Source organism: Cyanistes caeruleus, chromosome 30, assembly GCF_971803275.1.
Source record: "Cyanistes caeruleus chromosome 30, bCyaCae1.hap1.1, whole genome shotgun sequence".
Taxonomy (NCBI): Eukaryota; Metazoa; Chordata; class Aves; order Passeriformes; family Paridae; genus Cyanistes; species Cyanistes caeruleus.
The window spans coordinates 649,093-719,704 of NC_141730.1; the positions used below are offsets into that span (position 1 = coordinate 649,093).

Sequence of the window (70,612 nt, forward strand, 5' to 3'; positions counted from 1 at the left end):
CACAATATAGCAATAACATGGATTCACTATAAAGATTATAAAAATGTAACAAATACATCACAATTCTATGTCATCTAGCTTTGAGAACAATTCACAATAACTGCAAATGTTACTAAAAATACTTGCTCATAACAGGAATTTGCCTTGTATATGCTTAAGTTTGTTAGGATTTTAAAGTGCAGTTTTTCTAGAGAAAAACCACAACACAGGATTTGGCAAGTTGCCATTCAGCTTTTGTAGCACTTTCCAGAAACATTAAGTGCAATTTTTAATTAAAATCTGAAGTCCAAATTGGTATATATGCTGTTATGCGTATTTTTTATAACAAAAGGACTCACATTGAAATTACCTTATTAAAATTGTGGAAAAAACAAGCAAATAGATAATACATGCTTTAACTTAACTTTGTCTTGTACAGTTAAGTTCTCTTAACTAATTATTTTTCAAACCATAAATCTCTTTTGTAGATAATGTTAATTGGAAGGTTGTTTTCTTAGTAGCTGTAAATCATACTATATTTTAACCTTAGGTTTTAAAACTAATTATTGCAAGGTAACTTCTGTTAATATTCACCTTAAACACCTTTTTTTGAAAAGGGGCTTTTTAAACTTTCAAAGAATCACAATAATTTCTCTAGTAAAACTCTAAAAACTGCAACTGCATAAACTCATAATTACTTAAAACACAAAATTAACTCTAAAAGGTATATAAAAACCCATAAATCATGACTTTTTGACAAACTGGGTACTATCCTGGTGCTTTTCTTGGGGGGGGGGTGGGGGGGATGACTGCCCGCTCTGCTGGTGCTGCAGCTCTGCTGTTATCTTTCTTCGTCATCCCGCACATACTCTCGCAGAGAGGAAAAAACGGAAAGAAAAAAAACCTCACAAAGTTAACTTTAACAAATGCAGTTCTTTCTCTCAATATTCTGTCTCCGGCCCAAAGCCAGGAGGGATCTTGACCAGAGCTGCTGTCTGGGTTTAGTTCAGGATTTGAGCAGACCAATTCCCTCTGAGCACAAGTCTATTGACCAAGTGAAAAAGCCAAAAGGGCAGACTCTTCTGAGTTATATTTCACAGTTTATTCTTGCAAAGGGAAATTCCAGGAAGAGACAAAGGTTGGGGAATCTGGGGCTGCTTCTTTTAACTGGACTTCTTCAGAGAGTGGGTATTTCAGAAAGAACTATTTATTTTTCACAGCTAGAAAACTTACAAACTTTCTACAAATCAAGGTTAAACACGCTAAGAAATAACAGACACAGACTCCTTCGAATGCCCACAAAGGTGTAGGAGTAAACTCACAGGGAGGGGGACTTGGGTATGCGGGGTGGGGGGGTGGGGGGGGCGGGGTGGAGGGTAGTCACTCAACCTCCTTTAGATGGGACACAGGAGACGGAAATGCCCCGGGGACCACCGGCGGTAACAGTTCACTATAAACTAAAAGGCTGAGTCCCTCGCATGTTCCCACGCTGGGGACGGAGAAACACGGAGCGGCCCCAACTGCTGGAAATTACAGCAGCGCTTTCTTTCCACCTGGCCCTCGGGCTCCCTGCTGCATCCCTGCAGCGGGGAAGAGGGGGAGGGGGGTCAGCATGGCCCCCGGCGTCGGCAAGGACTCAGAGGGGTCTGGAAGAGGAAAACTCCAACAACGGTAAACCCAGCCCCCCGCAGGGAGGTTGCGGGGGCAAAGAAAAAAAGCCTTAACCTCTGGCACTAACACCGTTGGTGGCGCGGGGGGGGAGTGGGCACTCCCAGAGCTGACAGCCAGAGGGGAATGACACAACAAGCTGGCAGAGCTGGGAAGGAGGTTCAGGGGCTCAGAGTTAAGGAAAGGGGGATGCAGGGACTGGGAGAGCTGGGATGAGGTGTCCAGGGAATCCTGTGCCCAGGAAAGGGGATGTCAGGGCTTCTTAGTGTGAGGAAGGGAGGGACTGGGGGCTGGCAAATGCAGGAATGGGGGCGCAGGGGTCCCAGGATCAGGGAAAAGGGTGGGGCTGGGAGAGGTGGGGTGGCCGGAAAAAGCTGAGTCGGTGCTGGATAAGGGGGTGCAGGGGAGTTTCAGTGCTGGGAAAAGGGGTAAAAGTGCATCTCGGTTCTCAGGAATGGGGGTTCCACGGGGTCTCTGAGTCAAGGAAATGGGGGGGCAGGGACTTGGAGAGGTTAAAGGGCATCCTGGTGCCCAGGAAAGGGGAATCCAGGCTTTTCCAGAAAAGGGGGTAACAGACTGGGGGCATACAGGATGACTGGGAAAGCAGAATTCAGGGTGTCTCTGGTTTTGAAGAAAGGTGGGGCTGGGGGCTGGCAGAAGCAGGAATGGGGGTCCAAGGCATCCAGAGTGTCCCCAGGTCAAGCACACAGGAAGTCTGGAGTCTGGAAGCCATGGGATGGCTGGGAAAGGGGGAGCAGGGGGGCCCTGATGCCCAGAAATAGAGGATCCAGTGGGGTCGCTGTGCAGGATAAGAGGAATAGGAGGGTCCTGGTGTCAAGAATGGCAGTTCAGGGTCCCAGTGCCTGGGGTCTTATTCCCCCTCACCCCCCAGAAGCGCCACCAGCCCCAGCACTGGAGCCATTGAGCTGCTCTGGGCAGATCCTGATGGTGCAGGTGTTGGGAGATGCGACAGTGCCGGAGGGAGGGCTGGTGGGGAACAAGGGGATCATTTCCAGTTGTCCCCAGTGAAGGCTGTAAATATCAGTTAATCTCGATCACCCCCAGTGTGTTCCCAGTCACCCCAGTATGCTTACAAACACGCTCAGTATATCCCAGTTGCCATCAGCATGTCTGTAGTCATTGCCAGGCACTCCCAGTTACCTCAGCATTGTTCAGTTGCCCCCAGTTTTATCTCAGTCACTACCAGTACATCCCAGTTGTCACCACCATGCATCCTATCATTCCCAGTTGCTTCCAGTTCCTCCCAGTGTGTGTGCAGTTGGCTGCCAGCATGGGCCTGGCCATGGTAGCTCCCAGTACTGCCAGCATGGTAGCTCCCAGTAACCTCCAGTCAGAGTACATTTACACCCAATATGATCCCAGTATGATTGTAGCCACTCTCAGTATGATCCCAGTCCCTCCCAGTATGATGCCAGTGCCTCCCAGTGTGCTCCCAGTTGCTCCCTGTCAATGCCAGCATGACTCCAGTAGCCTCCAGGATGATCCCTGTGACTCCCTGTCTCACTCAGTATATCCCTGTCACCCCTGTCATGCTCCCAGTCACTTCCACCTCCTCCCAGTTGCTTTCAGCATGATTCCAGTTGCTCACAGCCACTCCCAGTCAATCCCAGTATGATTCCTTGAAGAGTTTGGCGGGAGAAAATGCAGCACTCAATATGAATGATCAGCAAATCTCATTTATTGGTAACTCTAAGACCACTTATATAGCATCAATAATTAGGCTCACACATAGTGCAAAAGCAAGCTCATTATTGGATATTTCATTTAAGGTCAACTCCACCTAATTCTACATTCCTGTGATCGCTCATCTATACTGAATTCACATTCTTCTGATCACAGTGTCCTGTTCTCAGTTAACAGTTATCACCAAGGCCTTCCTGACTTTTGCAACATCTCACACCAACTGTACTCCATTGTCTAGCTCTTTCCCAGCTAACTGCTGCATGGGAATATGACCTTTGCTCTCTAGCCATTCCTCTACAATTCCCCTGTTTTCTTTTTGTACTAACAAAACTGTAGAAGTAGCCCTTTTTATCATGTTTTGTAAGCATTGCAGTATGCAAGGAATAAACAGTAACACAATCACAATGATCAATATAACAACAATTGCCATTTGTGCCAAATTTTTTAACCATCCTGTGAGACCTAGGGATTGAAACCATTCCTCTAATGGATTTGTTTCCATGGTTAATTTTTTCATATTTCTCTGTAGTTGTTGAAGACGAGTGTGAATAGACACTGAATGGTCAGAAAGATTCATGCAACACATCCTATCAAAGTCTTCACAGCCATGGCCCTGTGCTAATAGCAAAAAATCAATAGCAGCTCTATTCTGCAATACAGCATGCCTAACACTGTTCATATCCAAAAGCAAATCAGACAAAACCTTTGATGTAATATTAAACTGTTTTCCTGTCCAACATGCCAGTCGTCGTAACTGTGTGAAGGCTTGAGCACTAGAAACTCCAGGTGTAAAAATAGATGACACAATCACTGTAGGTTGTTCCCAAAGTTCAACCTGATCTTTGCATTCTGGTCCCAATTGAAACACACTTCTCCTTTTTCGTAACCTGGTTCTATTGGCTCTTAATAGTTGCTGTATAGTGGGTGCAAACAATGTCAATTTCCCAAAATAACAAGGCCCTCCATAAGTGTTTGCTGGCAGTCCTTGCCATGCACGATCTCCACAAATTAGAAAAACACCAGGTGGTAATTGTAAAGGTGTATTGCTAGAATTTACTTTACGAGACCAATTGCCACAGTATGTATCATTATTTTGCAAATATAGCAAATTTTGTGGAGAAACATTTGTACCATTTGGCCCATGAGACTTTTTTACATGATTGTTCCTAGCCCTATTGACAAAATTTAAACAGTAATTGCTAAGGGTTGAACCTAACAGTCTTAACTCTTGTGGTTCTGACCCAGTAACATTTAAACCTGTAGCAATGTACCAATTTTGAGCACCAATGGGATTTGCCTGAATTAAACCTTTGTCACAGATATTGATCCTGAATTTACCTGATGGAATTTCACATAATGTTTTGTTTGCTTCCTTGGGTGTTTTCCAATTCTTTGTCCAGTTTTTAAACATTGTGGCACTGAGTGAATCATCTAAAGGTGCGCCCACTAAACAAGTTCGAAAAGGATCCGAAGGGGTAGCCATTGAAAGGCAAAAATTATCCTGTCCAGTTTGATTAGCCCACGTTACCCACATATTTTGTCTTTCATCCATGTCAATCAAAAACCCTTCATTTTCCTTTATCATGGTAAACTACAATAATAACAACCTGATCAGAGATAGTCCCTTAAGGACTTTAAAAGGATTGCAGCAGTTCACCCAGCATCTTGGCTGGATCTTGCTTCCCTTTTCTTTTACTCCTCTGCCTCGCCCGTTGATTCGGTTGCTTCGAACCACGGGGTGTTCCATCTTCCCAGCAGCAGGGATAACTTTCAGGGAAAGACCCTTTCTCTCGAGACTGCCATTTTAAGAATTGCTCCCAATTTTTATTTTTTACCCCTGGGATATCACACCTGACTTGTGTAAGTTTCTTACGACAACGTATTGTGTTTATTTCAATAATAAACGGTAAAGGGGTATTAGGATGATAACAATAGTTTTCTGGATTTACCCCAAAAGCAAAAATCTCCCACCATCTATCAGATCCTTTTTCAAATTGTCCTGTTTGCACACCTTCTTGTAACGCAATCTCAGTCAAATTTCTTTCAAAGTTATAACACTCTGTACAAATCCCTCTTGGAGATCTACCCCACTTAGAATGTATCCACCACCTTTCCTTACACACCTTACAAATGTAACATACAAAAGGATAACATTCACAATCTGGTACTGTACACAAGATTTGAATGTGAGAGTTCATCAGATCCCGTCTCTATGTTGATGGTAGAGAGCGAGAAGTATCTGCTGAATTTTCTGGATCAGCTGAAGGTAAACCACTGGGATCAGCAGGTTTAGTCCATCGGCTCGGCACCCAGACAGGCCCTGTGGGGGTAGACACACAAAGATAACCACGTCCCCAATACAGTACCTTGCTAGGACCTCCCCACAGTCCTGTTTTTGGATCCTTATAGCGAACCCATATTGGACTTTGGGTTTTCTCTGCTTCAGGTGCACTATGACGTACTGCTGCAGGCAAATCGCTGTTTCCAAAAATACACAGAAAATTTAAAACAAATAAGCAACGCAATAATTGTTCTTGTGGATCTTTGATCTCCCTAAATTTGTTCCGATATTGCTTCAAAGTACCATTAGCTCGTTCTACTATTGCCTGACCTGTGGGGGAATGAGGAATCCCTGTTATGTGTTTGATTCCCCATGACTGCCTCACCTGCTTAATTCTACTACTACAATAAGCAGGCCCATTGTCTGTTTTAATAGAACGTGGAACTCCCATGACTGCAAAACAACTTACTAAATGGCTCTTTCTCACCAGATTGAGCTGTGGCACAAATGTAATGACTGTAAGTATCAATGGTGACATGTACATACTTAACTCTCCCAAACTCTGCAACATGAGTAATATCCATTTGCCACAACTCATTAGCCTGTAATCCTCTAGGGTTTACCCCAAGACCCAATCCAGTGCCTTGATTGTGAAAACTACAAATGGGACATGCTTTGACAATAGCCCGAGCCTCCTCTAAAGGTATCTGAAACTCCCGATGGAGACCTTTTGCATTTTGATGAAAGATGGCATGAGCTTCTCTAGCTAATGTCTGTGGTGGGACAGGACTATTTTGTGTCAAAGAAACCAATTGGTCTGCCCCAGCATTTCCTTCTTATAAACCCACATCCCATTTGTGGCTACTAATATAGATAATAGCAAAGGCAGCAGTTCTCAACTTTACTGCTCTTTGAAGATGTAAAAATAGTTCATATAAACAAGGGTTTTTTACTTCCTTAATGTCTGCATTTTCAATACGTTCACTTAGTCCTGCAACATATAAAGAATCAGTTACCACATTAACAGGACCTTTAAACTGCACCAAACCCCAAACAACAGCGACTAACTCCAGAGTTTGTAGTGTATCCTCCTTTTGAGCTGGAATAATATGATGATTCCATTGTCCTTCTGAATCTTGCCATGTAGCAGCAGCTGTGCGAGATTTCTTTCCAGCATCAGTGAACACAGTTGATGCCCCTGGTAACGACACAAATGATCGTTTGGGCTTCTCAATCCAATTCTGCTGGCCTATCCATCGTAATGGTATTTGAGGCACTTCCTCAGTACTGATCACACTGCTATTGTCAAGCAATGCTTCTTGCAATGTGGAGCTGTGAATTAAATACCAATCTAAAGTGTCCTTTTTTATTGGTATCTGAATTACAGCTGGATCTGCTCCCATAATTTGCCACAATCACTTCCTCCCTTGCTTTATCAAATTTGCCAAAATTTCAATTTTTTGAATTAAGGTATGTCTCTGTTGTAGTGGTGGCAACAACCACTCTAATACCCATATCTCCCCTGTTTTCTTTTGTTGCTGCGTTAAAGCACCAATGAGACGTTGAGGTCCAAACCATACAGTAAGGTTAATGTCCAAGTCTGGATCTCGCCTATAAACAACACCTGTCTGGATACAGTCTATTATTTTATTGAGAGCTTCTTGTTGTTCACTGGTGACCTGTATAGGTGCTGTAGGATCAGTACCTTTTAACAAAGGTCGTAACGGTTGTAAAAGTTCCTTAGGAATACCTACAACAGGTTTAAGCCATTGCAAATCTCCTAGCAATCGCTGAGCATCATGAACAGTATGAAGTGACATGTTTAATGACAGTTTCTGAGGGGCAACATACTGCTCAGTTAAAGTCCACCCGAGATATTTCCATGGGGATGACAGCTGTATTTTCTCAGGTGCAACAGTCAGTCCATTCTGAAGTAGTTGTATTTGAATGTCCTTAACTTGTTTTTCTGCAAAAGGTTGTGATCGAGCAAAAAGAATATCATCCATATAGTGATAAGTAATAGTTGTAGGCCACCGAACATGTAGTGGCTGCAAAGCATTGTCAACATAAAGCTGGCACAAGGTAGGAGAATTACGCATACCCTGTGGTAAAACTGTCCATTCAAATCTCTTGTCTGGTTCTGCTCGATTTAATGAAGGCAAGGTAATAGCAAATCTGCAAGTATCCTGTTCATGCAGTGAGATAGTGAAAAAACAGTCCTTTAAATCAATTATTAACAAGGGCCAATCTTTTGGTAACATTGCAGGATTGGGCAAACCAGGTTGTAGTGCTCCCATTGGCTCCATTTGTTCATTTACTGTACGTAAGTCATGCAGCAATCGATATTTCCCAGATTTCTTTTTAATAACAAAAATCTTTTTAATAACATAAATCTTTTTAATAAACAAAAAACAAGGACTTGTGGACAACTTTAAATGTCCTTGCTGATATTGTTCCAGCACTAATTGATGAGCTTGTTGCAGACTTTCCCTTTTTAAAAGCCACTGTTCAACCCATACTGGTTCCTGAATTATCCATTTAAGTGGGAGTGGGAAAGTCCAAACAATGGCCTCTCTTCTAAAGGGTGCTCATTGGTCAAAATAACACCAAGTTGTGACAAAATATCTCGTCCAATTAGACATTGAACCTTGTCTGGTAATGGAACAATTGACAAAACAGAACTGATAACCTTCCCATCTAATTGAACCTGGATTTGTGGAGACCTTTTCACCAAAGTTAAACCTCCCACCCCTGTAACAGTCACCATACTAGGCAACAAAGGCCATTCCTGAGGCCAATACCGTGGATCAACAATACTTGAGTCCGCCCCAGTATCCAATAGTCCTTCTAATTGGTGGGATTCTCCATTGTAATTGAGAACAACTGTTCGCTTGGGTCGAGTGTTTAAGTCCAGGGTAAGCAATGTAAGTCCTCCTATGGAACCAAATCCACTCGTACCCCGTGATTGATTTTTCAATGGTGTCAACTGATGGGTATATTGTGGCAGCGGCACCAATTGTGCAATTCGCTGTCCTTTATCAATTCTAGTTGGTGGTGTCAGTGTATATGCCATGATATATATTTCACCAGAATAGTCCACATCAATTACTCCAGGTAAAATAAACAGTCCCATTAGACTAGCAGATGAACGCCCCAACACTATTGCACCCATAGCTTTTCCATTTATTATCACTGGTCCAATAATTCCCATGGGAATCTTCTAGGGCTGTGATGTCAATAAATCCACAGTCACTGAGGCTGCCAGGTCCAGACCGAGGCTCCCTGCTGTGGCAGGCTGGAGGGAAGTTGCACTGATGTTCCAGCAGCTGCTATTTTTGTCCTGACGCGGTGGCTTCTCACGCTGGCTTTCCCGTTTCCCGATCTCCGGCGGCAGGCATTATCAGTGTGGATATTGGACCGACACTGATTGCACCAAACAGATGGTACAGTACATTCCTTCCGAATATGTCCAAGGTTGTCACAGCGAAAACATTTGAATCGGGAGGCTGGAATCCTGCCATTGTTAGTTGTAGCCACTTGTAGGGGTGCAAGAGCTGCTAAAACCTGACTCTGAGTAGATGCAGCCTGCTTTTCTAGAGCTTCTAAAACCTGACTCTGAGTAGATGCAGCCTGCTTCTCTAACCCTTGCCCTAGTTCTTTAATTGCTTGGACTAACATTGCTTGTGACCCCACTGGTATATTAGACATTCTCTCTAATGCCTCCTCAATAGTCCAATTAGCACTTAGGGAATTTAAAACTGACTTAGTTGCTGGATTACAATTTTGTAAGGCACATTGTTTTAATAATGCTCCCCTCATATATTCAGGAACACCTGCCCATTCTATAGCTGCAGCTGATTTATCAATAAATGCTCCAAATGGCTCATCTCGCCCCTTGCTTAATACCCATATAAGATGGAATACCTCCTGGCTCCTTAATCCGATCAAATGCAGCTCGCACTAACCACATTCCTTCTCTCAACTTGTCTGGTCCCAAAATAGCTTGTGCCTCCACTTGACTATATGCTCCTAAGCCTGTAAGTTCTTCCAAAGTTAATCTATGCAGTGGATCACCTGCCTGTCTTTGCACATTTACACTTTCTTGACAATAAGCTTGCCAGTGTGCATTAAACAACAACTGCTGATGCTTAGTAAGAATCAATTTCATAATACTCCTACAATCTGCAGGCAACAAAATCTGTGTACCCCACAAATAATCAGTCATTTGTCTAACCAGTTCACTGGTCACTCCAAACTGACTGACTGTAGATTGCAACTGTGATAACCATTTCCAATCTAAAGCTGTAATTTGAGCTTGTATTCCTCCCCCTTGCATCGGTGCAAAGGCTACAGGACATACTACTTCCAGTACAGCGTCTGTCATTTCCTGATCTCCCTCTTGCAAAATATTCCGTGCTAATGCAAACCCATGTCTCCCTTCTTTCCCGTGCAACAGTCCCACCTAACTCATGTCCTACCCCAGGGACAGATTTATTTCCCATAGGGGAGGATGGTAACGGTGCCGAAGGCTCCGTTCCAGAATCAAGGTTAGTAGGTGAAGGAATTTGAGACAACACAAAAGAATTAGCAGCTGCAGCAGAGGTCAGTGACTGCGTGGGGGGGGGGTCAAGATTACTGTGTTCGTGGCGGGTGGCAATGGACATTCATTAATTCCCTCTAATAATTTATTTTTTGACATAGCTGCAGATGCCTTTGTGGCAGCTGTCTGTTCAGCCTGATACTGCAAAAGAACATTATGAACTGTCCGCCACAGCTTTCCCAATTTTTTAGCAGTTTTATCATTATCTAAAGTAGCTTCCCACAATTTTTCTCCAAACTTTCACCACTCACTTAATTCATGGACTGTATGGGGATTCTGAAAACAACCCTGGGCATACCCATAAGCAAGAAGTTCAGGAAGCTCCTTGTGCAAATCAAAGTTTTTAACCTGTCGCTTTTCTAAAAAGCAGGTAAATAAATCATATGCTGCTTGCCTTTCCATCTTACCGTCAGCGCTGTTGCAGCCCTACAAGGTTTCGGCAGCACGTTACGGCAGGACTCTCCTCTAAGGTCTCCTGGGCGCGGCAACCCTACTGTGTGATCAGAACCCTCCTCCGAGGTTGCCTGGAATGCAGCACAGCTGTTGCTTTTCGCCGTCCCTGCTGCAAAGGACCCGTCTCCTGTCGCCACTCACTTGGCTGACTCCAACTCCTTTTTAAAGTCCCAAAGATTCCAAAGGTTCCAAGGGTCTCTCAGGTCCCTGTTCGGGCGCCATTTGAAGAGTTTGGCGGGAGAAAATGCAGCACTCAATATGAATGATCAGCAAATCTCATTTATTGGTAACTCTAGGACCACTTATATAGCATCACTAATTAGGCTCATACATAGTGCAAAAGCAAGCTCATTATTGGATATTTCATTTAAGGTCAACTCCACCTAGTTTCACATTCCTGTGATCGCTCATCTATGCTGAATTCACATTCTTCTGATCACAGCATCCCGTTCTCAGTTAACAGTTATCACCAAGGCCTTCCTGACTTTTGCAACATCTCACACCAACTGTACTCCATTGTCTAGCTCTTTCCCAGCTAACTGCTGCATGGGAATATGACCTTTGCTCTCTAGCCATTCCTCTACAATTCCTGTCACTCTCAGTGTGATCCCAATCTCCCCCAGCATGGGCCCAGCTGTTTGCAGTCACCCCAGTATGTTTACAGACACTCCCAGTATATCCCAGTTGCCCTCAGCATGTCCATAGGCATTCCCAGACACTCCCAGTGGCCCCAGTAAGGTCTTAGTGATCCCAGTATGATCCCAGTCATGCTCAGAATATCCCAGTTGCCTCCAGCATGCATCCAGTCATTCCCAGTTACTCCAATTTGCTTGCAGCATCATCCCAGTTTCTCTCAGGTACACCCAGTAGCTCAAAGCATGATCACCGTTGCTCCCTTTCAAGATCAATATGATCCCAGTAACTTCCAATATAATCTAGTCACATGCCAGCACTCTCAGGATGGTCCCAGTATCATCCCAGTTGCTTCCAATCACTCCCAGCATGGTCCAATTGCCTCCAGCAAGGTTCCAGTTGCTTCCTAAATCAACTCAGTCCCAGTATGATGCAATCTGCTCCCAGCATGCTCCAGTTGCTGTCAGTTACCCGCAATATGAAGGATGATGTGCATGGTATGTTCCCAGTCATTCTCAGGTACTCCCAGTATGAGTCCAGTCACTCTTGTGGGGGCTGAAGAATCAGCCAGCAAGAGGACTGTGGCGCTCCCCTGGAGAGCTTCTCCATAGGCAAGGCACCTTCTCTCATAGTGTCCCTCCCAGAGACCCTTGCAAGTTTTATGTTGATTTGTTGTATCCCATTGGTTTTCTTCCCTGTCACTCCAACCTGTTGCTTGTATCCAAGTTCCCCCCACCCCTCTCCTTCCCTATATAAACCCTGTTTTTTCTGTGACTTCTCTCTCCTTGCCTCCTTTGGGCTGAATTTTCTGTGGATATACTTTTCTCTAGTCTCTAAGCCTCCTTTGGGCTGAATTTCCTTGGGATCCTCCCTCGTGGGGAGTCACACTTATCTCAGTCCTTATTATTCAAAGAAAACTCCCGGGCTCATTAGATTCTGGTTTCTCGTGTTTATTGAAGGATTCTCACAAAACTTGGCAGGTCTATCCAGACTAGCTGCACAAGCTTAAATCACCACAGCTTGGCTCATCTCGTACTAATGATACAAAATGGCCCCAAACCACGCGGTCTTTTCACCTTTATACTAATTTTTATCCTATTAACTACAGACGTGTATTGTTATTATATCTCAACAAATAAGTTTTCTATATCTACTCACGTAATTAAAAGTGCGACTAACTCTAAACCAATCATATTTTGTGCTTCTATAAACTGCAGAAGCATGGAGAAGAAGGAAGAAGAAGGATTAAAAACTACACCCTTTTCCCTCCATCTTTACTTCACGTGTGAAACTCTCTTAAAATCTATATTTTCACCTCTGTGTTAAAAAAAAAATTTTCTACTTTCTATTTTATTTCTTGCAAACTCTGGCTTGGACTTGCAGCGGGTTGGAGCAGAGACTACACGCTCCAGAGCAGCCATGAGGAACTTCCCATCGCAGACGGCTCCAGCTCCTGTTCGGCAGAGATCTCCGAACCATCTACAAAAGCCTGGGCAAGATGTTAACTCTTTCATTACCCAGATGAGACTTGCGGATTAATCTTTTTATCCAGAGAGAGAGAGAGAGAGAGATCAACATGAAAAGAGACTTTATAAACTACCAGTGACAGAAAAGAAAAGAAGCTTCAGGAAAGGTAGAGAATTAAGAAGATGCTTTAATTAAGCTGAAATATCTCCCTGTTAAAACTATGGAGATGGACAATGAAGTCCTGAAAAGAACTCCTTTAATTCATGATATAAGATCTAGAGAGGAATAGTGTTCAAAGTGTAAATTTGAGTAAAGAGTAATTATAGTATAGTGAAGTACTGGGAGATTAAAAGCCTTGAGAGGCCATGAGAAAACTGTTGGGAGATTTGAAGCCCTGAGAGGCCTTGAGAAAACTGTTTTCTGGTGAAGCTCACAGAAACAGATGAAGAAGACTTTTTTTGCCTTTGAATAACTTATCCTTAAAAATGCTATCTCTAGACGCATGGCCCATACACACTTCAGAGTGATGTGAGAATGGGAGGAGTGAACTCTAATAATAGCAGCTCTGGACAGCTAACATTAAGGCAATAGAAAACTATAACAAAAATAGTTTTCTTGTGAGAATCTCCATAAATTAACAGGAAGAAACTTCTGTTTCTCTATAAAGACTGGTGAACATACTAGCAAGAATTGGGACTGTTTTAACCATCAGAGTTCCAGAGTTTTTGTCTCTGTTGTCATGTGAACAAGAGAATAGTGGGTAGATAGGGGATGGAAAGGTTTTTCTGGAAGTTTATTCTGGTGTTCTTATTATTGTGGTTTGTCAATAAACTTTCTTTTTTTTTTCCCCTTTTAAGTTGTATGCCTGTTTTGCTCTTATTCTAATCCATATCTCACAGCAAGAAGTAAGTAATTTTCTTAGTTAGTAGTTTAAAACCACGACACCAGGCCGCGGTGGAGTGGGGAGGGAGGGGGAAAAGAAGCAGCGCTAGTCAGCCAAGCTTGGTTTTCAGTTTTTGTTGCTAGACTGAAACTTAACACCATGAACTCTTGCAGTTTTCTTAAAGCTTTTAATTCTTTTACTACCTGGATAAACATACAGATTACTCCTTTTCTCAGAAAGACAGAGAAAGAGAGACAATCAACATAGAGAAGACATCATAGAACCACCAAAGACAGTGAAGAAAAGAGTTAAGTTTAAATAAGAAAGAGAGAATAAAGAGATGCTTTACAGCTGAAATATCTTTCTGTTAAAGCTATGGAGATGGACAATAATAGTATAAAAAGACTCCTTTAATTCATGATAAGAGTGTTGAGAGGAAACAAAGTATTCAAAGTGTAAGTTTTGAGCAAAAGAGAGAGAGAGTACTTGTGATACTGAGTTGCTGGAATTGAGTTGAGTGAAGATTTTGAAGCTTTGGGAGGCAAAGAGAAAACTGTTTTCCAGGAAGGCTCACAGAGACAGATGAAGAAGACTTCTGCCTTTGAATGACTTATCCTTAAAAATAAAATCTCTAAACTCAGTGACCCATACACACCTCGGAGAGATGTGAAATGGGAGGAGAAGATCTAATGACAGATTTCCGGGCAGCTGGCATTAGAGAAATAGAAAACTATGATGAAAAATAGTTTTCTTGTGAGAAACTCCGTAAGCTAACAGAAAAAGACTTCTGTTTCTCTACAAAGACTGATGAAAGACTGTAGCAAGAATTAAGACTGTTTTTAACCACCAAAGTCCTAAAGTTATTTGTCTCTATGTTGTCATGTGTACAGAGAAATAGTTAAGATGTGGAAGATAAGGGGTTTTCTGAAAGTTTATTCTGGTATTCTTATTCTTGTAGTTTGTTAATAAACTGTCTTTATTCCTTTTAAGTTTTAAGCCTGTTTTGCTCTTGTTCTAATCCATATCTCACAACAAGAAATAAGTAGTTTTTTTAGTTACTGGTTTAAAACCGCAACAGTTAGTCCCTCCCAGTGATGCCACTCCTGGGATCCCCAGCTCTCTCTGTGTTCACCCCTCCTGGATCTCCCCAGAGGAGCCCCAAGGTATGGGAGTCCCCAGCCAGGGTTCCCAGCCAGCCCCAATTTGGGTCTGCAGCCCCCAATTTTCACAGTTTCCCTTTCCTTTTCCCCAGGTAGGGTTCCCCCCACCCCCACTGGGTGGGAGAAGCCAAGAGCCCCGCGCTGCCCATCCCAACCTGTCCCGGAGGGATGAAGAAGCTCGATAAAAGATGGAAGTAAGAGAAGGAGGTGGGATTAGGGAATGTGGGAAACAGTAAAAATAAGAAGACTCTCAGAAGCTGTGAAAATAGGCCTTAGAAAAGAAAAAGCAGAGAACTTAGACCTAGCTGCAGCTGCAAAGCCTGAAACTAAAGAAGATATAAAAATACAACATGCAAGGAAACAATAGTTGAGATTTTAGGCTTGGCTAAGATAGATCTTAAGACTGCTGAAAAAATATGTTTACTAAGGTAGTAGAAGGTTTTAAGTTTAATAATGGAGTATTGTATACTGTTAATAGAAAGCAAACAAGCAAGGATTGTTTGAAGCAGGTGTATGTGTGCTTTTAGTGATTGGTTAGAACAACTGTCTGTAAGTTTTAGCAATTTGCTATTGGCTGAAAAACTTATAAAATATTCTTTAACAAAGAGATCTGAAGCTGCTGTGGGAGATGTAAGCTTGTGCCGCCTCCGGTAGATGTAGCTGAGACTGGTGCCTGAATAAAGCTCATGACACGTCACCTGGCGGTCCTGTCCCCTTTGTAAAAAATTAACACCAACAAGGGAGGAGAAGGGATGGAAGAGGAAGAGTGGGAAGAAGAGGAGGGACAAAGAAAGATCAAGAAAAGGAGAAGGAAGAAGGAAGTTGGGAGCTCCCTGAATTCACAGCTCCCCCACCTGTGGGATCTTGCCCCTCCCATCTCACAGGTGACGGGGGATGAAGAGCTTGGCCCAGATATCCTGGGGGGCCCATGGGCTGAGTTTTTTTTTTGGGGGGGGGTTTGTGATTTGAGATGAAGAGCTCCAAAGCTGAGCAGAAAATGGCTCTTGGAGGGACACTGGGGGATCCCAGTGGCAGCTGCCAGCAGAGGCAGCCTGAAGGAGCAGAGGCCTGTGTTCCCCAGGACTCCAAAGAGGGGAGTACAGAGTGGGACAGTGTCATGATTCGCAGGATCCTCAACAGCCTGGAGAGAGGCAGGAGGGGACTCCTTTGATCCCCTGTACCCTGAAGCAGAGAATAAGAGGAGAAGGGACCCCAGGACCCCAAAAATTCCCAGCATCCCTAAGTGGAGAGACCAAAGAGGAGGGGGCTTTTTTGATTCCTGGGACTCCCAGCAGCCTGAGGAGTGACTAGACTAGGACTGAGTACGTGGGGGACCCCCAGTACAAGCAGCAGCAAGCTGGGACAGGGGGGAACCCCTGAACACCAAAGGGGAGAGACCAGAGACAGGGAACCCCTGGGAGGCATTTTCAGGGCTGAATCTTGGTGTTTAGGAGGTTTTTTTGGACCCCAGATGCCCAGTGAATTCTAGAGATGGACTTGGGCAGAAGGACCTTCAAACTCAACGTGCTCATCCCTTCTTTTCCCCCCTAAACCAGGATTTCCCATTCCCAAGCCTTGGCCAGGTGGAGGAGGAGGCTGTGAGGAAGAGGAAGATGCCCCGGGAGCCGCAGGCAGGTGAGGAGGAAGCCACTACCCCTTTCCCCCTCTCTCCTGCTCCATCTCCAAGCCCAGCATGGCCCCCGGCTGCAGGACAATCCCGTTGCTGACGCCATCCTGCTGGGGATGCATTGCGGGGGGATCTCCTTCCCCTTCCCTCTGGCATGGAGGCAAATCCCATCCTCTCCTTGTCCTTCCTCCCCCAGACAAGGAGCTGAGGATGGAGACCAGGGAGGTCAAATGCACGTGGCAGAACCTTGTGGAAGAGGCCATTTTGAGCAGCTCCACGGCACAGGAATCCAACAGAGATCCAGGAATTGCAGACATGAGGAGGGTCTGCAAATGCAGTTCACAGGGATCTAAGGAGGAAAGACCCACCCTGGACCACAGATGCAACCAGAGCTCAGAGATGGGGTCCATGAGCAACTTCACCATGGGGAGAAGCCCCAGAATTGCTCAAAATGTGGGACAAGCTCCCACATGATGCACCACATGACAATCCACACAGGGGGTTGGACCAATGAGTGTGGAGAGAGCTTCAGGTCGAGCTCTGACTTGATTGTCCACCTGAGGAGCCAGATTGGGGAGAGACCTTGTGAGTGTCCTGAGTGCGAGAAGAACTTCTCACAGAGCTCAGCCTTGACCAAACACCAATGGAGGCACCCAAAAGGGGAGCCCTGCCAGTGCCCTGAGTGCAGGAAGAGTTTTGTGCGCTGCTCCATCTCCATCCCCCATCGGGGAATCTGTGCTGTGACACCTGGTGGGCAGAGCCCCAGTGATCCGTGTTGGGAAGACACCTAGCTGGGGGGCTCCACATCTTCCTGGCTCCCCCTGGGCACATCAAGAGACCAATGTCAGAAATCCATCATGGAGAGCAGATTTGTCAACTTCTGACCCCAGAAAAATCTCAGTCTTTGCTTCTTCTGGTGGCATCAAGCAACACTGGTTTGCTTTGGAGGTCTTCTCCAACATAAATCCATCCTTTTAATTCTCTCAGGCCCATGGGCATCTTCCATAGCCAAATGGGAACAGAGTGTGGCAAAACCCTCAATTTTGGAAACAGTGGGGTTGAAATCCCTCCAAAATAGTTCTTCCCACCCACCCAAGCACTTGGTTGTTCATCTGGCAGGGACACATAATTCCATTTGTTTTGGTCTTTGTTTTCTTCTTGTTTCTGTTCATTGTTGCTATGGGCGAGGATGCCACAATCTTCCCAGGGAAGCATCTGTAATGGAACACCCCTTGGGCACACAGGCATGTGTGCCTTGCCCCAGGGATTTCAGCTCTAGACTTGAAAACGGCTATTTGGTGGCCAGAGTTCCTCAGGGACTCTGAAGAAAGGGGCAGGAGTCCTTGTATGGAGTTCCACAAGAAGCCTTTATTCTCTTCCTCACAAAGGGGTCCAAGGACAAAGACTGACCCTGGGCTCTGGGAGAGCCAGGATTATATAAGGATATATATATAGGGATGCTAGGGGGCAGGGTAGAACAACAGGGCCAATGGTCTGAGGGCACAGGGGTAGAGCAAGGGGGAAGGGCAAATAAGATACAAATTATATGCATACAGGGGAAAGGCACGTTGGGGGTAACTTAACAACTCACCATGACAAAAAAGCTCTCAACCAAGAGCCTCTCCCTGGGAGGTGTGTGGCTAACTCAAGCCTATGGGCTCTCTCTCCAGGGCAGAGTGGCTACACTATTAGTTGCCTTGCTGGCCTCCACAGTTTATCCCTTCAAAATCTCTGCAATTGGGGTAAAAATAGAGATTTTCAACTAAGGTTTAAATGAGAACATGTGGGGGACAATGACATAGGTATGGACATGGAAATAAATAGGGATGTGGCCATGGATGGGGACCTGGGGGGAAACAGATATGGGTAGAATACGGATATGGGGGGATGTGGAAATGGATGGGGGCTTTGGGGGGACAGTGACATGAGTAGGGAGGGGCACAGACATGGATGGGGTCACAAACTGGGGCAGCATCAATGCCATCACCTGCTCCACCCCAAGTGCCACCAGCACCTTCATCTGAGCCATAGCAAGCACTGCCTGATGCAGTTCCTGCTACCATTTCCCCACTGTCACCACCGCGGTGTCCCAGCTGAATGTCACCACTCACCAGGGCGAGACGGGGAACTTGTTCAGCTGATGACAAGTGTCCCAGAAGTGAGTGACAGCCACCAGGGTGTGCCAGGGCCACTGAGCTCAGGGGACCCCAACCACCCATGGGGACAGGGCAAGAGTCAGTGTCACACACAAGGTCACATGGCCTGGTGGCAGTGTCCCCTGACATGTCCTGGTGGCAGCGTCCCCATAGGTATGGCGACATTGTCCCCTGATGTGTGTCCTGGTGGCATCATGTTCCCTCCCCTCCCTGTGTCTCCCTGTCGTCCCCCTGTGCCTCTGTGTCCCTCCTCCTACGTCCTTGTACCCTGCCCCCAGTGGGGCCAAAGTCCCAGGCCATGTCCTGCAGGAGGTCCCCCTGCTCCACAGTGTGTCTCTGTGTCCCACAGCGTGTCTCTGTGTCCTTCAAGGTGTCCCCGTGTCCCTCAGGATGTTCCTGTGGCTACTCCTGGCACTGAGTGTCTGCGCTGGCCCCGGCACAGGTAGGGACATGCCACGACACCCTGGGACACCCCATGACGATGCACAACACCCTTTGTCCTCTGATTTTGGGTCCTTTTCCCCCTATATTAGGTCCCTTCTCCCCATTTCAGGTCCTTTTCCATCTTTTGGGTTTCTTCTCCTTATTTTGTGTCTTTCCCTCCCTATTCTGGGTCCTTTCCCCTCTGGTTTTGGATACTTTCCCCCTATTCTGAGTCCTTTCTACCCTATTTTGGATTATTTTCCCCCTCTTTTGGGTCTTCCTCCCACTAATTTTGATTCCTTTCCCCTTATTTTGTGTCGTTTTCCCCCTCGTTTGAACCCTTTCCCCCTATTTTGGGTCCCTTCCCCCTCTTTTGGATCCTTTCCCCACTTTTCCATCCTTTCCCCCAATTTTGGATGCCCTCCTCTTGCTTTTGGCACATTTTTGGGTGCCTTCCCTTCTTCCAACTCCCTCTTCACCCCTTAACCCTCCTCACTTCCCACCCCCCGTGCCCCAGCTGTGTCCCCAGCTGTTCCCCCGCGCCACATGGACTCGGTACTCGCCATCCTGGACGTCCTCGAGTCCCCAGCCCAGGGGGGTTCCCCTGGCACTGCCACGGCCTTGGGGAGGCAGCTGGGAGTCTGCAGCACCCCGGGGTGCCGGGCAGTGCTGGGCGAGCCCGCCGGGACTCCCGAACGCCCTCCGGCTCTCACCCCGGGCCAGTGGCAGCTCCTGACCGAGCTCCTCCACCACGACCCCGCGACTCCGGAGCTGGGGGCGGTGCTGGCTCCTGACGGTTCTACGGTGGCCCTCGGTCCCCTCCTGGCCGGCATCGAGGCGGGACTGAGATCTGGCGGCTTTGGACGACCCCTCCCCACCCTCAACCCACCCACCGACCCCCTCTTGGCTGTCACCATCGCTGAGGCTTTGGGGACATCCTTCCTGCTGGCACAGGAGGGTGATAACAACAGCACCACGTTGGGACCCGATGGCTGCTGGGACGACGTGGAGAACCCCCAAAATTACACCTTGAGGGGTCCCCTGTCCCCTGTCCCCGACCCCGTGGCCATCGGGGCCATGGATGGGGTACTCCTGGGGGCGCGGCTGGCCCAGGGACCCCTCCCACTGGCTGAGCTGCTCCAGGGCTACTATGGGACCGGGAATGGCTCGGAAGAGAGGAGACCCCCCAGCAGTTACCGGCGCCGGGATTTTGGAGCTCTAGCGGGACAGGGACGGCTGGAGAAGGAGGTGGCAGCAATTTTGGGGGTGCTGAAGACCCTGTCGCCCAGCCTGGAGCTCCTGAGGGACGTGGGGACAAAGGAGGTGGCAGCTGTGGCTCGTAGGGCAGCACAGGAGTTCATCGAGCGCTACGTGGGTATGGGCAGGGTGGCACCTCCTAAATGGGGGTGTCACCCCTCAAATTAGGGTTGTCACCTCCCAAATGGTGGTTGTTAAACCTAAACAGGGCTAAATAGTCACCTCCCATACAGGGATTGTCACCCCTTAAGCAGAGGTGTAACCACCTAAACAGGGTGGTCACCCCCTAAACAGGGATTGTCACCATGCAAATGGGCATTGTCACGCCCCAAACAGAGTTGTCACCCCCTAAACAGGGTTTGTCACCTACCAGACAGGGATTGTCACTCCCCACAAGGCCTCTACCATGTCCCCATCAAGCTTCATTTCCCCAGATGGCCTCTGCCATGTCCACAGTGGCTCATGGGACACCTCCAGCCCTTTGTTCCCATATGGCCCTTGCCATGTCCCCAGTGTCTCTGGAGACATATCCAGCCATATCCCCACATGGACACCACCACATCCCCAACGTGCCCCTCGTCCCCATGTGAACTCTACCATGTCCCCATCAAGCCCCATGTCCCCACGTGGCCTCTACCATATCCCCAAGGGCCTATCAAGTCCCTCATCCCCTCTACCATGTCCCCAAGGAGTCCCATGTCCCCACGTGATCACCACCATTTCCCCCAAGGGCCCATCAAGCCCCTTGTCCCCATGTGGGCATGTGTCTGCCATGCCCCCATCAAGCTCCATGTCCCTTTCACACAAGGCTTTTCCTATGTCTCCAGGATCTCAGCACCTCCACCCTATTGTCCCTGCAGAGTGCCCAGCCATCATGCCCCGCTGCCTGTGGGACGCCCGTCCCTACCGGGGCACCCCAGCCCTGCTGCAGCCCCCCTTGGGCTTGGTGTTCCTGCACCACACCCTGGAGCCAGCACAGCCCTGCCGGACCTTCAGCGCTTGCGCCCGTGCCATGAGGGACATGCAGCGCTTCCACCAGGACATTCGTGGCTGGGACGACATTGGCTACAGGTCACTGTTACCCCTCTGGGGCAATGGCACCCACCACAGACTCTGGCACCCCTTGTGGGGTGGTCACTGTACCCCTTTGAGGTCTGTCACCCCCACTGGTTCCTGTCACTGCCTATAGGCCATGTAATCCCCTGTGGTTCCCATCATCTCCTTCAGCCCCTGTCAGCCACCACAGTCCCTGTCACCTCCATGGGCCCTGACATTGTACCCCTGTGGGCACTGCCACCCCCCCCCCCCCCCCCCAGTTCCTGTCACCCCCCATGAGGTCTGTCATTGTCTCCTTATGGTCCCTATCAACCCCCATGGTCCCCATCACTGTGCCCTTGTGGTCTCCACCACTGTTCCCCCACGGCCCCCACCATTGTCCCCCTGTAGTCCCCACTATTGTCCCCTCACAGATCCCACCACTGTCCTCTCACAGTCCCCATCACTGTCCCCACCATGGTCCTCACCAGTCCCCTTGCTGTCCCCATCACTGTCCCCCTGCAGTTCCCATCCCTGTCCCCCCCCACAGTCCCCATCCCTGTCCCTACAGTCTTCATAACCGCTCACAGTCCCCATCCCTTTCCAGTCCCCATTCTTGTCCCCCCACATTCCCAATCCCTGTTCCCCTTCTCTCCCCCTAAGCCCGCACATCACCCACCACTGTCCCCACATTGTCCCCACCACTGTCCCCCTTCAATCCCCATCCCTGTCTCTTTGCAGTTCCCATCACTGTGCCCTCACTGTCCCCATTGTGTCCTCACAGCCTCGTGGTGGGCTCAGACGGGTACTTGTATGAGGGCCGCGGGTGGCACTGGGTGGGTGCCCACACCAAGGGCTACAATACCCAAGGCTTTGGAGTTGGCATCATTGGGGACTTCACGGCCACCCTGCCGGACACTGACACACTCACCCTGGTGCGAGATGAGCTCCTACCTTGTGCTGTCCGCTCTGGCCACATCCGGCCGAACTTTACCCTGCATGGCCACCGCCAGCTCGGCCACACCCACTGCCCTGGCAATGCCCTCTTCCAGGAGATCCAGAGCTGGCCTGGCTTCCAGGGGACACCGGTGGCACTGGGGCTCAGGGTGGGTGGTCTGATGGGGTTGCTGGGAGGGCATTTGGGGTCATCTTGGGACTGACTATGGGTCTTGTCCACTCCGCAGTGAGGAGTGGCCCTGGCTGGAGAGCCTGGGCTGGACAGGGGCAGGGGAAGTTGGACACTGGTCCAGATAGACACCAGACCATGGATCCTACTCTGGATGGACACTGGTCCAGATGGACGTTAGAGCCATGGATCCCAGCTGTACTCTGGTCTGGATGGCCCCTGGCCCTGCAGCCCACCAGCTTGGCCAGCCCCAGACCAGATGACCACCAGCCTAGACATACCATGGCCCACCCTACTGGCCCACCAGCCCATCCCAGTAGCCCCCACCCCAAAACCCCCCAGAATAAACCTAATTGCAGAACATTGGCTACAGAGTGAGGGAAATTGAGGAAGGGGCTGGGGGGGTGATTTTGCAGTGATGGGAGGGGACTTCAGGACCCATCCTGGAGACCCCAAAGCCTGCGTGCCTCCCCGCCCCCCCCCCCCCACAAAGTAGAACCCACTCCCCACATTGTTCCCGCAGCATCCTCGGTCCCCCAGCTGTCATTTTGGAGGGACTCCAGGAGCCACTGTGACCCCACCAGTCTCTTCAAGGGGTGACCCATGGTGTCCCTCTGGTGTCACTGGTGCATCCCCAGTGGAATTACCTCCTGGGGCATAGGTGGGGGAGGAGGTAAGGGTGGTGGGGGGAACCCAAAAATGTTGCCACCACCCCCCCTCCTGTCAGATGTGGACCATCCCCTGCTTTGGGGAGCTGGTGACAAACTGGTGGGTGGTGGTGTCAAAAAGCGCAGGTGTCACCTCGGAAACATCACAGAGAAGGGGTCCTGTGGTGCCACCAAGCCCCCCCTCTGAGCAGGTGTCAAAGGGAGGGAGAATTGGGGTCCCAGGGTGCAGGCAGGGTGTAGGGGAAGTTTGGACGGAAACGCCTCCAGTCCCACCTGTGCCTGGGGGACTTGTCCCCCTGTCCCCTTGTTCCCAGCAGGGGTCGGGGCTGTGGGGGCACCCACTGGATGAGGACCCCTGGGTGGGCAGAACCCAAAAAACCGGGACCCCTGGGTGGCCAGGGACACCTCAGGAATTTGGGACCTCACAAATTGGGACCCTTCAAAGTGGGGATGCCAGGTTGTGGGTGCCTCTCCACCTCCAAATCCAGTCCCTGGACCCCCACTAATTATTCTCCTCATCCCATCATTCCCAAATTCAGCCCCCAAAATGCCTCTCCTGTCCCACCAACCCCAAATCCAACCCCAAAATGCTTCTCCCCCTCCCATCACCCCCAAATCCAGCCCTGGAGCCCCCAAAATTATTCTCCCCATCCGATCAGTCACAAATTCAACCCCCAAAATGATTCTCCCAATCCTACCAACCCCAAATCTAGCCCATGTACTACCCAAAGTGACTCTCCTCATCCCACCACCCCCCAAATCCAACTCCCAAGATTACTCCCCCCAAATTAACCGCCCCCAAATCCACCCCATGGATCCCCCCAAATGATTCTCCCCTTCCCACCACCCTCTAAATCCACCCTCTGAAGCCCCTAAAACTGACTCTTCCCCACCACACATGGAGCCCAGCCACCCCCAAGCCCCCCACCCCACTGAAGACCTACAAGTGGCACACTGGAGTGGACCCCAAAAGGAGCGGGGTGTCCCCAGGGAGCCAGTGCTGGACATGGCTGCAGGGCTGGTAACGCTCTGACAGCCACCCCGACACCGATGGCGACAAGGGTGGTGACAGGGGTGTCCCCAAGGCCAGCGAACACTGGTCGCTGTTCCAGACGGTGTTTTCTGCCCCCTCCAAGGTGCCCAAGGAGCTGCAGGGACCCGAGGGAACATGAGGCCAAACCTACAGCAGTATCTGCACCACTGGGCAGGAGGAGGGGACATGGCGACAGCAGAGCCAGGGCAGAGCTGGGGACGCAGGAAGGGGCAGGTGAGTGGGGCATGGAGTGGGGGGTGAGGGGTTATGGGGTGGGGTGTGGATTTTGGGGTGATTATGGGTGGGGGAGTGATGACATTTGGGGTGATGATGGTGGGGGGTTCTGGGGATGGTTAAGGGGGTGATGGGTTATGGGGTGATAGGTGCAGGTGATGAAGATGGGTGTGGGGTGGTGAATTCTGGGGTGATTATGATGGGTTGGGGGATTATGGGGACAGTTTGTAGGGTGATGGGTGGGGGCTGATGAATTTTGGGGTGACAATGATGATGGGGGGTGATATGTTATGGGTGGGCAGTGATGAACTTTGGGGTTATGATGATGGGTGGAGGGTGATGGGGATGGTTTGGCGGCTGATGAGTTATATGGTGAATTTTAAATTATGAAAATGTTAAAAGCTGTATCATTTCCAACAGGGAGACCCCCCCACACCCCCAACCCCATTCCTCCTCCGGTTGGGCACAGAGCTGATAAGACACAGGGAGGGTGGGGGAATGGTCCTGATGCCTCCCTCCACCCCATGCAAGTTATGGGGCAGTTTGAAGCCGTTTTAGGGGTAAACATGGGCTGGTTTGGGGAGGGCAGAGGGAAAATTTGGGGGGCTTTTTGGGGTGTTGCTGTGTCCCCCCTTGTCCCAAATTTCCCCTTCCTCTGTCAATCCCAAGGAGATGCTTTAATATTCTGTGGTCTGAGAAGATGGTGCTTGGATCTGGAGCTTGCTCCTCACACTCCAGGTCTGGTCCCGGTATGGAAGTGACTGTAGGAATGGAGCACCCCACCATGGGACATTCCTGGGTCAACTCCAGACATAAAGAGTGGTAAACTGAAGGCACTGCTATGCAGGCAGTGCCACCTTTCAGAACATAGAAACCCAAAATGTTTTCATGGGGATTTCAAGCTGCAAAGCAGGCAGCTGGTGTCTGCTTCTCTCCCAGGAGCCAGGAACTCCCCTTCATGGTTTAGCACATGGCACTTCTTCCAGTGGTTTTCAGTGACTAATGGAATATCCTGAACTGGAAGGATGCACAAGGATCATCAAGTCCATCTGCTGGCTCTGCACAGGACACCCCAACAATCCCAGGATTGTTTGTTTCAGGAACAGTCTGTTCCTGAAAGCACTGTCCAAATGCTTCTGGAGCTCTGGCAGCCTTGGGGCGATGACCGTTCCCATGGGAGCCACTCAGTGCCCAATCACCCTCTGGGCAAAGAATCTTCCTGATCTCCAGCCTGACTCTGCCCTGGCACAGCTTCAAGCCATCCACTCAGGTCTTGTCACAGGTCAGCAGAGCTCAGAGATTGGTGCCTGCCCTACCACTGCCCCTCAGAAGGAAGCTGAAGGCTGCTATGAGGTGCAAGTTCCTTCAGCCTTCTTAAACTTCCTATGGTTGATGATTGCCCATCTCTTGGATTTGTTAAGGTCTCTGCCCTTGAGGGAGTCAGCACCTCCTTCCAATTTAGTGTTGCCTGCAAACTCTACTTACTGTTCCTTCAAGTCCTGTATGTGCAGCCCCTCCTCATGCAGGATCTCTGGGGCTTTTCCTCCCCGCTAGATTCCTGAGCTGTGGAGTTGCTCAAAATGGCCTCTTCCACGAGGTTCTGCTGCAAGGATTTGTCCTCCCTGTTCTCTGTCCTCAGCTCCTTGTCTGGGGAAGGAAGGACAAGGAGAGGATGGGATTTGCTTCCGTCCCAGAAGGGAAGGGGAAGGAGATCCCTGCAATGCATCCCTGTCACCCTGAAAACTCAGCTTCTGAGCTTGCTAACATAGTTTTCTAAAGACTTTCCCAGAACAGCAACTGTAAACATAGAGATGTGTACATTCCTTCTGTTACACGTCTTGTGATGGACATCTCTCACAGCCAGTGCAGTTGGGAAAGTGTTATCCTGACCATCCAATCCCTAGCCATGTATCAGAAACCTATAAATCCTGGGAGAAGAAATAAACTCTCTCATCCTTTCACCACACCTCAAGCTGTGTCCATGTGACCTATTCATCTCCAGCAGCAATACATCCCCGGCAGGACAGTGTCGGCAGCAGGGTTGTCCTGCAGCCGGAGACCATGCTGGGCTGGGAGATGGAGCAGGAGAGAGGGGGAAAGGGGCAGTGGCTTCCTCCTCACCTGTCTCAGAGTCCTGGGCATCTTCCTCTTCCTCGTAGCCTCCTTCTCCATCTGGCTAAACTTTGGGAACTGGAATTCCTGTTTTGGGGGAAAAAAAAGGTGTGAGCACGTTGGCTTGGGTGTTCCTCCTGCCCAAGTCCACCTCTGGAAGTCAGCAGGTGTCTGGTGTCCATAAAAATCTCCAGACCAACAAGATTTAGCCACCCTCAAAAAAACCCAAACCACCTGTCACATATAGATAAAACCTTACAAAAGAAAGGCCTTGTAAAATCATGGTTCAGGCCTTCTTACTTCAGCTGAGTGTAGCTAGCAGCTAGCCTGGTAAGTTCCCTTGCAAAAACATCTTGAGAATGAAAAGTTGGTTAACATAACAAACTATTACTGGGGAGAGAAACAAGTGCACCTGTAACAACAAGGGATCTGTTCCATGAGAATCAGTAGAAAAAGTATGTAAACATTGTTAGAGAGAAAAGTTTTGATTGACATGTACACTCACCATTACCAACCAGTGCACTGAGTTCCTAACCAACTGGAACTGAACATGGTGTCTTCTGATAACCATATAAATATAAGATGTGTGCAATAAGGATTGGAAGAAGAAACAGGTGTCATTGTCTGTCTCTACTACAAGAACCAACAAGTTTCTGCAAAAACCATCCACCCAGTGAAACAAGGGGGTTTAGGAGTTAAAAGCAAACCTGGTTAAAAGTTGGCTGACAAGACAAGACATTAAGGAATGCTGAAAATTTTCTGTGTGTGCAGAGACAGGATGAGAGCACAGCTGTACTAAGACAGGAGCCAGGGCTCGAAAACAAGATGAGAGAACAAGGCTACTTGCATTAAGAGACCCCTGACCCAGCAAGGACTAATCTCGAGGTCTGGAATGTGACCAAGGGACTAAGGCGTATGCTCCGGAGACAAAGGTGAAAAGTTTAGATGCGAAGAGGAGTTTGAAAATCTTCATCAGGGACCACCGAAGACCCCCGAATTGAGGAGCGGCAGGCGTAGAGAAGCCTGGAGCTCATTAGCATACGAAGCGAGTCTAGGCGGGGCTAAGGAATGAATATGTGTTGGGCGCATTGTGTAATCCTGGACTGTACAGAATAAAAGAAAGCCGATCCTTACTCCCGGGCCATATGCCTTTGGAAATAATTACGCCTATGTCCACCGGCTAAAATACGTATCTACTCTCAAACTTAGACGAGCTGTGGAGTCTTTTCCGCTCTTTACCAGAAGATTCCCCCTCTCTGGCCTCTGCACTTTGGGGCTCAGGGGGTCCCCCCTATCTGGGCTTCTGCAGCTCCAGTGTGTATTGGTATCCCCTCTCTCTGGGCTGCTGGGGCTCCTGGGAATCCCAGAGGCTCCCCTTCTCTGGGCTCCCCAGCTGGGTGTCAGAGGGGCTCCAGGGGTACTGCCTGTCCGGGGTCCCCGTTTCAGGGCTCCGGGGTCCCCGTTTCAGGGCTCCGGGGCACCCATGTCTCTCTCTTGTCCACGGTCCCAACATCTCCAGGCTGCTGGCGTTCCCCCTATCCGGGCTCCACGTTCCAGGGTGCCGGGGGTCCCCCTTATCGGGACGCCTGCCCCCCCCAGGCTGTAGAGGGTCCCCCAGCTCCGGTACCGCCCTTCTCCGCCCATCCAATCCCCACCCCGCCGGTACCGGGTGATTGCCACGTGGCTCTGTCCTGACAATGCAGCGCCTGAGTCGGGCAGCCCAACCCCCGCCGCGGGAGGGGCCCACGCATCCTCCGGCCCGGCGCTCCGGCTCTGCTGGCAGCCAGCACCGGAACTCCCCAAAATTCTGCCGTCTCGGAGCCTCCGGGCGGGATCTCGGCCTTTGGCCCCGAGCACAGAGCTCCACCCTGAGGCTCGTGAGGAGAGACGGCAACGCTCGGCAACCACGGGAATTGCCCCTCATTGGGACAAAATCCGGCTCCAAAGGAGCTATTTGGAACGCCCGCCTCCGGCTCCTCCCTGCCCCAAATATCCCGGCAGCTGCCCCGCTGTCACGCGCGGGATTTTGGAGCAGGGAGGCTCTGCGGGCCCCCTCAGGCAGTGTCACCCTCCCTCCGAGTCCGTGCCCGCCCCAATGCTGATGTTTAGCCCGGCTCTCTCGCTCTTCCCGGCTCCCACCCGGCGCCGCAGGGCCCCGAGCCCCTGCTCAGCAAAGGGTCAGCGTCCATTGCCAGTCCCTTGCCGGGGGCCCCGGCCATTACCCCACCCCTCATCTCATGGAGTACTTTCATATTAGGTAACTACTCTTATTTTTCATATCAGGGCACTACTCTTGTTTTTAGCTTGGGTTTTGGATTTACTTGTGTTTTAAAAATTTATTTTCATAATTTTAGGGACTTTGAAAGTTTATTGAATTCCTGATACAGATCAGGTGGGGTAATGTTACCAGTTCATCCCTTTTACCAGATCCTGCTAGTGTCATTATCACATAGATGTATATGGTTACAATTACTGCTGTTAGTGGGGCTAGTTGTAGTAAAACTATGTGTATTTGTATGTGTACTTAAAAGATCATGGTCTAATTGGTTTCATATGTTAGTGTAATCTAGATTGCACTGTGCTGGAATGCAGCTCCCACCACTGCTCCCTCCAGCCAGCCACTGCGGGTTGTGCGACGAGGCAGAATATTAATTTCATTGAATCCTTGTTATCTCTGCTCAGATGTGCAAAACCAGCTGCTGCTGAGACAATCCCATCTCAGACTGAAGCGGTCCCACCCAAAATCCTACATTCAGTTCTGACACACCATTAAGAAATCTAAGAGCAAAGCAGAAAGCTGACTACAGAATCTTGCAAAATCAAATATTCACAAATATTAAGAGAGACTGAGAAAGTCAACAATGTTAGATGTTGGAGTCTGAGATACAGAGTATGTGCCCTTGTTTCTAATACTTAGTTCTAGGATCCAGAAAAAACATTGAATTTCATATAATAGGAAATTCATGAGCATGTTTTCATGGTGATACATGAAAATGAATGTTAGATAGAAAAAGCTAAAAGTGTAAGTGTGTAGATTAGAAAGTTTTTTTAAATCACTGGGTGGAAAAGTTATTTTAGAGAACAGGAGACAAGATGGAGGATTTATATTGTTGTCTCTTGTTCTTCTTTCTTCTTCATGTTCTTCTCTTAGGGGTTTTTGGGTGGTAGTAAGTGATTGGATAAAAGATGTCAGAGTGCAGCACACAGGTGTTGGGTGATTGGGTCACTAAGAAAAATAATTTAGTTGGCATCTGTTAATTGGGTAAATGGACATATAAAAGACCTTGAAAAGAATCTTTGTTAGCCATTTTACCCCTTTCTATCATAGTGCACATAGCTCCTTGTACCTTGTAATGTTGATAAGAAAAGAATAAACTACTGAGACCGAACAAGAGAAAATAGCCTCCCTCTCATCAATCTTCAGTTCATGGGGAAAAAGAACCTAACCCAAAAGTCCTTAACGAGACAACTAGAAAACAAGCTTCCAACACGGAGACTAGTAGAGCAAAGGCAGTGCATTTGATTGGAATAAGCCCTCTCTGTCTGACATGTAAGCAATGCCATCAAATTTCCCAAACCAGGGAAATATGGAGCCCTGGCAGCAGTGGCTTCACATACAGCAATGATACAGAACAGGGCAGGGCAAGAGGCTGATAAAATTAAAATTTCTACTTGCAATTAAGAATTTTGAGTTCTACTATAGCCACTATAATATAGAGTAAAAAAGACTAAAACTACTAGTAATAACTGTAATATTAATAACAGAAATAGAAGTAATACCTATAATAATAACAATAATCAATAATTGTAATAAAAAACCTACCATACTTATTCTAGGTTTCCCTTGCCAGGTTTTGGTAAAGGGGGACTCTAGGATCACCTTCTGTGACAGGCTGCTTGAAGCAGCTGCTCCTCCATGTCCTGCAGAGTCAATGCCAGCCGGCTTCAAGACAGACCGGCCACTGGCCAAGGCTGGGCCAGTTAGAAGTGGTGGTAATGCCTTTGGGATAACAGATTTCAGCGTATCAGTTATTGTGGAGTTGTAACTATGATCAGGGAAGAGCAGGGTGAGAACATGTGAGAGGAATAATTCTGCACACACCCAGGGCAGGGCAGGAGGAGGGGCAGGAGCTGCTCCAGGTGCTGCAGCTGATTGCCCTGAGATTCCGTAGTGCAGTCTGTGGTGAGGCAGCTGGGCCCCTGCAGCCCATGAAGGGCACAGCGTGCAGAGATGCACCTGCAGCGCCTGGAGGATGTTGTGCCAAAGCACAGGGATGCCTGAGCTGAGGCTGTGACCCCATGAGAAACCTGTGCTGGAGCAGGAACCTGACAGGGACCTACAAACCTGTGGAGAGAGGAGCCCACCCTGGAGAAGGGTTCTGGTAGGACATGTGAGCCCATGGAGGAGTGACCCAGGTTGCAGCAGGTTGAGAAGAACTGCTGTCCATGAGATGAACTCACCTTGGAGAAGTTCATGGAGAACCCTCTCCAAGAGGGACCCCTGGTGTTAGCGTTCAGGAACACACATAACCACGAATGGTTATATGAAGGTGCTTTATTTAAAGAGCTCTGGGTGTCAGGGGTACACATACCCAAATCTGACACGACTTGGGTTTCGAGTTGAACATATTTTATACTCTATCATTATGCAACTTACATATTAATTATTAAACTTACATTGTTCTATTGTAAGCATTGTTTTTACCCAAGCATGAATTTCTCGTAATCCCCCCTTAGCCCCCTAACATGGTTCCCCATGTTCTCTAAACAATAATTATATCTAATCACATCTAACAATTGTATCATTTATCATATACTGACTACACAAGTGCAGCTTGACCTGGTCTTTAGCAAGCACAAGGCCTAACGTTTCCAGGGCCTGCTTTTCCCAGGGCTTTCCAAACCTAACTTTTTCTAAGTCCCCGAATTTTCTAAGATTTTAAGGCCTTTTACTATCATTTCCCCCCTTTGAAAGCATTTTCACTTCACTATAAGTGCAAATGTTTTCACTTGATACAGTCCTTTGTTTCTGAGTTTATACTTGGTGTTCTTCAAATCCTCGATTGATGTAAACGTTGTCCTGGATGCTGTCACGAAATGGAGAACTAGAGGATGGTGGGTGTAGCTCTCGCATCAGTGCCTTTATTATCTTCTGGTTCCAGGACGTTTTCTTCTGTATTTCTCTTTTTAAGATGCTGTAAACTAACCAAATTGCTAAAAATACAATTAGTAAAATTATCACATTCTCAATGATAGATTTAATCCATGAATTCACATTCCACCCTAACCCTTTGAAGATTTTACCTAACCAACTTGTAGTCAAATCCTTTTGCTCTTCCTGTGCTTCATGCTCTATTTGTTGCAACTGATTGATGTCATGTTCTACATCTGCAGTTACATTTGGGATGTGGATTGCAATCCCATTGCATTGGGATGCAATGATCAATCTGTCCCCCTTAAAAAAAGAACTTCACACCCTCCATGTTCTTTCAAAAGTAGTAAGTTGTAATTGGACGTTTAATTCTTTAAATCTTTCCCAGGTGACTCTTGCTAGTCTATCTACCTGACCTGTTTCTCTGTTCTGACAGTTTGCTATTTGCTCTAGGGCCCACCCAAATTTCACTCTACTAGAGGGTTCTTGCTAAGTGTCATCTTGATTCTATTCCTATCCTAATCTTTCCTACCTATGCCTGTGTCTTGCCACTGAGTTGATTTTGCCATTGTTAGCATCCGTACCAAGATTAATTTTTGCTTTAGCAATTTTACCAATGCCTCTGCACCCCAATGACATTTGTTATGTTTAATTTGTAGAACTTCTCTCATTATCAAGGGGGTTAACACTATTTGTCTTTGTGCAGTTACATACCATTCTTCTGAATCCTTTTGTGCATTTAGCAAATGTCTCAATTTCTCATCTTCTATTGAATATTTTGGTTTTGGAGGCAAATTAAATTGAGAAACATTAGTCTTTAAAGGTATCAATGCCATTGTTGTTTGCACTTCTCGAGCAGTCTGTCGGGCTGTCCAGTCTGCTTTTCGATTTCTCTCTACTCAATTCTAATGTTCTGGTTAAGGCAACCAGTTCTGCCCTCTGGGCAGATGTACTTGGTAATAATGCTTTTGCCTCCACTATTGTACTGACTGTTGTTACCACATATCCAGAGTATCTGGTCCCGTTCTCCACCAAGCTGCTTCCATCTGTGAATAGCTCCAATTCTGGTTGCTCTAGTGGGATGTCTTTTAGGTCTTCCCTTGCCGAATAGGTGTACTCTATTACTTCTACACAGTCGTGCTCTAATGGGCCTTCTTCAGTTGTGGTACCTAGGAAAAAAGCTGGATTCAAGAGGTTAATTGTCTTTAGTGTGAGTTCATCCTGCTCAGTTAGGATTACCTGGAATTTCATCATCCTGCTTGGAGATAGCCAATGGCCCCCCTTTTGTTCTAAAACAGTGGTCACCATGTGTGGTACATAGACATCTATATGTCTACCCATCGTGAGTTTCCTGGCTTCTTGGATCAGCATCACAGTGGCTGCAACTGCCCACAGGCATGAAGGCCATCCGGCACTCACGTTGTCAAGTTGTTTGGAGAAGTAGCCTACTGGCCTTTTCCAGCTTCCCAGACGCTGGGTTAGTATTCCCAGAGCTAGGTGTGATCTTTCATGCACAAACAGCTGAAAGTCTTTGGATAAATCAGGCAATCCTAATGCTGGAGCAGTTGTCAATGCTTTCTTCAGCTTGAGGAAGGCCTCCTTCTGTGGTTTGCCCCAGGTAAACAGCTGTGTCTTCTGGGCTTCATACAGGGGTTTTGCAATTAGTCCATAGTCCATGATCCACAGGCGGCACCACCCTGTCATCCCGAGGAAAACTCGCAGCTCATGTAGGTTCTGGGGCTCTGGAATAGCACAAATAGCTTGAATACGATTAGTACCCAGCTTACGTTGCTTTTGTGAGATTTCACACCCCAGGTAAATCACAGTCTGTTGGGCAATTTGTACCTTTTCTTTAGACACCTCATATCCTCCCATTCCCAGCAAATTTAAAATTTCAATTGTTACCTTTATGCAGGTTGTTTTCTCTTCTGTAGTTGTCAGTGTATCATCAACATACTGTAACAGCAGGTATTGTTTTCTGGTACTTGCCCATTCTTGGTCCAAATCTCCAGCTCCTTTGCCAGCTGGCTTCCAAATAGGGTTGGACTGTTCTTGTATCTTTGTGGGAGTCATGTTCAGGTGAGCTGAGTTTTCCTTCCATTTTCTGGATTTTCCCATTCAGAGGCAAACAGTTTCTTACTTTCTTTGTCAAGGGGTATGCAGAAAAAGGCATCTTTTAAATCAGTTACAGTAAACCATTTCTATTTCTCTTTTACGGATGTTAACAGTGTGCAAGGATTAGCTACCACTGGGTAAATATCTTCAGTTATTCTATTATTGCTCTCAAATCCTGTACTAGTCTGTATTGGTCAATACAAAATTTGGGCTCTAGTGTTAACTACAGAAATAATAGGTGCATGTTTAGGACCCACCATTGCTAAAATCAGTACGTCTCCAGTTTTGTTATTTCTAGTGAGCATTTTAAATAAAACTAACTTCCACCTCTCTGCTCACCCATGAGAGGCAGAGTTACCAGTTTCCGTGATTCTAAAGCTGTTTGGGTTCCACTCCCAGAAGCTGAGAAGGAGACTGCTTTGGCTCACAGCCCAGAGCCTGTGGAGGTGCGCTGGGTCATACAATGGGGCATTCGATACAATGAACCTGGGACAGTGCCAATTAACGACTACTTTACTCAACTTTTAAGTGATAAGCCACTCATTATATTTTGGAGACCCCTTTCTTTATTTCTAGTGACCACTAATACTGGCAATTAGAGATTTGTTTTCTCTTTTTTTTTTTTTTTTGGGTTTTCATTAAGAGAACCAATGTATCTATCACCCTTTGCTTTCTCTGATTTTTTCCTTCTGGGATTTTTACAGGTCCATAATTTCAGTTTTCACAGGTAACAGCATTGGTGATTCATAACTAACAATTAATTTTCTTTTGTGTATCATTTGTAAGCAGACAGCTTTCTAAATATTTTTCAGTAGTTGGTTGGGGGTACAAACTATAGCAGTCAAGTCCCCCCTTTCCAAGGGGTTAAGCCCCTCGGCCCAATAAGCTGTATGCTGAGTTAGGGACCATGGGCTATGTCTGTATCTTGCTATTAAGAAGACCTCATGTACCCAGTGCTCATTCGATTCCTGTTCTCTCAACCGAATTTGATCACCTTCAGTGAGACACTCGGAATACATATTCTGTCTCCGACTCGTGAAGGAGACACCCATACTCCCTTTTTCTTTTCTTTTTTCTTTTTTCTTCTTTTTTCCCTTTTTTTTTTTTTTTTTTTTCCTATTTTTATTTCTATTTTAGTAGTTATATGCAGACCAAGATCCTTATCATTGATATAATTATATACTATTATAATGTAGTAGTAATAGTATATTCTATTATAATATATTATATAATATATTATATAATTATATTATAAAATTTATATTATCTCATTAAAAATTATATTCTTAATTAGAGGTTTCAAACTAGGACAGCAGTGTTCCCCACAATTTTATCCAAGTTAGCTCTTTTTGAGGGTAAATTTGATTAATGAGAGGGGTTTCACTCTCTTGTTTCATTTTTTCCCAGTTTAAATTTTGTTTCATGTTGTAAAGAACATACTCTATCAATCACATTTTCCAAATTAAACCAATTACTGAGCACCAACTTTTCCCTCCTGGAGAAGGTCTGGCACTGTGTTTTGCTAACAGAGCATAACATGCATAAAATGCAGTTTTAACTTTTGCACTGCTGTTTTCAGTCATTTTTACAAAAAGAAAAACCACTACAGGGAGGTATAAACTTAAACTATACACACACACACACACAACTTTGCTTCCCTGTATGGGTAAAAAGACCAAATCTGCTTGGAAGGCACTCCTTCAGTTTAAAATTCTGGTTGTCTCTTTGCTACACCAAACAGTCAAAATTCATACACACAACAACAAAAACAATCCAGCCCTTTGGCACTAAGAGAGCTTTTGTGAAATTCTGCAGACAGAGCCCTCAAGTGAGTGTGGGGTGCTTTTTACCTCGGCGTGTGCAGTTTGTGGGAAATCCGACTCGCCCCCCTTGCTTTCTAGACACCGCTCACTCTTTTGGGAGTGTCAGGCTAGGTGCGGCTGGAGCAAAACGTCTTTCCCCTAATACAGACTGCACAACAAACCTGCAGCCCCTTCTGTCTGTCAGAAATCCTGTCCATGATGCCAATTTAGATGTCATGATTCGCTAATGCAAGTGAGGCTCATGAGAGGTTTGTTTGATCTCAGAGTGCAAAAGGACACAAAGGGATTTCAGTTTAAATCACAACAACAATAATGTACCTTTATTTTAGTGCCAACAACAAGGGTTATGCGATAGAGGAGAGAGAGAGAGAGAGAAATAAGGAAAGCAAAGTAAAGAAAGAGAGAAGAGGTTATAGCTACTAACAGATGAGACGGGATTGCTGGGGTCTTTTTCTGTGGGAGATCTGGCTGAAATTATCTTAGTCTTATGTAATTCTTCTCCAAAGTTACCTTGTTTCCAATGTGCTAATAAGCACCCCAAAGGAGAAGTACCCGGTATGGGAGCATAGCAGCCCAAAACCCTTCTCCATATTATAACTATAATATACCACAAATGCCGAACCTGCGACGCTTTCGCAGTCGTCTTACGGACGGCGCCTAGGCTTTACCAAGAGGAATTCCTTTAGCCCAACCACGCGCAGCTTTCGCCACGTCTAACTGGCAGGCACCAAAACCAAAGTAAAGCACCTTACCTTTCTCTCCCGGGGACATTGTGAGCAGCGGAGACGGTCGCGGCTGATGGGCTCCCCGAGAATCCCTCGGTGCCGGCTGGAGCGTGATCGGGTCGCGAGTTCGCTCAGCAGCACTCACAAGGTCCCACCTGGGTCGCCAAAATGTTAGCGTTCAGGAACACACATAACCACGAATGGTTATATGAAGGTGCTTTATTTAAAGAGCTCTGGGTGTCAGGGGTACACATACCCAAATCTGACACGACTTGGGTTTCGAGTTGAACATATTTTATACTCTATCATTATGCAACTTACATATTAATTATTAAACTTACATTGTTCTATTGTAAGCATTGTTTTTACCCAAGCATGAATTTCTCGTAATCCCCCCTTAGCCCCCTAACATGGTTCCCCATGTTCTCTAAACAATAATTATATCTAATCACATCTAACAATTGTATCATTTATCATATACTGACTACACAAGTGCAGCTTGACCTGGTCTTTAGCAAGCACAAGGCCTAACGTTTCCAGGGCCTGCTTTTCCCAGGGCTTTCCAAACCTAACTTTTTCTAAGTCCCCGAATTTTCTAAGATTTTAAGGCCTTTTACTATCACTGGCACAACAGGGGAACAACTCCTCTCCCCGAGCTGCAGGAGAAACAACATGTGATGAACTGACCAGAACCCCTATTCCCTGTGTTCCTGCACCCACTGGGGCAGGAGGCAGAGCCAGGAAGGAGGGAGGGATGAGCAGAAGGTGTTTTTAAAGCTTTACTTTACTTCTCATTATCCTGATTTGATTTTGATAGCAATAAATTCAATTAATATCACTAATTTCAAACCTGTTTTTCCTATGATGGCATTTGCTGAGTGATCTGTCCCAGTCCTTATATCAACCCATGAAGCCCTCATTCTATTTCCTCTCTCCTGTCCATCTCTGGAGGGGAGTGAGAGAGCAGATTTGGTGGGTGCCCGGCATCCAGCCAGGGTTAACTGACAACGCATCCTTTCTTCCATTCTTTCCAAAGTTCACAGTGAAGAGACTGAGTGGGACTTTGATGGATGGAGTGAAGGAGGTCGGGAGTAGTGGGGACAGGAGCCACAGGGATCTGGGACAGGCATCAGAGAGGTCCAGGCAGCTGGCATGGGGTATGGCCTGTCCCCATGGCCTAGCAGCAGCTGCATGCCCTGCCCAAGGTGTTCCCACCAGGGGCTGTGCCCCAGAGACAGGGGGAGACCCCAGTCCCGGGGGCAGTGTTTCTGCCCTGACCCACATCCAGCCCAGCCTCTTCCATGTGCACAGTGACTACTGGTATGGGCTGCACTGGACAGCGTGACCTGCTGGGGACATTGAGAGCTGCCCCCGGTGTGACGCTGCCCTTGGGATTTCATAGGCACCAAAAAAATCACAGCCAGCCCTGCTCCTTGTGATGTCACCGGCCCTCTGAGTGTCTCAAGGGTGGGAAGAGCTTCACCCAGAGGTCAGCCTTGAGCAAACATCAATTGAGGCACCACTAAGGGAAGCCCTGGGAATGCCCTCAGTGGATAGGTGGCTCCTGGCTCCCCGTGGCCTGGATTTTCTTTTCATTTCTCTTTGTCTTTTCGAAACACCCAAAACCAGGGTAAAAATAAAGATGTTGAACAAAAACATGGATGGGGACATGGGACGATCGTCCAAGGGATCTGGGAGATGCTGGGTTCAGCATCAGAGGGTTCCTGGGAGGGACTTGGGGGTTGCTCAGGGCTTTGGGGACCCCAAGCTGAATGACTCCGGCTACGCTTGGGAGACCCCGGTGGAGGTTCTGGGGCAGCTGATCAAGGACCTCCTGCCCTGGAACTGTTCCCATGTCCCCCCATTCCGACTCCTTGTGTCCCCTGTAGCGGACGCCCCTCTCCCCTCTGTCACGCCCCCGGCCCCGCCCGTTTCCGTGTCCCACCTACCCCCGTCTCGTCCTGCTCCCATCCCAGTCCGGACTCCATTCCTGGTTCCATTCCCGTATTCCCGGTTCCTGTCTCGGTCCCCATTCCCGATCCCTGCCCCCTCTCACCAGACGCCGCCGCCATCGCTCCAACTCCCCCGGCCCTCACGTGACCAGAGAAACACCGCGCTGTTCCTGCCCACCAATCACAGCGCGCGATCGCTTCTGACCACGCCCTTTTGTTTAGCCCCGCCCACCGCCGGGGTAGCCGCGTCCCGGCGCTGTTTCCTCCCAGTTCCCTCCAGTGCTCCCAGTAAGAGGCGTACTGGGAGGGAAAGCGCTCCCAGTTCCTCCCCGGTGCTCCCAGTATCGTTCCCAGTGCCGCGCGAGGCGGGGCCGCATTGGGAGACACCCCAGGGCAGAGCGCGGCTGCTTTTGGGTGTCGGCACCTGCCTGGCCCGGGCTGGGAGCGGAGGAGGAGCGGAGGAAGAGGAGGAACAGGAAGAGGAGGAAGAGAAGGAACAGAAGGAAGAGAAGCAGCGGGAGGAGGAGGAGCGGCAGAACCGCGCGGTTTCCCCGCCCGCCTGCTCAGGCCGCAGCTCCCCCGGCTCCAGCAGCATCACCTAATCCCCACCCCCGGAACCCACAGGTGAGCGGGGAGGGGGAGCTCGCCCCAAATCCATCGTGGGAGTCTCCGGGAGGGTTTTTTTTTGCGGGACAGGGCATGTTTGAATCTTGCAGGACCCCAAAGCTGAGCCGCAAATGCCCTGGAGGGATCCTGGGGGGTCCCACGTGGCGATCGCCTAGTACCGGTGGGCAGAGGGGCGATACCGAGTTTGGGGATCCCCGGGAGAGCCGGGGAGGAACGCGAGAGCCCCGGAGAGGGGAGGGCACAGAGGGGCGATCCTGGATCCGGGGGATCCCCGGCAGCATGGAGAGGGGTGGGAAGGCTGGAGATGAGTGGGGTCTGGTCCCCGCGAGGCTGAAAGTGACTTTTCGAGCTGCACTTTCATAGTGGCACCATCGAACACAACGTTTTCAGCCCTTGTTTTCCCCCCCAAACCAGGATTTCTCATTTGACGCTGCCCCTGCCGCGGCTCTCCTCGCCCTGGCTAGCTCTTGCTCTCTAGCCGCTGGCAGCGCCGAGAGTGGGGAACGGTCTGGGAGCTCGTTGTCCCAGACCGAACCTTCAGAGCCTGCGAGCCACCAAGCTCTGCGGTCTCAGGTGCGTCGTGGGTGCCCGATGAAGGCAAGGAGGAGGCTCAGAGTCCCAGGTTCTCTCCAGAAACCAGGTTTTATTCCAGGGTCGGGAGCAGTGGATGGGGGAAGGACTGGAAAGGTCAAGGGTAGGACGGTCTGAGCGAGGAGCACCTCCGTGCGCTCCAATTTAAGGTGGGGAGGGTACAAACACAAGAACCAATCAGGGCATCTCAGGGGAGGAGTTGGGGGGAGGGTTTACGATGTTGGGGACCAATAGGAATAACCTGTGGGAGGGGCGGCAATCACAATGCCAATGGGGCCTCGAGTGAGGGATGAATGACAGGGAAGGAGCTAGAACAAAAGGTGGGGTTTACATAGATTGATGGGGTTCAGGGGCAGGAACAGGGTGATGGACAAGGAAGGTTCAGGAAAAAGGGGAGGGGTTTACAAAACTGACAAGCGGGTAAAACCATTCCAACTCATGGGGGGAATAACATTGAGAACAAACCATTTAAATTAATAACCAGAACAAAATGAACAGGCGGCAACACTCATTCCCAAACCTTGACCGGATATAGGAGGAGGACAATGTGAGGATGATGGCCCAGGAGCCCCTGGCAGGTGAGGAGGAAGTCTGTGCCCCTTTCCCCCTCTCTCCTGCTCCATGTCCCAGCCCAGCACAGCCCCCGGCTGCAGGACAGTCCCGCTGCCAACGCCGTCCTGCCGGGGACGCACTGGGGGGGATCTCCTTCCCCTTCCCTCTGGCACAGAGGCAAATCCCGTCTTCTCCTTGTCCTTCATTCCCCAGACAAGGAGCAGTGGACAGAGACCAGGGGGGACAAATCTTTGCAGCAGAACCTCGTGGAAGAGGCTGTTTTGAGCAGCTCTACAGCTCAGGAATTCAATGGGGAGGAAAAGCCACGGAGATCCCGCACAAAGACGGGCTGCAAACGCAGATCACAGGGATCCAAGGAAGAAAGACCCACCCTGAGCCAAGGAGGCGGCCAGAGTTTGGAACTGAGGATCCATGAGCAGGTCCACAGTGGGAAGAAGCTCTATAGATGTGGGGAATGTGGGAAGAGCTTCAGCCGGAACTCAACCCTCATCCACCACCGGAGGATCCACACTGGAGAAAGGCCCTATGAGTGTGGGGAGTGTGGGAAGAGCTATAGAAACAGCTTTGACCTGATCAACCACCAGAGGAGCCACACAGGGGAACGGCCCTATGAGTGTGGGGAATGTGGGAAGAGCTTTCAGAGAAGCTCCAGTCTCCTGAAGCATCAGTGGACACACACAGGCGAGAGGCCCTATGAGTGTCCTGAGTGTGGGAAGAGGTTTCAGAGCAGCTCCAGGCTCCTCAGGCATGAGCGGATTCACACAGATGAGAGGCCCTTCCACTGCCCTGACTGCGGGAAGGGCTTCAAAAATAACCCTGATCTCATCACCCACCGGCGCATTCACACCGGGGAGAGGCCCTATGAATGTCCTGAGTGTGGGAAGAGATTCACCCAGAGGTCAAACCTCATTGTCCACAAGAGGACCCACACCGGCGAGAGGCCCTATGAATGTGGGGAATGTGGTAAGAGGTTCAGCCAGAGCTCAGAACTGATGCATCATAGGAGGATGCACTCTGGGGAGCGGCCTTACAAGTGTGGTGAGTGTGGGAAGAGCTTCAGTCGGAGCTCCAACCTGATCATCCACCAGAGGAGCCACACAGGGGAACGGCCCTACGAGTGTGAGGAGTGCTGGAAGAGGTTTCAGACCAGCTCAGATCTCCTTGTACATCAGCGGATTCACACAGATGAGAGGCCCTTCCACTGCCCCGACTGTGGGAAGGGCTTCAAACTGAACTCCACCCTCATCACCCACCGGCGCATCCACACTGGGGAGAGGCCCTATGAGTGTCCCCAGTGTGGGAAGGGGTTCAAACAGAGGTCAGCCTTGAACCAACACCAACGGAGCAACCACTAAGGGAAGCCCTGCCAGTACCCTGAGTGCAGGAAGAGCTTTGTGTGGTGCTCCAGCTCCATCCCCCTTGGGAGGATCCACACTGGATGATCCGTGTTGGAAAGGCATCTGGCTGGGGGCTCTGCATCCTCCTGGCTCCCTGTGGGCACCTGGTCACATCTACAAACCAACATCAGAAATCCATTATGGACAGCAGATTTGTTGACTCCTGACCCCAGAAAAATCTCACTTTTTGCATCTTCTGGTCGCATCAAGAAACACTGGATGTCCTTGGAGGTTTTCTCTAACATAAATCCATTGTTTTAATTCTCTCTGGCCCTTTGGCATCTTCCACATCCAGACTGGGATGGATTGGGGCAAAACCCATGATTCTGGAGACAGTGAGGTAGAAACCCCTCCAAAAATTTTTTTCCCACCCACCCAAGCATGAGGATGCTCTGCCAGCAGGGACACATAAATCCTTTCTTTGGCCTTGAAATGAAAAGGTTTCTGTTCATCCCTTTGAAACCCCTGAAACAGGGGTAAAAATAAAGACGTTGAACTAAGGCGCATGGATGGGGACATCTTGGGGACAGTGACATGGGTGGGGCCATGGTGGAACATGGGGGACATGACCATGGATGGAGACATGGCCATGGATGGGGACATGAGGGGACTTGGATGGGGACATGGACATAGATGGAGACACGGCCATGGATGGGAACATGGTAAGGACGTGCACATGTGAGGACACAGCCCTGGGTGGGGACATGAGGGGACATGAACATGGATGGCGATATGAACTGGGACAGCATCAGTGCCACCAACACCTTCATCTCAGCCATGGCAAAGCACTGCCTGATGCAGTTCCTACCACCACATCAACACTTTCACCACCAGTGTCCCAGCCAAATGTCATGCCCCACCAGGGCAGGATGGGGAACTTGTTCAGCTGGTGACAAGTGGGCCAGAAGTGAGTGACAGCCAGCAGGGTGTGCCAGGGCCACCGAGCTCAGGGGACCCTAACCGCCCCTGGGGACAGGGCAAGGGTCAGTGTCACTCGTGGGGTCATGTGTCCCCCTGTTGGGTGTCACTGGAGGCGTCCTGATGGCAGCATCCCCACAGTTGTGGCGACATTGTCACCAGATGCGTGTCCTGGTGGCATCGTGTCCCCTCCTCTCCATATCTCCCCATCCCCCACCATGGCTCCCTGTCACCCTTCTGTGTGTTCCTGTCTGTCGCCCTGAAAACTAGACCTCCTGATATTGTTCTCATAGTTTTAGCTACTTTCCCAGGAAAGTAACTATGAACTATAAACATAAACACATTCCTTCTAAGAAACTTCTTTGATGGACATTTCGCATGACCAGTGTGATTGGGAAGGTGGTAACTTAATTATCCAATCCCTGGTCATCATCAAAAATCTATAAATACTGGAGTCAAAAAATAAAGATTTTTCTTTTTCTTGTCATACCACTGAGACGTGTTCATGTGAATCATTCCGTGTCCTTTAGCGACATCTGTCCTGCCCCATGTCTCCCTGTCCCCGTTGTGAGTCCCTGTCCCTATCTCCCCTATGTGTCCCTGTCCCCTTCTGTGTGTCCCTCTCCCCTCCCTCTGTGTCTCTGTCACCCACCCCCAGCAGGGCCAAAGTCCCCAAGGTCCCAGGGCTGTGTCCTGCAGGGTGTCCCTGTGTCCTGCAGGATGTTATCGTGGCTGCTCCTGGATGAGCATCTGTGCCTGCACCAGCACAGGTGGGGACACGTCAAAACACCCTGTGACACCCCACGACATCCCATGACACCTTTTGTCCTCTGATTTTGGGTCCTTACCCCATCTTTTGGATTCTTTTCCCCTATTTTTGTCCTTTCTTCCTATTTTATGTCTTTCCCCCCTATTTTGGGTCCATTGCCCCCTATTTTGGATCCTTTCCCTCTTTTCCATTCTTTCCCCCAGTTTTGGCTGCCCTCCCCTTGCTTTTGGCATATTTTTGGGTCCATCCACACCCTCCAATGCCCTCCCCACCCCTTAGCCCCTCTTGCCCCTCCTGCCCTGTCCCCCCAGGCTATGTCCCCAGCTGTGTCCCCGACTGCTCCCCTGTGCCACATGGACTATCTTGAGAATGAAAAGTTTGTTAACACAACAAACTATTCCTGGGTGAAAAACAAGTGCTCACCTGTGTGAGCACAGTGGGTCTGTCCCATGAGAATCAGTGAAGAAGATATGTAAACATCTGAGTGTCAGCACATACACACAAAACACCTTCTAACCAATTAATTGAATATCATGGAAACTACTAACCAATGGGAGTTCAACATGAGGTCTGTAAAAATGTACAAAAATGCATTCTGTGAATAAAGAATTGGCTTTTTCTGCATGATGAAATGGAGTTCTGGTTGATTTATTACAACAAGACCACCCCTGCTTTGGGGCACTGATGACAAATTGGCAGGTGGTGATGACAAAAATGCAGGTGCCACCTCAGGGATGGTGCAGAGAGGGGTCCTGTGGTGCCATCATGCCCCCACGCTGAGTGAGTGACAAAGGGGTGATCAGGGGAGTCCCCAGGGTGCCGGGAAGGAAGTGCAACAGGGGAAACGCGTCCGGTCCCACACCTGGGACACGGGTGGCAGGGCACTTGTCTCTTTGTCCCCCTGGCACCCTATCCCTGGTCCATTGTGTGGGGACTGCCTGGGTGGGCAGGAGAACCCAAAGAATTTGGACTCCTGGGGTGGGCAGCCAAAAAATTGGGACACGTGAATGGGCAGATTTGGGACTCCAAATATTGGGGACCCCTCAAAGTGGGAATGCCAGGTTGGGGATGTCCACCCCACCACACCCAAGTCCAGTCGCTGGACTCCCCAAAGTGACTTCTCCCATTTCACCCCCACCCCCCATGCCCATGCAGAGACCCTCAAAATGCCTCCCCCAACCCCAGAACCCCAAATCCAGCCCCAAAAATTTCTCATCCCATCCTACTACTCTCAAAGTCAGCCCCTGGACCTCCCAAAATGGCCTCTCCCCATCCCACCACTCCCTAAATCCAGCCCCTGAGCCCCCCAAGCTCAACTCTCCCATACCACACATGGAGGTGGAAGCCAGGCCTGGCCACCCCCGGGCCCCCACCCTACTGAAGACCTACAAGTGGAGCACCACGATCACTGCCACCCCCAGAGGGGACCCCAAAAGGAACGGGGGGTCCCCAGGGAGCTGTCGCTGGGCATGGCTGCAGGGCTTGAAACACTCCTAGAGCCACCCCAACACTGACAGCGACAGGGGTGGTGGCAGAGGTGTCCCCAAGGCCAGTGAGCACTGGTCGCTGTTCCAGACGGTGTTTTCCACCCCCTCCAAGGAGCCACGGGGACCCGAGGGGACATGAGGGGATGAGGCTACCCCTGCAGCAGTACTTGCACCACTGGGCAGGAGGAGGGGACATGGTGACAGCAGAGCCAGGGCAGAGCCGGGGACAAAGGATGGGGCAGGTGAGGGGGCTACAGGGGTGGGAGAGTAGGGGGTGAGGGGTGGGGGTAATTTCAGGGTGATGGGTGGGGAGTGATGAATTTTGGAGTGATTATGATGGGTGAGGGATGATGATGGGTGGGTGGAGATGGGAATGATTTTGGGGGTGATGGGTGGGGGGTGATGACTTTTGGGGTGATGATGATGATGGGGTGATGGGTTATGGGGTGGGAGGTGCTGCCCTGGCACAGCCATTGCCACAGGGGTGCCCTATCCCCACTGTCCCCAGGGGCTGTTGCCATGCGTCCCTCTGCTGGGGCTGGCACTGACAGTGGCACTGGGATGTGGCCAAACCTGCTTGGCACGGGCGGAACTACCCATGTGTATGTATGGAGCCAGCATGGCCTGGCCCCACACGTGGTCTGTCACTGTCACTGCCAACAGCATTGCCACTCCATGGACAAGTGTCCCCTGGCACTGCCACGCTCGTGTTGGCATCTCCATGAGCATCCCAGCACTGGCAGCATCACCTCCACGACCACATGTCCTGTGGTGTCATCACACCCATGAGGGCACTTCCATGGCCACCTGTCCCCCATCCTGGCACCCCTGGTGGCATGGCCAGACCACATGTCTCCTATCATTGCCACACCCCCATGGGTGCACCCACGGGAGCACCCATACACTGTCCTCTCCCCTCCGATGTCTGGGGATGGTCATGGCCCCTGCTGAGCTGCCCTGTAAATGGCTCTTCTAATAGCAGCCAGTAAGGAAGGGCATGAAATTGTTACAATGACACCTACATGCAGTTTATTTCTTTCATCCAAAGAAGTTAAGAAATATTGTAGGCGATGTACTTAGGAGGAGTGAAATGTTTGTGTTCACCAGGCTGGCACAGCTTTTTTCTGGAGTGAAAGCTGAGTGCTGGGTGCTGAAGTAATTTCAGAGAAACTCAGAATGTGCTGAGTTGGAAGAGACCCATCAGGATCATTGAGTCCAACTCTTGCCCTGCACAGAACACTACAATTCCACCATGGGCCTGAGAGTCCAAGTGTTTCTTGTCCCAAGACAGACATGGGGTTGGGACCACTTCCCTGGGGACCCTGTTCCAGTGCACAACCCCCCTCCAGGTGAAAAAGTTTTTCCTGATATTGAACCTAACCCTCCAGCTGAACAAACTAAGTGTCCTTAGCTGTTCCTCACAGAGCCCCTCCAGACCCTTCCTCATCCTTGTGACCTCCTCTGGACACTCTGCAATGGCTTTATGTCTTTTCTGTATTGTGGTGTCACTCAAGGTGAGGCCACCCCAGTGCAGAGCAGAGTGTGACAGTGCTCTCCCTGGCCCTGCTGCTGATGTTGGGCCTGGTGCCCCAGGACATGGTGGCACTTCAGACTGCCAGGGTATTGCTGACTCATGTTCAACTTGCCCTTGGCCGGGACCCCCAGGTCTCTCCCCACAGCTGGTCTCCGGCCTCTCCTTCCCCAGTCCATACACCAAGCCAGCAGTACCCCATCCCAGGGGCAGAATCTGACCCTTCCCTTGTTAAATTCTATACAGCTGGTGACTGCCCATCTCTGTGAGTTCTCTCTGCAGAGCCTCTCTGGCCTCCAGGCAGTTGACAGCTCCTCCCAATAAATTTACTGATTATCCCTTCAAGTCCTGTGTTCAGGTTGTTAACGAAGATGTTGAAGAGCAGGGGCTGATAATGGGGCCCTGCAGAACCCACTGGTGACCACTGCCAGTGTAGTGTCACCCCAGCCACTGTCGCCCTTGGTGCCTGACCCATGAGCCAGTTGCTTACCCATCACACAATGTGTTTATCCACCTATGTGGTGGACACTTTGTCCAGAAGCATTCAGGTAGACACAGTACCAAAAGATCTGCTGAAATCCAGAAAGATTCCATCTTGGAATCCCATCATCCATGACTTTCCCTGATCAACCAAGTGGGTTACCCTGTCACAGAAGAAACTCAGATTTCACAAGCAGGACTTTCCCCTCATAAAGCCATGTTAACTCTGATTCCTGTATTGTTCTCCAGTGTTTTCAATACTATCCAGAATAAACTTTTCCTTGATTTTATTGGGTATTGAAGTGAAACTGACAGGCCTGTAATTTCTGGGGTCCTCCTTGCCCTTCTTGAAAATCAGGACAACATTTGCCAGCTTCCAGTCAGCTGGGACCTCTCAAATCCAGATCTGAATTCTGTCTTTGCTCCGATTTCTCCAGGGGAAGCAGCCTGCTCACACCCAAATGTTTGAGTTTCTATTCTCCTCAGGCAAACCCACTCTGAGGGCAGCAAGGGTAAGAATAATTAAAAATACTTCCTGATTACAGGCACAAAGTCATTGCAGATGAAACAATCTCTTCAAAAGCTTTTTAAGGTGGGACTCTCTCTTGAACTGCAATGCAAGACGTAATCAAAAGTATGCATTCTATTAGCATCTGTTAAAACCAGGTGGGGCATCGTTCTTTATCTCTTCCACCACCCATCCTCCTTCCAGGGAGATATCTTCTGTTAATGGGCCCTTGAGTCTCAGTGCATGACTGATAAAATTACATCATTCCATTGTGAGATGCTCCACCGCAGGGGGAAGAGCCAAGCATTCCCAGCTGGATGTAATCACAGAATCAGAACACCACAGGCAGCCTTTCTCCACTGGGTTCCCAGAGGAGATTCTGGTCCTATCTACACCACTGGAACTTCAAAGGAAGACTACACCCTTCTATAGCGTTGTGTTGTTAATTTGGCTCCCCATGGTGTTATGTTAATGGTTTGCTCCCCTTTCCCCTCTGTTTTGTTGCTAGTTTAGCCCAAGTTGTACCCCCCTACCTCAGTTGTCCATCCACCCTGGTACCTGCCCCTTGTTTCTGAATGTTCCCTGTTCCTCCCCTCTGGACTGTCTGTTGACGCAGTGCCAGAGCTGGCTAGCTCTCCCTCTGCCCCGCATCAGGAGTGGGATGCACCTCGGGAGCAGGATGACCCGAGGTGCAGCTTAGAGCAAAGCTCTGCGGCTCTCTTGGCTTGTCAGGAGCAGTGTGGAGGCAAGAATGAGGGGAGGCCTTTTGTATGGGTTTTGAAGATGGATTTAACCTTCAAAGGAGCCAGGGACAAAAGACAGAAGTTGTATGCTATGCAACATCTTATATACCGGGGAGGACTAAGGGGTGGATACAAATCATGAACCAAAAGGGAAGCCTTAGGGGAGCAATTTAAGGCAGAGCTTACAATACATAAACCAATGGGAAAGTTTGGGGGGCAGGAACAGTTAACAAAATCCAATGGAACGTCAAATACAATATGATTGACAGGGAGGATTCTAGAACAAAGGGTTGGTGCTAAATAAGAATGACAGGGAGGGATCTGAATAAAGAGGTAGGGTCACAATAACTGACAGGAACGGCGCTGGAAAAAGGGGTTGGGGTACAATGATTGATGGCAGTAGGGACAAGGGTAGAACTTGGAAGAAACCAACATCAGAAGGAGAAAACAGAACAAACCATTTATGCAACAAATCTCAAACTTATTAAAAACACACCACCACAATCTGTCACTCAACTACTCCTCCCAGCTTCTAGAAAGCTCGGGGAAGACCGTCGAGTGATAGGGCAGAGATAGAGGAAGTCCCGCCCTGAAAATAACTCATTGGTTCTCCCCAATATCCTTTTGATCCTATCACAGTCCCCACTTGTTACCCATTGTTTTGCAGTCTGTCCGCCCCCCCACCCCTTGTTCCTCCCCCATATTTAAGATACTGTCATGCCTGCTTCAGGGGTGAGTAGGTGACCTGTCTCATCTGTTGGTAGCTATAACCCCCCTTTTTTTCTCTCTTTTCACTTTGCCTCTTTATCTCCCTCTCTCTCTCTCTTTCTCTCCTTCTCATCTATCGCATAACCCATGTTGTTGGCACTAAAATAAAGGTGCATTATTGCTGCTGTGATTTAAACTGCAATCCCTTTGTGTCCTTTTTGCACTCTGAGATAAAACTAACCTCTCATGACTCCCACTTGTATTATTGGATTGTGACAGTTATTTAGGAAACATGCTCAGGCTCTTCCATTCTTTCCTTACAAACAGGAAAACTTCTCCTAAGCCTGTGAAAACTCCTCAGGAAGAGCCCTGAGGAGAGCAGGTGGGATGCGGGGCAATGGGCTGGGACATGGAGCTGCAGAGTTCAGAGGACAAGGCTGTGATGCAAGGCACAAGGATGTCAGTCCCAGGTGGGCCATGTCAGATATGTGGAAGTTAGGAGTGAGGATCAGGTTGTCCAAATAGGGTCAGCCCTCAAGGGGCTCATTCTTCTCTATGCCCAGACATCCTAAGGAGGCATTCAGCATCAAGATCACCTGGGAAATGCTTCTATCAGCTCTGCTCTGAACTGAAAAATAAAAAAATACTCCCTTGATTAAAGAGAGAAAGCAATGAGGTGTACTTCGACATCTTCCTCCTTAACAGAACTCCAAACTGACTCCAATCAGCTGCACAAGCCCTGGAAACTTGAATAAACCGAAGGAAGAGAAAGAGCTTCTGAAGCTTTCTGTACTCTAACAAGCCCCACTGTGGATTTGGCGCTGAGTCCAGGACCCTCAGACACTGAGAGAAATTTGAAGAAGCTGCTCAAAGAGTCAGAAGCAAAACTCCAAGTCTCTTGGAGCATCAATGGGCCCCACTGAAGGTAGGGACTGACAAAAGGCTCCCAAGGGACTGATGAGAACAGATCCTGGAGGCCAGGACTGCAGGGAGACAAAGGCTCTGACTGAGCAGGAACTGAAATGCTGAGCAAGCCCTGGCTAGGTTGGAGGAAGCAGGCCAAGCCCTGAGCCCAGGCCTGGCACAGCTGGGTCTGTCCCTTATGGGTGGCTCGGGACTGTTTGTAGGCCAGTGGGATGTGAGGGGCAGCAAGGACAAATGCCATAAACCTGTGTGACACTCCAGATCCTTATGGAACCAAGGGGCCAGTGGGATATTGTGGGAAGTTGTGGAACCAAGGGGATCATTGTGGTACTCTTGGGCCCATGGTACCAAAGGGCCAGACACTGTGGGGCCTCATGGAAACAAGAGGCCCCTGTGAGCCTGCAGGGCTGTAACACCCCAGAATACTTAAATGCTGGTGGTAACCAAAGATTCCTTTCCTTGAGTTTGGTGCACTGGAGAAACACCAACCAGATATTCTCAACTTGGACAGATGCAAAGAATATTCTTGGTAGGACGGGACAAACAAAGATCATCAAGTCCAACCCTTAAGTGAATGGCCCACAAAGGGATTGAACCCACAGCCTGGGTGACACTGGCACCATGCCCTAACTGACAGTAGAAGATTTTAAAATCATAGAAAATTTGGGGATTTAGAGAGAAAGTTTGGCTTGGCAAACCCTGGGAAAAGTGTTAAAGGTAATAGCCCTGGGAAATGCTAAGCCTTGTGCTTGCTAAGATCACGTGAAACTGCACCTGTGTAGGCAGTATATGATAAATGATATAATTGTTAGATGAGATTAGATATAGTTATTGTTTAAAGAATTATGAGAAACTATGTTAGGGGGTTTGTGGGGATCATGAGAAATCCATGTTTGGGTAAAATCAATACAATAGAACAATAGCATACAGTAGAACAATGTAAGTTTAATAATTAATATGTAAGTTATATAACAATAGAGTACAAGACTATGTTCAGCTCGAAACCAAGTCGGGTCAGATTTGGGTATGTGTACCCCTGACACCCAGAGCTCTTTAATAAAGCACCTTCATATAATCATTCTGTGATTATGTGTTCCTGAACACTAACATTTTGGCGACCCTAGATGGGACCTTGTGAGTGCTGCTGAGCGAGCTCACGACCCGATCCTGCTCCAGCCGGCACCGAGGGATTCTGAGGGGAGCCCATCAGTTGCTACCATCTCTGCTGCTCACAGCGTCCCCAGGAGAAGAGGTAAGGTGCTTTTACTTTGGTTTGGGTGCCTTCCAATAAGATGCAGCAAAAGCTGCGTTTGGTTGGGCTAAAGGAATTCCTGGTGGTATAGTTTAGGTGCCATCCATCAGACAACTGCAAAAGCGTTGCAGGTTTGGCATTTGTGGTGTATTGTACTTGTAATATGGAGAAGATTAAAGGGATTTTGGGCAGCAATGCTCCAATACCAGGTACTTCTCCTTTGGGGTGTTTATTAGCACATTGGAAACAAGGTAACTTTAGGAAAGAATTACATAAGGCTAAGTTAATTTTGGCGAGATGTCCCCATGGAAGAAGTCCCCGGTGATTCCATCTGGTCTGTTGGTAGCTACAACCCCCCTCTTCCCTCTCTCTTTACTTCGTTTTTCTTTATCTCTCCCTCTCTCTCCCTCTCCTCTATGGCATAATCCTTGTTGTTGGCACTAAAATAAAGGTGCGTTATTGCTGTTGAGATTTAAACTGAAATCCCTTTGTATCCTTTTTGCACTCTGAGATCAAACAAACCTCTCACGGCTCCCACTCGCATTAGCAAATCATGACATTTAAACTGGAATCACGGACAGAATTTCTGACAGACAGAAAGGGCTGCAGGTTTTGTTGTGCAGTCTGTATTAGGAGGAGGACATTTAGCTCCAGCTGCACCTAGCCCGACACTCCCAAAAGAGTGAGTGGTGTCTAGAAAGCAAGGGGGGCGAGGGGAGGGGCGACTCGAATTTCCTGCAAACTGCATGTGCCGAGGTGAAAAGCACCCCACACTCACTTGAGGGCTCTGTCTGCAAAACTTCGCAAAAGATCTCTTAGTGTAAAAAAGCGAGACTGTTTTTGTTGTTGTGTGTATGAAGTTTCACTGCTTGGTGTAGTGAAGACAATCAGAATTTTAAACTGAAGGAGTGCCTCCCAAGCAGATTTGGTCTTTTCACCATACAGGGAAGTGAAAAGCTGTGTGTGTGTGCATAATTCAAGTTTATACCTCCCTGTAGTGTTTTTCTCTTCATAAAAATGACTGAAAACGGCAGTGCAGAAGTTAAAGCTGCATTTTATGCTCTGTTAGCAAAACACAATTCCAGACCTTCTCCAAGAGGGGAAGAGTAGGTGCTTAGTTACTGGTTTAATTTGGAAAATGTGATTGATAGAGTATGTTCTTTGCAACATGAAACAAAATTTAAACTGGGCAAAAAGAAAACCATACTCCGCTCAGTTTTGGGAGCTTGTCTTACAGCAGCTGTGGAAACTGGCTTTAAGCAAAGAAGTGAAGAAAGAACTATAAGAGACTCCTTCCAAAACCAAGTTGAAATTTTGTTTAAACAATTAGATAAAGAAAGGAATGAGATCAGTCTGTTGCAAGCAGCCTTCCATGATAAAAATTTTAAAAATGCTGACTCACTAAAAGAAAGAGAGAAGAGGGAAACCCCTCTCATTAATCAAATTTACCCTCAAAAGGAGCTAACTTGGATGAAAAACTGTGGGGATGACTGCTGTTCTAGTTTGAAACCTCTAATTAAAACAGAATATAATTATATCAGTGATGAAGATCTTGATCCACTTATAACCACTAAAAAACCCTCCTGTACATTGCTACTGAATTGGCTAATTTAAAAAAGGAGTATGGGCATCTCCCTCATGAGTCAGAGACAGAATACATATTCCACGTGTCGCTTGCTGGAGGACATCAAATTCAACTGAGAGAATGGGAAGCCAGTGGTTACTGGGGACATGGGTCTTCTTAACAAAAGGAGACAGACATAACCCATGGTCCCTAACTTAGCAAGCAGATTATTGGGCAGGGGGGCTTAACACCTTGGAAAGGGGAAACCCCATAACTATAGTGAGTACCCCAGACCAGCTGCTGGAAAACATGCACAAAGCTGCCTGCTTATAAATAATACACAACAGAAAATTAACTTCTAGCTGTGAATTGCCAATGCAATTACCTGTGAAGCTTGAAATTATGACTCCTTTAATTCGAGGCCTTCCAGAATCACTTAAACCTACAGCAATTTTCCTAAAAATAAACAAACAAAAAAAAGCCATAGCAACTATAACCCCTGTGGATAGACTAGATAGATTTCTTGGGAACCCGACTGATTGACCTGGTTCCAGTGATCCTGGGTTTACTCCCTTCACCACCACCTCTCAGCCAACAGGTTCACAATTGCGTTCTGCCAGGAACCACAAAATTTGGACATGGAGTGAAGTTGCAAAAGTGCTAATTAATTAAAGTAGAAAACACGGACCTGTAAAAATTCCAGAAGAAAAATCAGAAAAAGCAAAAAGTGATAGATACATTGCTTCTCTTGAAGAAAACCCAGAAAAGGGAAAACAAATCTCTAACCGCTAGAATTGGTGGTCACTAGGGATAAAAAAGAGGGTCCCCAGAGACGTAATGGATGTCTTATCACTTAAAAAGCTGAGTAAAGTAGTTCCTAATTGGCACTGTCCCAGGTTCATTGTATTGAATTCCCCCACTGTACAACCCAGCACACCTCCACAGGCTCTGGGCTGTGAGCCAAAGCCGTCTCCTTCTCAGCTTCTAGGAGTGGGGCCCAAACAGCCTCAGAATCAGAGGAACTGGTAACTCTGCCTCTCATGGGTGAGCAGAGGGGTGGAGGTTGCTTTTATTTAAAATGCTCACTAAAAATAACAAAACTGGAGACGTACTGATTACAGCAATGGTGAGTCCTAAACATGCACTTTTTACTTTTGCAGTTAACACCACAGCCCAAATTTGTGTGTTGACCAATACAGACTAGTATGGGATTTGAGAAAAATAAATGCAATAACTAAAGATATTTACCCAGTGGTAGCTAATCCTTGCACATTGTTAACATCCGTAAAAGAGAAATAGAAATGGTTTACTGTAATTGACATAAAAGATACCTTTTTCTGCATACTCCTTGACAAAGAAAGTAGGAAACTATTTGTCTTTGACAGGGAAAATCCAGAAAACAGAAGGAAAACTCAGCTCATCTGAACACGACTCCCACAAGGATACAGAACAGTCCAACCCTATGTGGAAGCTAGCTGGCAAAGGAGCTGGAGATTTGGACTGAAAACAAGCAAGTACCAAGAGAACAGTACCTGCGGTTACAGTATGTTGATGATATACTGACAGCTACAGAAGAGAAAACAACCTGCATAGAGGTAAAAATTGAAATTTTAAATCAACTGGGAATGGAAGGATATAAGGAGTCTAAAGAAAGTCACAAATTGCCAGGCAGACTGTGATTTACCTGGGATGTGAAATCTCACAAGGGCAATGTAAGCTGGGTGCTAATCGTATACAAGCTATTTGTGCTATTCCAGAACCGCAGAACCAACATGAGCTGTGAGTTTCCCTTGGGATGACAGAGTGGTGCCACCTGTGGATCATGGACTATGGACTAACTGCAAAACCCTTCTGGGAAGCCCAGAAGATGCAGCCGTTTACCTGGGGTTACCTCTTGCGGTTACATTCTCAGAGCTCCTGAGTTAAGCAATCTGCGACTCTTGTTGCGAATGCCAGAGGAAAACATTTCCACTGCGTCTGGCAGGGAGAAACTGTACCTGGAGAACACCTTTGTCAGGAGCTTGCACCTACACCTTACACACCCACGGATTTGCAGCACATTCAAATGCATGCCAAGCTCTTTCTTACGCAAGCTGAAAACTGCTGTCAGAAGGCTGTGCTCCTTGTCAGATCGAAGCAGCAGCACGCACCCTCGTGTTTGGCAAGCACTAAAGAGCCGCAGAAGAGCGTGGCCTAACAACAGGGGGATAGGAAAATGCATTTGCTTCATGTGCCCTTGTCGTCGCCTAACAACAGGGAGAAGCATAAACCAGATGCGGCTGAAGTTCTTGCAGGCAACAGCTAACATCAATTGAGCAAGCGGGCTTAGCACAGCTACGGTCCTCTGGCAGTCTGAAAGCTTTGCGCACAAGCCGCATGCTAAGCACCTTCCTTTGCCTTTTGGCGGTGCTCGCGCATTGCTAGCCTCGGGCGTGAATGGTCACTATCCCGTACACACGTTTCATTGTGCCTGTTGCCAAGTGGTCTGGAGCACTGTTTATGACGAAAGCGGAACACCTCTTGGCTGCACCTCAGACCACCTTGGCACCCCTGGCCATATCTGGGCACACCTGGGCTCACATGGGCACATCTGGGCACGTTTGGGCCCAGCTGGGCACACCTGGTCTCCTCTGGGCACTCTTAGCTATGCCTGAGCATACCAGGGCACACATGGGCACACCTCATACCACATTGACACACCTGGGCATATCTGGGCACATCTTGGCTCACATGGGCCCATCTGGGAACATCTGGGTACATCTGGGCATACCTGGGAAGTCCTGGGCACACCTGGGACCACCCTGAGCACATCTGGGCCACCCTGGGCACCCCTCGGCCTGTCTGGGCACATCTTGGCTCACATGAGCTCATCTGGATACACTTGGGCATATCTGGGCACAGCTGAGCTCACATGGGCATATCTGGGCACACCAGGGAACTACTGAGCACACCTGGGACTCCCTTGGCAACCCTCGGCCTGTCTGGGCACATTTTGGTTTACATGGGCCCATCGGAGTACACCCAAGCACACCTGGGCAGACATGGGCACACCTGGGCCACCCTGGGCACACCTAAACACACCTGGGCAGACATGGGCACACCTGGGACCACCTTAGCACTCCTGGGCACATCTGGGCACACCTGGGCTCACATGGGCCAATCTGGGCACACCTAGGCACTGCTGGGTACAACTGGGACCATCTTGGCACCCCTGGGCCTAGCTGGGCATATCTTGGCTCTCGTGAGCTCATCTGGGTACACTTGGGCACATCCGTGCACACCTAGGCTCTCATGGGCACACCTGGGACCACCTTGGCACCCCTGGCCACAGCTCAGCACATCTAGGCCCACATGGGCTCACCTGAGCACACCCAAACACACATGGGCATACCTGGGTACACATGGCTGCACCTCAGACCACCTTGGCACCCCTGGCCATATCTGGGCACACCTGGGCTCACATGGACACATCTGGGCACGTTTGGGCCCAGCTGGGCACACCTGGTCTCCACTGGGCACTCGTAACTATGCCTGAGCATACCAGGGCACACATGGGCACACCTCATACCACATTGACACACCTTGGCATATCTGGGCACATCTTGGCTCACAAGGGCCCATCTGAAAACATCTGGGTACACCTGGGCGTACCTGGGAAATCCTGGGCTCACATGGGACCACCATTGCACCCCTTGGCCTGTCTGGGCACATTTTGGCTCACATGGGCCCATCTGGGTACGCCCAAGCACACCGGGGCACACCTGGGCTCTCCTGGGCACACCTGGGCCACCCTGGGTACACCTGGGCCACCCTAAGCACCCCTCGGCCTGTCTGGGCACATCTTGGATCACATGGCCATATCTGGGCAAACCTGGGCAAACCTGGGCTCTCCTCGGCACACCTGGGCACACCTGGGAACTCCTGAGCACACTTGGGACTCCCTTGGCAACCCTCGGCCTGGCACATTTTGGCTCACATGGGCCCATCTGGGTACTCCCAAGCACACCTGGGTACTCCTGGGCACACCTGTGCCATCCTGGGCACACCTAAGCACACCTGGGCAGACATGGGCACTCCTCAGACCACCTTAGCACTCCTGGGCACATCAGGGCACACCTGAGCTCACATTGCCCAATCTGGGCACATCTAGGCACTGCTGGGCACACCTGGGACCACCTTGGCACCCATGCGCCTATCTGGGCACATCTTGGCTCACATGGGCTCATCTGGGTACACTTGGGCACACCTGGGCACAGCTGAGCTCACATGGGCCAATCTGGGCACACCTGGGCACTGCTGGGCACAACTTGGACCGTCTTGGTACCCCTGGGCTTATCTGGGCATATCTTGGCTCTTCTCAGCTCATCTGGGTACACTTGGGCACACCTAGGCTCTCACAGGCACACCTGGGACCACCTTGGCAGCCCTGGCCACAGCTCAGCAAATCTGGGCCCACATGGGCTCACCTGAGCACACCCAAACACACATGGGCATACCTGGGGACACATGGCTGCACCTCAGACCACCTTGGGTCCCCTGGCCATATCTTGCCACACCTGGGCTCACATGGGCTCATCTGGGCACACTTGGGCCCAGCTGGGCACACCTGGTCTCCACTGGGCACTCATAGCTATTCCTGGGCATACCAGGGCACACATGGGCACACCTCATACCACATTGACACACCTTGGCATATCTGGGCACATCTTGGCTCACATGGGCCCATCTGGGAACATCTGGGCACACCTGGGCATACCTGGGAAGTCCTGGGCACACCTGGGACCACCTTGGCACCCCTTGGCCTGTCTGGGCACATATTGGCTCACATGGGCCCATCTGGGTACACCCAAGCACACCTGAGGACACCTGGGCTCTCCTGGGAACACATGTGCAAACCTGGGCACCCCTCTGCCTGTCTGGGCACATCTTGGCTCACATGAGCATATCTGGGCAAACCTGGGCAAACCTGGGCTCTCCTCAGCACACCTGGGCACACCTGGGATCTCCCGAGCACACCTGGGACCACCTTGGCAGCCCTGGCCACAGCTCAGCACATCTGGGCCCACATGGGCTCACCTGAGCACACCCAAACACACATGGGCATAGCTGGGCACACATGGCTGCACCTCAGACCACCTTGGCACCCCTGGCCATATCTGGGCACATCTTGGCTCACATGGCCTCATCTGGGCACGTTTGGGCCCAGCTGGGCACACCTGGTCTCCACTGGGCACTCGTAACTATGCCTGAGCATACCAGAGCACACATGGGCACACCTCCTACCACATTGACATACCTGGGCATATCTGGGCACATCTTGGCTCACATCAACCCATCTGAGAACATCTGGGTACACCTGGGCATGCCTGGGAAGTCCTGGGCACACCTGGGACCACCTTGGCACCCCTCGGCCTGTCTGGGCACATTTTGACTTACATGGGCCCATCTGGGTACACCCAAGCACACTTGGGCACACCTGGGCTCTCCTGGGCACACCTTGGCCACCCTGGGCACACCAGAGCCACCCTAGGCTACCCTCGGCCTCTCTGGGCACATCTTAGCTCACATGGGCTCATCTGGATACACTTGGGCATATCTGGGCACAGCTGGCTCACATGGCCATATCTGGCACACCTGGGCAAACCTGGGCTCTCCTCGGCACACCTGGGCACACCTGGGAACTCCTGCGCACACCTGGGAACTCCTGGGCACACCTGGGAACTCCCTTGGCACCCCTTGGCCTCTCTGGGCACATTTTGGCTCACATTGTCCCATAGGGATACTCCAAAGCACACCTGGGCACACCTAGGCTCTCCTGGGCACACCTGGGCCACCCTGGACACACTTAAGCACACCTGGGCAGACATGGGCACTCCTCAGACCACCTTGGCTCCCGTGGGAGCATCTGGGCACACCTGGGCTCCCATGGGCCAATTTGGGCACATCTGGGCACTGCTGGGCACACCTGGGACCACCTTAGCACCCATGCGCCTATCTGGGCACATCTTGGCTCACATGGGCTCATCTGGATACACTTGGGCACACCTGGGCACAGCTGGGCACAACTGGGACCGTCTTGGCACCCCTGGGCCTATCTGGGCATATCTTGGCTCTCTTGAGCTCATCTGGGTACACTCGGGCACACCTAGGGTCTCACAGGCACACCTGGGACCACCTTGGCAGCCCTGGCCACAGCTCAGCACATCTGGGCCCACATGGGCCCACCTGAGCACACCCAAACACACATGGGCATAGCTGGGCACGCATGGCTGCTCCTCAGACCACCTTGGCATCCCTGGCCATATCTAGGCACACCTGGGCTCACATGGGCTCATCTGGGCACGCTTGGGCCCAGCTGGGCACACCTGGTCTCCTCTGGGCACTCCTTGCTATGCCTGAGCATACCAGGGCACACATAGGCACACCTCATACCACATTGATACACCAGGGCATATCTGGGCACATCTTGGCTCACATCAACCCATCTGGGAACATCTGGGTACACCTGGGCATACCTGGGAAGTCCTGGGCACACCTGGGACCACCTTGGAACCCCTCGGCCTGGCTGGGCACATTTTGGCTCTCATGGGTCCATCTTGGTACAACCAAGCACACCTGGGGAAACCTGGGCTCTCCTGGGCACACCTTTGCCACCCTGGCTATACCTGGGCCACACTGGGCACCCCTTGGCCAGTCTGGGCACATCTTGGCTCACATGGGATCATCTGGGCACACCTGGGCTCACATGGGCTCATCTGGGCACTCTTGGGCCCAGCTGGGCACACCTGGTCTCCACTGGGCACTCCTAACTATGCCTGGGCATACCAGGGCACACATGGGCACACCTCATACCACATTAACACACCTGGGCATATCTGGGCACATCTTGGCTCACATGGGTCCATCTGGGAACATCTGGGCACACCTGGGCATACCTGGGCTCTCCTGGACACTCCTGGGCCACCCTGGGCACCCCTCGGCCTGTCTGGGCACATCTTAGCTCACATGGCCATATCTGGGCACACGTGGGCAAACCTGGGCTCTCCTTGGCACACCTGGGCACATCAGGGAACTCCTGCGCACACTTGGGACTCCCTTGGCATCCCTTGGCCTGTCTGGGCACATTTTGGCTCACATGGGCCCATCTGGGTACTCCTAAGCACACCTGGGCACACCTAGGCTCTCCTGGGCACACCTGGGCCACCCTGGACACACTTAAGCACACCTGGGCAGACATGGGCACTCCTCAGACCACCTTGGTTCCCCTGGGCACTGTTGGGCACACCTGGGACCGCCTTGGCACCCATGCACCTATCTGGGCACATCATGGCTCACATGGGCTCATCTGGGTACACTTGGGCACACCTGGGAACAGTTGGGCCAATCTGGGCACACCTGGGCACTGCTGGGCACAACTGGGACCGTCGTGGCACCTGTGGGCCTAGCTGGACATATCTTGGCTCTCGTGAGCTCATCTGGGTACACTTGGGAACACCTAGGCTCTCATAGGCACACCTGGGACCACCTTGGCAGCCCTGGCCACAGCTCAGCACATCTGGGCCCACATGGGCTCACCTGAGCACACCCAAACACACATGGGCATACCTGGGGACACATGGCTGCACCTCAGACCACCTTGGCACCCCTGGCCATATCTGGGCACACCTAGGCTCACATGGGCTCATCTGGGCACGCTTGGGCCCAGCTGGGATCACCTGGTCTCCACTGCACACTCCTAACTATGCCTGGGCATACCTGGGCACACATGGGCAGACCCCATACCACATTGACACACCTGGGCATATCCGGGCACATCTTGGCTCACATGGGCCCATCTGGGAACATCTGGGTACACCTGGGCATACGTGGGAACTCCTGGTCATACCCGGGACCACCTTGGCACCCCTCGGCCTATCTGGGCATATTTTGGCTCTCATGGGTCCATCTTGGTACAACCAAGCACACCTGGGCATACCTGGGCACACCTGGGCCACCCTGGGCACCCCTCGGCCTGTCTGGGCACATCTTGGCTCTCATGGGTCCATCTGGGTACACCCAAGCACACCTGGGCACACCTGGGCTCTCCGCGGCACACCTGAACCACCCTGGGCACCCCTCGGCCTGTCTGGGCACATCTTAGCTCACATGGCCATATCTGGGCACACCTGGGCAAACCTGGGCTCTCCTTGGCACACCTGGGCACATCTGGGAACTCCTGCGCACACTTGGGACTCCCTTGGCACCCCTTGGCCTGTCTGGGCACATTTTGGCTCACATGGGCCCATCTGGGTACTCCTAAGCACACCTGGGCACACCTAGGCTCTCCTGGGCACACCTGGGCCACCCTGGACACACTTAAGCACACCTGGGCAGACATGGGCACTCCTCAGACCACCTTGGTTCCCCTGGGCACTGTTGGGCACACCTGGGACCACCTTGGCACCCATGCACCTATCTGGGCACATCTTGGCTCACATGGGCTCATCTGGATACACTTGGGCACACCTGGGCACAGTTGGGCCAATCTGGGCACACCTGGGCACTGCTGGGCATAACTGGGACCGTCTTGGCACCCCTGGGCCTAGCTGGACATATCTTGGCTCTCGTGAGCTCATCTGGGTACACTTGGGAACACCTAGGCTCTCATAGGCACACCTGGGACCACCTTGGCAGCCCTGGCCACAGCTCAGCACATCTGGGCCCACATGGGCTCACCTGAGCACACCCAAACACACATGGGCATACCTGGGCACGCATGGCTGCACCTCAGACCACCTTGGGTCCCCTGGGCATATCTTGCCACACCTGGGCACATCCGGTCTCGCATGGGCCAATCTGGGCACATCTTGGCTCACATGGCGTCATCTGGATACACTTGGGCATACCTGGGCATAGCTGGGCTGACATGGGCACTGCTGGGCACAACTGGGACCACCTTGGCACCCATGGGCCTATCTGGGCACATCTTGGCTCACATGGGCTCATCTGGATACACTTGGGCATACCTGGGCACATCTTGGCTCACATGGGCCCATCTGGATACACTTGGGCATACCTGGGCACAGCTGGGCTCACATGGGCACTGCTGGGCACCACTGGGCACTGCTGGGCACAACTGGGACCACCTTGGCACCCATGGGCCTATCTGGGCACATCTTGGCTCACATGGGCTCATCTGGATACACTTGGGCATACCTGGGCACATCTTGGCTCACATGGGCCCATCTGGATACACTTGGGCATACCTGGGCACACCTGGGAAATCCTCGGCATACTTCGGACCACCTTGGCACCCCTCGGCCTATCTGGGCACATCTTGGCTTACATGGGCCCATCTGGGTATACCCAGGTACACCTGTGCACACCTGGGCTCTTCTGGGCACACCTGGGCCACCCTGGACACACTTAAGCACACCTGGGCAGACATGGGCACTCCTCAGACCACCTTGGTTCCCCTGGGCACTGTTGGGCACACCTGGGACCACCTTGGCACCCATGCACCTATCTGGGCACATCTTGGCTCACATGGGCTCATCTGGATACACTTGGGCACACCTATGCACACCTGGGCAGACATGGGCACTCCTCAGACCTCTTTGGCTACCCTGGGAACATGTGGTCACACCTGAGCTCACATGGGCACATCTGGGCATATCTGGGCACTGCTGGGCAAACATGGGACCACCTTGGCACCCATGCGCCTATCTGGGCACATCTGGACACTGCTACGTGCACATGGGACCACCTTGGCACCCATGGGCATATCTGGGCACATCTTGGCTCACATGGGCTCATCTGGATACACGTGGGCATACCTGGGCACAGCTGGGCTCACACGGGCATATCTGGGTACTCCTCGGCACACTTGGGCCTCCGTTGGCACCCCTCGGCCTATCTGGGCACATCTTGGCTCACATGGTCTCATCTGGATACACTTGGGCATACCTGGGCACAGCTGGGCTCACATGGGCATATCTGGGCACTCCTGGGCACACGTGGGCTCTCCTCAGCACACCTGGGCACACCTGGGAAATCCTCGGCACACTTGGGACTACCTTGGCACCCCTAGGCCTCTCTGGGCACATCTTGGCTCACATGGGCCCATCTGGGTACACCCAAGCACACCTGAGCACACCTGGGAACACATGGGCACTCCTCCGACCACCTTGGCTCCCCTAGAAACATCTGGGCACACCTGGGCTCACATGGGCCAATCTGGGCACATCTGGGCACTGCTGGGCACACCTGGGACCACCTTGGCTCCCATAGGCCTATCTGTGCACATCTTAGCTCACATGGGTTCATCAGGATACACTTGGGCACACCTGGGCACAGCTGGGCTCTCCTTGGCACCCCTGGCCATATCTGGTAACATCTTGGCTCACATGGGCATATCTGGGCACTCCTGGACACACCTGGGCTCTCCTCGGCACTCCTTAGCACACCTGGGAATTCCTCAGCACACTTGGGTCTCCCTTGGCACCCCTCGGCCTGTCTGGGCACATCTTGGCTTACATGGGATCATCTGGGTATACCCAGGCACACCTGAGCACACCTAGGCTCTCCTGGGCACGCTTGGGCTCAGCTGGGCTCACCTGGTCTCCACTGGGCACTCCTAGTTATGCCTGGGCATACCAGGGCACACATGGGCACACCTCATACCACATTGACACACCAGGGCATATCTGGGCACATCTTGGCTCACATGGGCCCATCTGGGAACATCTGAGTACACCTGGGCGCACCGAAGAACACATGGGCATACCAGGGCATATCTGGGCACACATGGGCACACCTCATACCACATTGACACACCTGGCAATATCTGGGCACATCTGGATTCACATGGGGACATCTGGGTACACCCAAGCACACCTGGGCTCACATGGGCCAATTTGGGCATATCTGGGTACTGCTGGGCACACCTGGGACCACCTTGGCTCCCCTGGGCATATCTGGGCACATCTTGGCACTTCTGGGCGCACATGGGACCACCTTGGCACTCCTGGCCAAATCTCAGCACATCTAGGCCCACATGAGCTCACCTGAGCACACCCAAACACACGTGGGCATACCTGGGCACACATGCGTGCGCCTCAGACCACCTTGGCGCCCTTGGGCATATCTGGGCACATCTGGGCACTGCTGGGCACACCTCGGACCACCTTGGCAGCCCTGGCCAAATCTCAGCACATCTGGGCCCACATGGTCTCACCTGAGCCCACCCGAACACACGTGGGCATACCAGGGCACATATGGGCAGACCCCATACCACATTGACACACCTGGGCATATCTGGGCACATCTTAGCTCACATAGGCCCATCTGGGAACATCAGGGTACACCTGGGCGCACCGAAGAACACATGCGCACACCAGGGCATATCTGGGCACACATAGGCACACCTCATACCACATTGACACACCAGGCAATATCTGGGAACATCTGGATTCACATGGGGACATCTGGGTGCACCCAAGCACACCTGGGCTCACATGGGCCAATTTGGCCACATCTGGGTACTGCTGGGCACACCTGGGACCACCTTGGCACCCATGCGCCTATCTGGGCACATCATAGCTCACATGGGCTCATCAGGATACACTTGGGCACACCTGGGCACAGCTGGGCTCTCCTGGGCACACCTGGGCACTGCTGGGCACAACTGGGACCGTCTTGGCACCCCTGCGCCTATCTGGACATATCTTGGCTCTTGTCAGCTCATCTGGGTACACTTGGGCACACCTAAATTCACATGGGCACACCTGGGACCACCTTGGCACCCCTGGCCACAGCTCAGCACATCTGCACACACATGGGCTCACCTGAGCACACCCAAACACACATGGGCATACCTGGGCACACATGGCTGCACCTCAGACCACCTTGGGTCCCCTGGCCATATCTGGGCACACCTGGGCTCACATGGGCTCATCTGGGCAAACCTGGGCACATCTAGGCACTGCTGGGCACACCTGGGACCGCCTTGACACACATGGGCATATCTGGGCACATCTTGGCTCACATGGGCTCATCTGGATACACTTGGGCATACCTGGGCACAGCTGGGCTCACATGGGCACTGCTGGGAACCACTGGGCACTGCTGGGCACAACTGGGACCACCTTGGCACCCCTGGGCATATCTGGGCACATTTTGGCTCACATGGGCCCATCTGGATACACTTGGGCATACCTGGGCACAGCTGGGCTCACATGGGCATATCTGGGCATTCCTGGGCACACCTGGGCTCTCCTCAGCACTCCTGGGCACACCTGTGAAATCCTCGGCACACCTGGGACTCTTTCGGAAACCCTCGGCCTGTCTGGGCACTTCTTGGCTTACATGGGACCATCTGGGTATACCCAGGCACACCTGAGCACACCTCGACTCTCCTGGGCACACCTGGGCCACCCTGGGCACACCTAAGCACACCTGGGCAGACATGGGCACTCCTCAGACCACCTTGGTTCCCCTGGGCACTGTTGGGCACACCTGGGACCACCTTGGCACCCATGCACCTATCTGGGCACATCTTGGCTCACATGGGCTCATCTGGATACACTTGGGCACACCTATGCACACCTGGGCAGACATGGGCACTCCTCGGACCACCATGGCACCCCTGGGTATATCTGGGCACATCTGGGCACTGCTGGGCGCACCTGGGACCACCTTGGCACCCCTGGGCATATCTGGGCACATCTTGGCTCACATAAGCATATCTGGATACACTTGGACCCACCTGGGCACACATGCGGTTTCATGGGCACACCTGGGCATAGCTGGGCACACATGAGAACACACGGGCAAATCTCGACACACCTGAGCATATCTTCTTTAATGTTAAGAGGGGTTTCTCTAATTATCAAGTCAGGTTTGTCATGGCTGCTACTTAAACTCTTGGTTTTTTGTATCACCTAATCTTTTACAGCTTCTTCTGTTATTGAGAAGATGTTAGAGTCATGTTCAATCTGGGAATACCACTTTCTCTGACCTGTGCACACCCAAACTAACCTGGGTATACCTGGGCACACATGGTTGCACCTCAGAACACCTTGGCACCCCTGGCCATATCTGGGCACACCTGGGCTCACATGGGTTCATCTGGGCACGCTTAGGCCCAGCTGGGCTCACCTGGTCTCCACTGCACACTCCTAGCTATACCTGGGCATACCAGGGCACACATGGGCACCCCTCATACCACATTGACACGCCAGGGCATATCTGAGCACATCTTGGCTCACATGGGCCCATCTGGGAACATCTGTGTACACCTAAGCATACCTGGGAAGTCCTGGGTACACCTGAGACCACCTTGGCACCCCTCGGCCTGTCTAAGCACATCTTGGCTCACATGGGCATATTTGGAAAAAAGATGGTGTTTAGCAGTAACCTGGCGCGTCAAACTTTCATTCTTGGCAAGCGGCCAACGTACCATGTGTGTCTGTGGGATGGTGCCGGTCAGTATCGGGCAGTGGAAAGCGCGAGCGCTGCGGGCAGGCAAATAAAGATGGTGTTTACCAGTAATCTGGCACACGAGAGTTTCAGACTGCAAGTGGAATGTAGTTGCCGCTCGCCTGCTTGCGGAGTAGTCGATAGTTGTCGTGTGGAAGAAGTACAGCCACGACTTCCTTCCTCTGCTGCTTCCCGCTGATGCTGCTCTCTGCGGCAACAATTGCGCTTTCCCTTTTACTCCCAGATGCAGAGAAATGCCCTGCGCAGCACCGAAACCTGTCACACTATGGGTGGAAGAGGGTGCTGCAAATGCGTGCTTGTGTCAAAGGCAGGGGTAAGCTGCACAAACATGTGTTGTCGTGTCACTAGTTCCCCTTGCCAGACGCAGTGCAAATACTTTCCGCTTTCATTAAGAGCAAGAGAGGCAGAAGATTTGACTCTGGAGTTCGGCGAAAGTAACGACAAGAGGCGAGCCTCCTTCAGCAGAAGCTCCTATCCGGAGTTCTTGGCTACCGGCCACCATACCATGTATGTCTGTGGGAGAGTGCCGGTCAGCATGCGGGAGGTGGACAACGCGAGCAATGCGGGCAGGCGAATAAGGATGGTGTTTATCAGACATCTGGCGCGCGAAAGTTTCAGACTGCAAGTGGAACGGCGCTGCCGCTTGCCCGCTTGCTGAGTAGTCGCTAGTTGTCTTGTTGAAGAAGTACGGCCACGACTTCCTTCTCCTGCTCCCTCCCGCTGATGCTGCTCTCTGCGGCAACAATTTTCCTTTCCCGGGGACTCCCAGATGCAGAGAGATGCCCTGAGCAGCACAGAAACCTGTCACACCCTGGGTGGAAGAGGGTGCTGCAAATGCGTGCTTGTTTCAAAGGCAGGGGTAAGCTGCACAAACATGTGTTGTCCTGTCACAACTTCCCCTTGCCAGGCGCAGTGCAAATACTTTCCGCTTTCATTAAGAGCAAGAAAGGCAGAAGTTGTGACTCGGGAGCTCGGAGAAAGTAACGGCAAGAGGCGAGCCTCCTTCAGCAGAAGCTTTTTTCTGGAGCTCAGGTAACCAGCCTACATACCATGTCTGTCTGAGGGAGAGTGCCGGTCAGCGTGCGGTCCTTAGAAAGCGGCAGTGCTGCGGGCATGCAAATAAAGACGGTGTTTACCAGTAACCTGGCGTCCGAAAGTTTCAGACTGCAAGTGGAACATAGCTGCCTCTCGCCCGCTTGCTGAGTAGAGTGAAAGAAGTCCGGCCATTACTTCCTTCTGCTACTCCTTACTGCTGATGCTGCTCTCTGCGGCAGCAATTGCCCTTTCCCTTGGACTCCCAGATGCAGAGAAATGCCCTGCGCAGCACAGAAAGCTGTCACACCATGGGTGGAAGAGGGTGCTGCAAATCCGTGCTTGGATAAGAGGCAGGGGTAAGCTGCACAAACATGTGTCGTCATGTCACACGTTCTCCTCGCCAGACGCAGTGCCAAAGCTTTCCGCTTGCCTTAAGAACAAGGAAGGCAGAAGTTGTGGCTCCGGAGCTCGGAGAAAATAACAGCAAAACGCGAGCCTCCATCAGCAGAAGCTTTTTTCCGGAGCTCTAGGCAACCATCTAGCATACCATGTATGTCTGTGGGAGAGTGCCGGTCAGCACGCGGGAGGTGGAAACCGCGAGCGATACGGGCAGGCGAATAAGGATGGTTTTTAACATGCATCTGGCGCGGGAAGCTTTCAGATTGCAAGAGGAACGTAGTTGCCACTCGCACGCTTGCTGATTAGTCGCTAGTTGTCGTGTGGAAGAAGTACGACCACGACTTCCTTCTCCTGCTCCCTCCCGCTGATGCTGCTCTCTGCGACAATTGCCCTTTCCCTTGGACTCCCAGATGCAGAGAAATGCCCTACGCAGCACAGCAACCTGTCACACCATGGGTGGAAGAGGGTGCTGCAAATGCGTGCTTGTGTCAAAGGCAGGGGTAAGCTGCACAAAAATGAGTTGTCGTGTCACAAGTTCCCTACGCCAGACCCAGGACAAACGCTTTCCGCTGTCATTGAGAGCAAGAAAGGCAGAAGTTTTGACTCCGGAGCTCGGAGAAAGTAACGACAAGAGGCGAGCTTCGGTCAGCAGAAGCTCTCTTCCGGAGCGCTAGGCAACCAGCCTACGTACTATGTCTCTCTGAGGGAGAGTGCCAATCAGTGTGCGGGCCGTAGAAAGCGGTAGTGCTGTGGGCAGGCGAATAAGGAAGGTGTTTAGCAGGCATCTGGAGCGCAAAAAATTCAGATTGCAAGTGGAACGTAGCTGCCGCTCGCCCGCTTGCTGAGTAGTGTGAAAGAAGTTCAGCCATGTCTTCCTTCCTCTGCTCCCTACCGCTGATGCTGCTCTCTGCGGTAACAATTGCCCTTTCCCTTGGACTCCCAGATGCAGAGAAATGCCCTGCGCAGCACAGAAAGCTGTCACACCATGGGTGGAAAAGGGTGCTGCAAATGCGTGCTTGTGTCAAAGGCAGGGGTAAGCTGCACAAACATGTGCTGTCCTGTCACACGTTCCATTTGCCAGACGCAGTGCAAAAGCTTTCCGCTTTCATTAAGAGCAAGAAAGGCAGAAGTTGTGACTCCGGAGCTAGGAGAAGGGAACCGCAAGAGGCGAGCCTCCTTCGGCAGAAGCTGCTTTCCCGAGCTCTTGGCAAGCGGCCAACGTACCATGTCTGTCTGTGGGATGGTGCCAGTCAGTATCGGGCAGTAGAAAGCGCTAGCGCTGTAGGCAGGCAAATAAAGATGATGCTTACCAGTAATCTGGCGCGCGAAAGTTTCAGACTGCAAGTGGAACGCCGCTGCCGGTCCCCCGTTTGCAGAGTAGTCGATACTTGTCCTGTGGAAGCAGAAGAGCCATGACTTCTGTCCTCTGCTCTCTCCCGCTGATGCTGCTCTCTGCGGCAGCAATTGCCCTTTTTCTTGGACTCCCAGATGCAGAGAAATGCCCTGCGCAGCACAGGAACCTGTCACACCATGGGTGGAAAAGGGTGCTGCAAATCCCTGCTTGGATAAGAGGCAGGGGTAAGCTGCACAAACATGTGTTGTCGTGTCACACGTTCTCCTCGCCAGACGCAGTGCAAAAGCTTTCCGCTTGCCTTAAGAGCAAGAAAGGCAGAAGTTGTGGCTCCGGGGCTCGGAGAAAATAACAGCGAAACGCGAGCCTCCATCAGCAGAAGCTTTTTTCCGGAGCTCTAGGCAACCATCCAGCATACCATGTATGTCTGTGGGAGAGTGCCGGTCAGCACGCGGGAGGTGGAAACCGCGAGCGATACGGGCAGGCGAATAAGGATGGTTTTTAACATGCATCTGGCGCGGGAAGCTTTCAGATTGCAAGAGGAACGTAGTTGCCACTCGCACGCTTGCTGATTAGTCGCTAGTTGTCGTGTGGAAGAAGTACGACCACGACTTCCTTCTCCTGCTCCCTCCCGCTGATGCTGCTCTCTGCGACAATAATTGCCCTTTCCCTTGGACTCCCAGATGCAGAGAAATGCCCTACGCAGCACAGCAACCTGTCACACCATGGGTGGAAGAGGGTGCTGCAAATGCGTGCTTGTGTCAAAGGCAGGGGTAAGCTGCACAAACATGTGCTGTCCTGTCACACGTTCCATTTGCCAGACGCAGTGCAAAAGCTTTCCGCTTTCATTAAGAGCAAGAAAGGCAGAAGTTGTGACTCCGGAGCTCGGAGAAGGGAGCCGCAAGAGGCAAGCCTCCTTCGGCAGAAGCTGCTTTACCAAGCTCCTGGCAAGCGGCCAACGTACCATGTGTGCCTGTGGGATGGTGCAGGTCAGTACCGGGCAGTGGAAAGCGCGAGCGCTGCGGGCATGCAAATAGAGATGATGTTTACCAGTAATCTGGCGCGCGAAAGTTTCTGACTGCAAGTGGAACCTCTCGCCCGCTTGCTGAGTAGAGTGAAAGAAGTCCGGCCATTACTTCCTTCTGCTACTCCTTACTGCTGATGCTGCTCTCTGCGGCAGCAATTGCCCTTTCCCTTGGACTCCCAGATGCAGAGAAATGCCCTGCGCAGCACAGAAACCTGTCACACTATGGGTGAAGAGGGTGCTGCGTATCCGTGCTTGTGTCAGTGGCAGGGGTAAGCTGCACAAACATGTGTTGTCATGTCACAAGTTCCCCATGCCAGACGCAGTGCAAATACTTTCCGCTTTCATTAATAGCAAGAAAGACAGAAGATGTGACTCCGCAGTTCGGAGAAAGTAACGGCAAGAGACGACCCTCCTTCAGCAGAAGCTCCTTTCTGGAGCTCTTGCCTACCGGCCACCATACCATGTATGTCTGTGGGAGAGTGCCGGTCAGCATGCGGGAGGCGGACAAAGTGAGCGCTGCAGGCAGGCGAATAAGGATGGTGTTTAGCAGACATCTGGCGCGTGAAAGTTTCAGACTGCAAGTGGAACGGCGCTGCCGTTCGCCCGCTCGCTGAGTAGTCACGAGTTGTCTTGTTGAAGAAGTACAGCCACGACTTCATTCTCCTGCTCCCTCCCGCTGATGCTGCTCCCTGCAGCAACAATTGCCCTTTTCCTTGGACTCCCAGATGCAGAGAAATGCCCTGCGCAGCACAGAAACCTGTCACACCATGGGTGGAAGAGGGTGCTGCAAATCCCTGCTCTGATAAGAGGCAGGGGTAAGCTGCACAAACATGTGTTGTCATGTCACACGTTCTCCTCGCCAGACGCAGTGCAAAAGCTTTCCGCTTGCCTTAAGTGCAAGAAAGACAGAAGTTGTGGCTCCGGAGCTCGGAGAAAATAACGGCGAAAAGCGATCCTCCATCAGCAGAAGCTTTTTTCCGGAG

The 70,612-nt window shown here is 50.5% G+C and overlaps 3 protein-coding genes and 2 long non-coding RNA genes across 11 annotated transcripts; 2 read left to right on the plus strand and 3 right to left on the minus strand.

The window, feature by feature from the left end:
* Positions 1-3,452: 3,452 nt before the first annotated feature.
* LOC111932445 (uncharacterized) lies at positions 3,453-10,965 on the minus strand. The gene is made up of 2 exons (XM_023931537.2): positions 6,701-10,965; positions 3,453-5,671 (listed from the first exon to the last, which is right to left on the minus strand). The coding sequence occupies exon 2, from the start codon at positions 4,934-4,936 to the stop codon at positions 3,563-3,565; it is 1,374 nt and encodes a 457-aa protein (XP_023787305.1). The 5' UTR covers positions 4,937-5,671; positions 6,701-10,965; the 3' UTR covers positions 3,453-3,562.
* Positions 10,966-18,722: 7,757 nt separating this feature from the next.
* On the plus strand, positions 18,723-22,599 carry LOC111932446 (N-acetylmuramoyl-L-alanine amidase-like). Of its 2 annotated transcripts, none has more exons than XM_086865901.1 (5): positions 18,723-19,053; positions 19,552-20,409; positions 21,119-21,362; positions 22,111-22,432; positions 22,511-22,599. In XM_086865901.1, the coding sequence occupies exons 1-5, from the start codon at positions 18,786-18,788 to the stop codon at positions 22,511-22,513; spliced, it is 1,695 nt and encodes a 564-aa protein (XP_086722027.1). In that variant the 5' UTR covers positions 18,723-18,785; the 3' UTR covers positions 22,514-22,599. The 2 variants fall into 2 exon arrangements, with proteins under 2 accessions (XP_086722027.1, XP_086722028.1); XM_086865902.1 differs by having other exon boundaries at positions 18,724-19,053; positions 21,152-21,362.
* A 2,444-nt stretch (positions 22,600-25,043) lies between these two features.
* LOC147648785 (uncharacterized) lies at positions 25,044-28,476 on the minus strand. Its single transcript, XR_015279841.1, has 3 exons — positions 28,166-28,476; positions 26,509-26,586; positions 25,044-26,034 (listed from the first exon to the last, which is right to left on the minus strand). It is a non-coding gene; the product is annotated as an uncharacterized LOC147648785 (long non-coding RNA).
* A 2,560-nt stretch (positions 28,477-31,036) lies between these two features.
* Positions 31,037-38,440, minus strand: LOC147648786 (uncharacterized). Of its 2 annotated transcripts, none has more exons than XR_015279840.1 (3): positions 38,371-38,440; positions 36,342-36,469; positions 31,037-32,832 (listed from the first exon to the last, which is right to left on the minus strand). It is a non-coding gene; the product is annotated as an uncharacterized LOC147648786 (long non-coding RNA). The 2 variants fall into 2 exon arrangements; XR_015279839.1 differs by having other exon boundaries at positions 38,264-38,412.
* Positions 38,441-38,478: 38 nt separating this feature from the next.
* LOC147648787 (uncharacterized) lies at positions 38,479-43,773 on the plus strand. Of its 5 annotated transcripts, none has more exons than XM_086865928.1 (4): positions 38,479-38,890; positions 39,308-39,466; positions 39,983-40,062; positions 40,250-43,773. In XM_086865928.1, the coding sequence occupies exons 3-4, from the start codon at positions 40,038-40,040 to the stop codon at positions 41,410-41,412; spliced, it is 1,188 nt and encodes a 395-aa protein (XP_086722054.1). In that variant the 5' UTR covers positions 38,479-38,890; positions 39,308-39,466; positions 39,983-40,037; the 3' UTR covers positions 41,413-43,773. The 5 variants fall into 5 exon arrangements, with proteins under 5 accessions (XP_086722054.1, XP_086722050.1, XP_086722051.1 ...); XM_086865924.1 differs by having other exon boundaries at positions 38,487-38,890; positions 39,308-39,515; XM_086865925.1 differs by having other exon boundaries at positions 38,504-38,890; positions 39,308-39,533.
* The last annotated feature ends 26,839 nt before the right edge of the window (positions 43,774-70,612 follow it).

Coding starts and splice junctions, on each gene's coding strand:
- LOC111932445 (XM_023931537.2), bottom strand. CDS start 4,936: ATGATAAAGGAAAATGAAGGGTTTTTGATTGACATGGATGAAAGACAA.
- LOC111932446 (XM_086865901.1), top strand. CDS start 18,786: ATGTGTGTCCTGGTGGCATCATGTTCCCTCCCCTCCCTGTGTCTCCCT. Junction 19,054..19,551: donor CTGCGCTGGCCCCGGCACAG/GTAGGGACATGC, acceptor CCCGTGCCCCAG/CTGTGTCCCCAGCTGTTCCC. Junction 21,363..22,110: donor TGGGACGACATTGGCTACAG/GTCACTGTTACC, acceptor GTGTCCTCACAG/CCTCGTGGTGGGCTCAGACG.
- LOC147648787 (XM_086865928.1), top strand. CDS start 40,038: ATGATGGCCCAGGAGCCCCTGGCAG. Junction 40,063..40,249: donor GGCCCAGGAGCCCCTGGCAG/GTGAGGAGGAAG, acceptor TTCATTCCCCAG/ACAAGGAGCAGTGGACAGAG.